Here is a 72,089-nt window from a genome sequence, read left to right on the forward strand (position 1 = left end):
TTTCCATATAATTTGCATTTCCGCAATCACATTTACATAACTCTTCGATGATATTGAAGGTCTCTCGATGACAGCCTTCGAAATCATCTAAGGTCCTTTGATGAAATCGAAACAGGACCAAAACTGTCCATCGACCAGAGGTGAAAAATTTTAATAATTATCGATGTCCTCGAAGGTCTCTCGATGACAACCTTCGATATCATCGAAAGTCCGTCGATGATATCGGAACAGGACAAAAATTGTCCAGCGACCAGTGGTGAAAAATCTCACAATTATCGATGATATCGAAACTAGTTCGATTTCATCAAATCCCTCAATGAGGAAAAAATCTCCATCACAGAGCCCAGCCTATTGATAGCCCTGATTATTTGTATCATGTTTTATTTTTTCTTTTTTAAACTTGCGTCCCCTAAACAAAAAACGAAAACAAAAACAAAACAAAAAACAGAGGGAGGCAGCCTGCGCCATCTTAATAATCTCAACATATCCTCTGCAAACAAAAGCAATCATCCATAATCTACAGGCATCAGGTGATTATTATCATACATATGAGTGCACCTTTTGGATTATGGCCAATCTACATCAGGGACCCACTAATTGGATTGTCTGGATAAACAGCGACCCTAACATCTCACACTCACAGGTAAGCCCAGCCGTTCATCATGTTGATTGTATTTTATGTGTGTACTATACCAAAATCAGGCTGGCACGTGTGCATTGAGTGTGGAGTATTATGACACGCTTAATCCAGAAGAAAGGGTTAATTCGGTAGTTTTTCAAGTCAAAGGTTATAAACTGTAATTATACAGTGAAACAAAGAAAGTTTCGTGAGAAGCTTTAAGTGCCACCAAATCGAATTCAAACATCACGTGCTTCACGAGGACACAAAAAAGACTTCTAATATCCGACTGCAGCTGTCAGATAGGAGATTTTCAACAATCGGACGGATGGCAATGTGAGATCGCGGCAGATTTAATCTCACTTTATTGGGTATAGATAGGAGATTTTCAATAATCGGACGGATGGCAATGTAATATCTGACTGCAGCCGTCAGTTGTTTTTTTATTGGGTATTTATGACTCAGGTGTTTGGTAGAGGAGGGTTATGTCTTGGGCCCCTCCTCGTGTTTGGCAGGCAGATTTAATCTCACTTTATATCTTTTAATATCACAACCAGGGACTAGCTACACAAGACGGACTCATCTTTCACAAAACTATCAAAATGGCCCTGCTTTTCATCTCGAGGACTTCATTTTAGTACTGCATTGGCCAGCATGTGAGATCGCGGATTCCGGTGAGTTCGTGACAGTGGCCCACCTTGATAATGTGTTCTATATCCGTGTCATGCATCCATTTTGATAGCCCATTTTAGGGCATGGGCCCAAAAATGAAGCCAATTCAAATATCAAGTAGACCACACCACACGAAATAGTGGTGATTGAACATCCACCATTAAAAACTTCTTGTGGACCACAAAAGTTTTGCATGCCCTAAAATAAGCTAGCGAAATGGACGGAAGGCTTGGATGTACAATACATAAGTCGAGGTGGGCCCCATAGTTTTCCCAACTTTACTAAATTTGTGTGGTATTTGATATGCATGCATTGGGTAATTGGATATTGGTCACTCAATCACACAAATTAAACCACTTAAATTACTAAACCCACTATAAATAAGTGGCAGGTACAAAGTCATAATGGTTGAACTATCCTCTTACCCAGAGTTGTCAAGAGGTCGGGCCTAGATTTTGAACAGTTCAAGTGGGGACATTTAAAATTTTGATGGCTCAAGCCCATTTATAGCCCTACTTCCAAATTTGTAATGCACTTGTTTTGTTGATATAAGTGTTAGATCCACAATACATGGATCATTTATGCATCAATAATGGAGATTTAAGATAATAATTTTAAAGTATACTTGATTGGAAAGACATTTTTGATGCCTAAATGTCGCCAAATGGAATATTGATCTTCCGCACCTCACAACTTTAATAGAATCTCTCAATAAAACTAGGGTTTTCTCTTATTGTTGAGGGAACCAAGACATCTATTTATAGGAAAGATGAGTAGAAAAGCTTACTCATAGCGCTTCTCTCCTCTGAGGTCTCCACAGAATAGATTTACATATTTTGTTTAATAACAATATATAGGGATCACGGTTCAAACATCCTACCCCAAACTATTTGCAATGATCACAACTATACTAGGGCTTGTTCACTTCTCAAGTATAGGATTGTGATGTAGTAATAAACTCGATGAGACTGAGGTCGAATCCACCGGGACTGAAACCTATACGTAATCTGAAAATAACCAGAACTAGAACTAGAATAAGATGAAATCTAAATCAACTGAATATGAGGGAATAATGGTGAAATGGTAATCTAAAACTTAGAAAATTCAAAGGTAGGGAACTAGGGTGCCAAGGATTTGCAGCAATTGGGAAGCTACCTTACAATGATTCAAGGACACAACTAAAATCAGAGTCCTATCCTAGCTAATTGGTAAGAAGAGATTTGTCAGATCTATGAACTTCTTATGGATCTAATCATCAATAGATAAGAGTAGTGAAGATTTAGAAGTGATTCCATCACCTAACCATGCCCTAGAGATGATGGCAAGTAACAACAATTTACCAATCTCAAAGCCAATCATAAGAGAAAAGTGAAGGTTAGGAAGGGTTCCATCACCCAACCATGCCCATGAGACAATGGTGAACAACAGGGTTCCCAAGTTCACAATCTCAATACATGAAAAAGAATTTTGAGAATCCGCCGAATCTCCAGAATTTGTTTCCAATTTCGTTTGAGATTCTTCTATAGCTTATATATGTGTGTGTGTGTCACTACAAGAAAAACGGGCAAAGGCTATGGCCAAAAACCATAGCAAAAGCCCTTTGGCTACGGATATGATCCATAGCACGTCCGTCACTATTGGTGGGGCAGTTAAAAGTATAGCTACGGATTATATCCGTAGCAATAGATACCAATCGCTACGGATGTAATCCGTAGCAATACCTTTAGCTACCCCACCAATAGTGACGAACGTGCTACGGATCATATCCGTAGCAAAAGGGATTTTATTCGTAGCAATAGATACCAATAGCACCAATAATATCCGTAGAAATAGATACCAATAGCTACGGACAAAAGCCGTATCTATAGCTACGGATTATATTTGTAGCTATTTTTTAAAAAATTGTAATAATACGACCTGTTTCAATTACAACAATAGCACCTGTTACCCTTGCAAAAACCTACTGTGATCGATCAATACAATCAAGAAAAAAAATGATGCATTTATTACAATTAGCAATCAAATCATACAATGCATCCTACATTCACATTTCTAAATAAACAATACTTCACTTCGCTCAACCTATCATGAGAATTACAACTAAGGCGTGCCCTCATGTGCAAGAAATAAATACACTCCAATACAGTAAACACCCTCCATATGCATTCAATAATGCTCACGTTTTTACAGAATTTTTTTTCTTCAGACGGTCAATTTCAGCAAATGCAGAAGATAGAGCTTCTTCTTTCCTTGAAACTGCAGATGTAACTTCTGTGGACTTTGACACAAGATCACTTTCAAGTTCTGAAACCCTTCCCTTAAGAAAATGAATTTCATCCTCCACTAACTTCTTTAGCTTGTCAACCTGTATAAAAAAGTATTTGTAGACATAATCAAACAAGCATGCCTTTGTACACATCTCAAAAGGAAGAATGACAAAAAAAAAACTTATCTATGAAAAAATAAAAAATGTACCTACAAATCTTCTAAAATATGGCAAAATCCAACATGAGTAATGTGTTCAAACCTAGGATGGACTTTTAAACTCAAAACCTAGATTTAGGTTAAGTTATAGGTTTAGGTTTAGGTTTTAGGTTTAGGTTAAGGTTATAGGTTTAGATTAGGTTTAGGTTTATAGGTTATAGATTATTGAGAATAGGTTAAGGTTTAGGTTTAGGAAATCGAGTTCGAGTTCGGGATCGGGTTTAGGTTTGGGTTTTCAAGTTTAGGTTTAGGTTTAGGTTAGGGAGTTAAGATTAGGATTAGGTGTTGGTTTAGGTTTAGGGATTTGAGAATACATTTAGGTTTTAGGTTTAGGTTTAGGTTATAAGTTATAGGTTTAGGTTTAGGTTTTAGGTTTAGGTTAAGGTTAGGTTATAGGTTATAGGTTAAGATTTAGGTTATAGGTTTTGGTTTAGGTTTAGGTTATAGGTTTAGGTTTAGGTTATAAGTTATAGGTTATAGGTTAAAGCTTTAGGGAATTGAGAATAGGTTAAGGTTTAGGTTTAGGAAATTGGGTTCGGGTTTGAGATCGCGTTTAGTTTGGTTTTCAAGTTTAGGTTTATATTAAGGAGTTGAGATTAAGATTATGTGTAGGTTTAGGTTTAAGGATTTGAGAATACATTTAGGTTTTAGGTTTAGGTTTAGGTTTTAGGTTTAAGTTAAGGTTATAGGTTTAGGTTAGTTTAGGTGTAGGTTATAGGTTATAGGTTATAGCTTTAGGGAATTGAGAATAAGTTAAGGTTTAGGTTTAGGAAATCAGGTTCGGGTTTGGGTTTTCAAGTTTAGGTTTAGGTTTAGGTTAGGGAGTTGAGATTAGGATTAGGTGTAGGTTTAGGTTTACGGATTTGAGAATATATTTAGGTTTTAGGTTTAGGTTAAGGTTTTAGGTTATAGGTTAAGGTTAAGGTTAGATTATAGGATATAAGTTTAGGTTATAGGATATAAGTTTAGGTTATAGGTTATAGGTTAAGGTTTAGCTCATAGGTTTTGGTTTAGGTTAAGGTTATAGGTTTAGGTTTATGTTTAGGTTATAGGTTTAGGTTATAAGTTATAGCTTTAGGGAATTGAGAATAGGTTAAGGTTTAGGTTTAGGAAATCGGATTCGGGTTCGGGTTCAGGATCGGGTTTAGGTTTGGGTTTTCAAGTTTAGGTTTAGGTTTAGGTTTAGGTTAGGGACTTGAGATTAGGATTAGGTGTAGGTTTAGGTTTAGGGATTTGAGAATACATTTAGGTTTTAGGTTTAGGTTTAGGTTTTAGGTTATAGCTTTAGGGAATTGAGAATAGGCTGAGGTTTATGTTTAGGAAATCGAGTTCGGGATCGGGTTTAGGTTTGGGTTTTCAAGTTTAGGTTTAGGTTTAGGTTAGGGAGTTGAGATTAGGATTAAGTATAAGTTTAAGTTTAGGGATTTGAGAATACATTTAGGTTTTAGGTTTAGGTTTAGGTTTTAGGTTATAGGTTAAGGTTAAGGTTAGGTTATAGGATATAAGTTTAGGTTATAGGTTATAGGTTAAGGTTTAGCTCATAGGTTTTGGTTTAGGTTAAGGTTATAGGTTTAGGTTTAGGTTAAGGTTTAGGTTTAGGATATAGGTTTAGGTTATAAGTTATAGCTTTAGGGAATTGAGAATAGGTTAAGGTTTAGGTTTAAGAAATCAGGTTCGGGTTCAGGATCGGGTTTAGGTTTGGGTTTTCAAGTTTAGGTTTAGGTTTAGGTTAGGCAGTTGAGATTAGGATTAGGTGTAGGTTTAGGTTTAGGTTTGGAGATTTGAGAATACATTTAGGTTTTAGGTTTAGGTTTAGGTTTAGGTTTAGGTTTTAGGTTTTAGGTTTAGGTTAATGTTATAGGTTTAGGTTATAGGTTATAGCTTTAGGGAATAGAGAATAGGTTAAGGTTTAGGTTTAGGTTTCGGAAATTGGGTTCGGGTTCGGGATTGGGTTTAGGTTTGGATTTTTAAATTTAAGTTTAGGTTTAGGTTAGGGAGTTGAGATTAGGATTAGGTGTAGGTTTAGGTTTAGGGATTTGAGAATACATTTAGGTTTTAGGTTTAGGTTTAGGTTTAGGTTTTAGTTTATAGGTTTAGGTTAGGTTATAGGTTATAGGTTATAGTAGGTTTTAGTTTATAGGTTTAGGTTAAAGAAATTTGGTTCGGGTTGGAGATCGGGTTTGGGTTTGGGTTTTCAAGTTTAGGTTTAGGTTAAGGAGTTGAGATTAGGATTAGGTGTTGGTTTAGGTTTAGGGATTTGAGAATACATTTAGGTTTTAGGTTATAAGTGTAGGTTATAGGTTTAGGTTTAAGTTAGGATATAGGTTAAGGTTTAAGGAATTAAGAATAGGTTAAGGTTTAGGTTTAGGGATTTGAGAATACATTTAGGTTTTAGGTTGTAAGTGTAGGTTACGGGTTTAAGTTTAAGTTAGGTGATAGGTTAAGGTTTAGGGAATTGAGAATAGGTTAAGGTTTAGGTTTAGGGATTTGAGAATACATTTAGGTGTTAGGTTTAGGTTTAAGTTTTAGGTTTAGGTTAAGGTTATAGGTTTAGGTTATGTTTAGGTGTAGGTTATAAGTTATAGCTTTAGGGAATTGAGAATAGGTTAAGGTTTAGGTTTAGGAAATCAGGTTTGGGTTCGGGATCGGGTTTGGGTTTTCAAGTTTAGGTTTAGGTTTAGGTTTAGGTTGAGTAGTTGAGATTAGGATTAGGTGTAGGTTTAGGTTTAGGGATTTGAGAATACATTTAAGTTTTAGGTTTAGGTTTAGGTTTTAGGTTATAGGCTACAAGTTATAGCTTTAGGGAATTGAGAATAGGTTAAGGTTTAGGTTTAGGAAATCGGGTTCGGGTTCGGGATCGGGTTTAGGTTTGGGTTTTCAAGTTTAGGTTTAGGTTTAGGTTAGGGAGTTGAGATTAGGATTAGGTGTAGGTTTAGGTTTAGGGATTTGAGAATACATTTAGGTTTTAGGTTTAGGTTTAGGTTTTAGGTTATAGGTTAATGTTAAAGTTATAGGTTATAGGTTATAAGTTTAGGTTATAGGTTATAGGTTAAGGTTTAGGTCATAGGTTTTGGTTTAGGTTAAGGTTATAGGTTTAGGTTTAGGTTTAGGCTTAGGATATAGGTTTAGGTTATAAGTTATAGCTTTAGGGAATTGAGAATAGGTTAAGGTTTAGGTTTAGGAAATCGGGTTCGGGTTCGGGATCGGGTTTAGGTTTGGGTTTTCAAGTTTAGGTTTAGGTTTAGGTTAGAAAGTTGAGATTAGGATTAGGTATAGGTTTAGGTTTAGGTTTGAGGATTTGAGAATACATTTAGGTTTTAGGTTTAGGTTTAGGTTTAGGTTTTAGGTTTAGGTTAAGGTTATAGGTTTAGGTTAGGTTTAGGTTATAGGTTATAGGTTATAGCTTTAGGGAATAGAGAATAGGTTAAGGTTTAGGTTTAGGTTTAGGAAATCGGGTTTGGGTTCGGGATCGGGTTTAGGTTTGGATTTTCAAGTTTAGGTTTAGGTTTAGGTTAGAGAGTTGAGATTAGGATTACGTGTAGGTTTAGGTTTAGGGATTTGAGAATACATTTAGGTTTTAGGTTTAGGTTTAGGATGTAGGTTTAGGTTATAGGTTTAGGTTATACGTTATAGCTTTAGGGAATTGAGAATAGGTTAAGGTTTAGGTTTAGGAAATTGGGTTCGGGTTCGGGATCGGGTTTAGGTTTGGGTTTTCAAGTTTAGGTTTAGGTTAAGGAGTTGAGATTAGGATTAGGTGTAGGTTTAGGTTTAGGGATTTGAGAATACATTTAGGTTTTAGGTTATAAGTGTAGGTTATAGGTTTAGGTTTAAGTTAGGTTATAGGTTAAGGTTTAGGGAATTGAGAATAGGTTAAGGTTTAGGTTTAGGGATTTGAGAATACATTTAGGTTTTAGGTTTAGGTTTAGGTTATAGGTTATAGGTTTAGGCTTAGGTTTAAATTTTAGTTATAAGCTATAGGTTTAGGGAGTTGAGAATAGGTCAAGGTTTAGGTTTAGAAAATTGGATCCGGGTTCGGGATCAGGTTTAGGTTTAGGTTTAGGTTAGGTTTAGGTTTAGGTGTTGAGATTTGGATTAGGTATAGGTTTAGGTTTAGGGATTTGAGAATACATTTATGTTATAGGTTATAGTTTTTAGAAATTGAGAATTAGTTAAGGTTTAGGTTTAGGAAATTGGGTTCGGGTTCGGGATCGGGTTTAGGTTTGGGTTTTCAAGTTTAGGTTTAGGTTTAGGTTAGGGAGTTGAGATTAGGATTATGTGTAGGTCTTGGTTTAGGGATTTGAGAATACATTTAGGTTTTAGGTTTAAGTTTAGGTTATAGGTTATAGGTTAAGGTTAAGGTTAGGTTATAGGTTATAAGTTTAGGTTATAGGTTATAGCTTAAGGTTTAAGTTATAGGTTTTAGTTTAGGTTTACGTTAAGGTTTACGTTTAGGTTATAGGTTTAGGAAATCGGGTTCGGGTTCGGGATCGGGTTTAGGTTTGGGTTTTCAAGTTTAGGTTTAGGTTTAGGTTAGGGAGTTGAGATTAGGAATAGGTGTAGGTTTAGGTTTAGGTTTAGATATTTGAGAATACATTTAGGGTTTAGGTTTAGGTTTAGGTTTTAGGTTTAGTTTAGGTTTAGGTATAGGTTATAGCTTTAGGGAATACAGAATAGGTTGTCACGCCCCAGACTCGAAAACTGGAGTCACAAGAAACCCGATTGCCGGTTCTGGCTGCAACAGCCTCCGTAGTACCCCATTCTCGGCTCCTGAGGTAGGTTCCAGTCCTGCGATCTTATAAGGAAGATTTTCATAACAGTATAATCATTTCCAATATGAGCATACCCAAGATCACAGCAAGTACATCTGAGAATAACAAATGCACACATCGCAAAATCCACTATAAATTTAAACTTTTACAATCATCCATAAGATCCAAAAGGACATACATGAGAATAAAAGGAAAAGAGAGAGAAATCAGCAACACTGGAGTCCTCACTGCTCAACTTTACTCCACGCTCTACTGTTACGGCGCTTACCTAGAGTCTCCTGTACGCATCAATCATGCATAAGCTTATAGAAGCTTAGAGGGTGGTGTAAGTGTGTGACAATGGTGCACAGAAGAATAGTAGGAGGTATAAGGAGAGAAGCATGATCAATGAGCATATCACTAGCCTTACCAAGGCTTACCATGAACATGATGCAATGAGTAATGGGTGCCATACCAAGGCAATGCATGAAGGGGCTTGTACAGCCATTGCTAATGCGATGCAAGTAATGTCAGTGCTCATATCCAAACCATAAGTCAAGTACATTTCCAATCATAAGGACACCGGGGTCCATTACACTACTAAATGACTGTCTCTCTGCAGACCCTGCATAGTCAAACGAGCATAAGAGATCTCACTACCCGCCTGGGGACAGCCAATCACTAGCAAGGCTTGACGGTAGCGGACCTATTTACGAGCTGGTCAGACTCAGCCTAGCAATGCCTCCTCACACCAGGCAGGTAAGGCCACACCCCTATCCAACCGATTACACGACAGTGGGAGTCACGGCCTAACAGTATAAGGCCCTCGTACGCTCATGTATCCCACCCGATCACGGCGTTGGAGTAGATCCTTGGTACTATGGAAGTTTTGAGAATTTCATCCATGGGCATCCTATGCACCCGGTATGCTCAACTAATATTTTCGGTGTCCAGACATACGGTCATCCACGAATATCCTTGTAGAGGTAAGGCCCTGATGAAGCAAAGGCGGATACCCACATGCTATGCAATGCCAGATGCATGAATTACACAATCACCCATGCATCAAACCCAAGCATCCATCTCTCGGGAAGATACCAACATGTCCTACACAATGGCACAACCATGGCCAATCATACCTTAACCAAGCATGCATATGATGCGTATGGGAGTGGGCCATGAAGATGAATAGGGGTGCTAATGAGGTGAAGATAAACTCTCTACCTAACCATGAAGGGTCTAGGCACTTAACTAATTCCTCATAAGGAATACAACCTCTAGTGGGGGCTCATATACTTAGGATAGCCTACAAGACTAAGGAGAACAATGGTATAGGCCTAAATAGATGAAACGGGCCTATCAAGGGTATATGGTGGACCTTTAACCACCCATAGAAGCCTATGGGCATACCTTAGGGCCACCAATATGGAATCCAACCACAATTAGTCCCCAAGAGATAGCCCATCTCTAATTGATCATGGATTAAGGATCAAGGACCACGCAACATCAGAAATAAGAAATGGGCAGCCATAGTCATACCACAAACACTCATATTGGGCTTTAGAAAGGGCGGCCCAAGGCCTATCCAGAATATGGGTCCAAGGGAAACACACATAGTCCAACTCATAATTACCATTATGGGCCCATAGGGGAAAGGTTAGGGCTCAACATAAAGGCCACTAATCTCATATATTGTGGTGGCCTATTGGGCAACCCATTGCTCAAACCACATGGGCAAATGTCATGCTCTTAGTCAAGTAAGTTGGGCCTACAACCCGACCCAAGTATTAAAGTTGATTTGGTGGGCAACCAATGACCCATCTACTTATGTAATCCAGCCCACTAACCCAACACAATAGTATGGTAAAAAAAAATGGCCCAAGAGTTCAAAGGGCCTATCTGGAAAGTCCCAGCCCAATTGGGCCTAAAGAGTTCAACAACTAGCTACATTCATGGACCCAATTAAATTCAACTGTGGTGGGCCTCAAAAGTGCATTTATTAAGCCCAACATTTAAGGAACCAAATTTATAAATTATTCCCTCTAAGAAATTCACAATGTGGTGGGCCTCACTCCTCAAAATTTCAGCCCAAAGGCCAAGCATAATTATAACATGTTGCTGTCCTAAATTTAGGCACTCCATTGGAGTGGGTCCAAGGCCTCTAAAACTCTGGAAATTGAGAGCCAAGGTCCCTCGTCATGCATACAATGAGAGGTAATCCAAAAATGTGGCCCACCATCAAAGGAAATATTTTTGAATTATGGTTTTATCAAGGTATATTGCTGGACTGTACAGTAGAAAATCTGGCAGTCCAACTATATTGGCCCATTATTTTGGATGCCCAAATGAGGTCCGTTGGAGCTGAAATTTTACAAAGTGACACTATCATAAGTGGACCACACCCTTACAAAATTTTAGAATTTTTAGACATCTATAAATATTTTAATTCATTTAAATAAATCAATCTATCCTGAAAATCGGACTGATCTAGACACCATGTTGTAATGGGCTGGTTCAGCCATCACTATGGTGTGTACAAGTGTCCATTGGCCTCAAAATTTTGTAGATGGGTCCCACCATGGGTGTTTCACCTTCTTGTAAATTTTTATAATTTTTACATACCCAAAATTATTTTAATAAATTTTGGAATTCTAACCTGTCCGGGGTGGATTGCTGCTGGAACAGTGCAGAAAATCCAGACTGTCCACCTCACTTGGACCACACCTTTGGGACCCCAATGAATGTCAGATGGGGCTGAAATTTGGGAGACATCAAGATGAGATCCCTACCTTTTATAAAAGTATATTTGGTGGTTATGAATAGTCCCCCAAACAGTCCCAAAATCTGGTCCAAAATCAACGAGAAACTGTCCAGAAAATTCTGGACAACAACATGTACTTGGATAAAATTAATTATATAAGTTAAATAAAAAGGAAAAATACTCCAAGAACTAGGTGTTATGGCCCTCCATAGTGAGCCCCACAAATGTCCAAAACAAACCCCAAGGTTACCACACTTGCATGCATCAATAAAGGTCAGCAAATGGGACCCCAACCATAGTGTAGGTGGGTATGGATGTCCCACCCTAGCTGGACTTTTCTAGACTATCCAAGCCCACCAAGTGGACCACACACATCATTAGAAATCATAGAAAAGGTAGAAGAAGAGAAATAAAAATATTCCGGCCATTGGGAGAAGGCTCCGTCACTATTGAGCCTTCCCCAACACAATCACACCCATACATTGCATTTCCATCTATATTTCACCATGGATCTTCATCATGCATGATCTACACTTGAGATGAATGGATGAGATACCATCCCAACCATGATGCAAGGGTCTAGATGACCCATCAAGTTATGGAATGTGGAGAACCCTCCATGATGGGGTCCATCAAGAGGAAACCCCATGCATGGGACATGCATGCATAAGATGGACCATTTGGCCACATCCAAGGAATTGTGTAGGATCTCCACCATTGATTGGTGGGTCCTACACTTTCTGAATGAAAGAAGAAGAAGATCTACACTATGGAAAGGATATTGCATGGAATAAAGAAGCACCCACCTAAATATCTTCACCAAAACTTAGATCACCAAGCTCCAAATGCTCCAAGGAACCAAGATAGATAGATGAGATGGGTTTTCAATGGATGGATTAAGAGGAAAAAGGAGGAGAAGGGGCTGGAGAATTTGGAGATTTTTGGAGGAAGGTTGCTAGGGAAGAAGAGAAGAGAGAGAGAAATGAGAGGGAAAGAGAGAAAAATCTCTTTTAAGCTAAGTAATCATGAGTTTCTTACCTTGGATAGAGAAGAGAAATCATGGCAATAGGGAGTTAGAAACAATGTTGTAGGGTTAGTAGACTTTTTAGGTTAGTGGGTGGTGTTTTAGAGATGGGTGGTGTAGGGATAGGGCCTAGGTAGTGTGTGTGTAGTGTGTGTTGAAAATAGTTCCAAGAGATGGGACCTACCTAGAAATCCATGCACACCACCCCTAGGTGGGCCGCATGATCATGATCAAGGGCTTAGAAAATGAAATGCACCCAACTTACGATCTACACATCGGATGGACGCACAAGACTCGTCGTTGGAACCGCGACGACGATGTGGTCACAATGACATAGGTCTCAACTCGATCTGAGTCGGGTCTTTATGAATGGGCTTACGGATACCACAAACACTATCCAAGGGTCACGGGTCCCCGGGATTCGACCGGTAGGACCGCAGGATCAAGATGGACGGAATGCATACTCACACACACACATGCACAGATGCGAACTCGGGTCGAGTCTCACATAGGTTAAGGTTTAGGTTTAGGTATAAGAAATCAGGTTCGGGTTCGGGATTGGGTTTAGGTTTGGATTTTTAAATTTAAGTTTAGGTTTAGGTTAGGGAGTTGAGATTAAGATTAGGTGTAGGTTTGGGTTTAGGGATTTGAGAATACATTTAGGTTTTAGGTTTAGGTTTAGGTTTTAGTTTATAGGTTTAGGTAATAAGTTATAACTTTAGGGAATTGAGAATAGGTTAAGGTTTAAGTTAAGGAAATTTGATTTGGGTTCGGGATCGGGTTTAGGTTTGGGTTTTCAAGTTTAGGTTTAGGTTAAGGAGTTGAGATTAGGATTAGGTGTAGGTTTAGGTTTAGGGATTTGAGAATACATTTAGGTTTTAGGTTATAAGTGTAGGTTATAGGATTAGGTTTAAGTTAGGTTATAAGTTAAGGTTTAAGGAATTAAGAAGAGGTTAAGGTTTAGGTTTAGGAATTTGAGAATACATTTAGGTTATAGGTTATAAGTGTAGGTTATAGGTTTAGGTTTAAGTTAGGTTATAGGTTAAGGTTTAGGGAATTGAGAATAGGTTAAGGTTTAGGTTTAGGGATTTGAGAATACATTTAGGTTTTACGTTTAGGGTTAGGTTTTAAGTTTAGGTTTAAGTTATAGGTTATAGGTTATAGCTTTAGGGAATTAAGAATAGGTTAAGGTTTAGGTTTAGGAAATCAGGTTCGGGTTCAGGATTGAGTTAAGGTTTCGGTTTTCAAGTTTAAGTTTAGGTTTAGGTTAAGGAGTTGAGATTAGGATTAGGTGTAGGGATTTAAGAATACATTTAGGTTATAGGTTTATGTTTAGGTTAGGGAGTTGAGATTAGGATTAGGTGTAGGGATTTGAGAATACATTTAGGTTATTGGTTTAGGTTTAGTTTTTATGTTTAGGTTTAGGTTATAAGTGTAGGTTATAGGTTTAGGTTTAAGTTAGGTTATAGGTTAAGGTTTAGGGAATTGAGAATAGGTTAAGGTTTAGGTTTAGGAAATCAGGTTCGGGTTCGGGTTTAGGTTTAGGCTAAGGAGTTGAGATTAGGATTAGGTGTAGGTTTAGGTTTAGGGATTTGAGAATACATTTAGGTTTTAGGTTTAGGTTTAGGTTTTAGTTTATAGGTTTAGGTTATAGGTTTAGGTTTAGGTTTTAGGTTTAGGTTTTAGGTTATAGGTTATAGGTTATAGGTTAAGGTTTATGTTATAGGTTTTGGTTAAGGTTATAGGTTATAGCTTTAGGGAATTGAGAATAGGTTAAGGTTTAGTTTTAGGAAATCGGGTTCGGGTCGGGATCAGGTTTAGGTTTGGGTTTTCAAGTTTAGGTTTAGGTTTAGGTTAGGGAGTTGAGATTAGGATTAGGTGTATGTTTAGGTTTAGGGATTTGAGAATACATTTGCGTTTTAGGTTTAGGTTTAGGTTTAGGTTTTAGTTTATGGGTTTAGGTTATAGGTTTAGGTTTTGGTTTTAGGTTTAGGTTAAGGTTATAAGTTTTGGTTATAGGTTATAGGTTATAGGTTAAGTTTAGGTTATAGGTTTTGGTTTAGGTTAAGGTTATAGGTTTTGGTTTAGGTATGGGTTAAGGTTATAGGTTTAGGTTATTGGTTTAGGTTAGGTTTAGGTTTATGTTATAGGTTATAACTTTAGGGAATTGAGAATAGGTTAAGGTTTAGGTTTAGGAAATCGGGTTCAAGTTCGGGATTGTATTTAGGTTTGGGTTTTCAAATTTTGGTTTAGGTTTAGGTTAGGGAGTTGAGATTAGGATTAGGTGTAGGTTTACGTTTAGGGATTTGAGAATACATTTAGGTTTTAGGTTTTGGTTTAGGTTTTAGTTTATAGGTTTAGGTTATAGGTTTAGGTTTAGGTTTTAGGTTTAGGTTAAGGTTAGGTTATAGGTTATAAGTTTAGGTTACAGGTTATAGGTTATAGGTTAAGGTTTAGGTTATAGGTTTTGGTTTAGGTTAAGGTTATAGGTTTTGGTTTAGGTTTAGGTTTAGGTTTTAGGTTTAGGTTTTGGTTAAAGTTTAGGTTTCGGCTATAAGTATAGGTTTTGGGATTTGAGAATAGGTTTAGGTTAAGGTTATAAGTTTAGGTTAAGGTTATAAGTATAGGTTTATGTTATATGTTATAGGTTTAGGGTGTAATTTAGGTTAAGGGTGTGGTCCATGCAAATACAAATATAAACAAGATATAAACACAGCTTGTCTAAATGGCCAGGCCCTTCTAATATTGTCCATAGGAAATGGACAGTTTCATCATGGTCATAACAGTAGTTCCCACCTTCCAGGGAACCCGCTCATCCGGATAGCTCCGACGCATATTCGGGTCTGCTCCATTAATTTCGAGCAAATACAAAAACACGGCTTGTCTAAATGGCCCAGGCCCTCCAATGTTGTCCATATGAAATGGACAGCTTCATCATGGTCATAATAGCGGTTCCCACCTTCCAAAGACCCCTGCTCATCCGGATAGCTCCGACGCACATCCGGGTTTACTTGAGCAAATATATAAACACGGCCTGTCTAAATAGTCAGGCCCCTCCAATGCTGTCCATAGAAAATGGATAGCTTCATCATGGTCATAACAGCGGTTCCCACCTTCCAGGGACCCCCGCTCATCCGGATAGCCCCGACGCACATCCGGATCTGGGTAGGCATTTGTATGTATGCATGAACCAGTATGTACCTCAAGAAGTCCGATAATGATTTGGAATTTGTCTTGAATCCATTGCATGTAAACAACTTCATATCAGTCCCAAAGAGATAGTGACCGACCATTGTCTGTTCTCATGTTCATACTAAAATAACCATTTCAGTAGAAACTTTGATGCAGTATATGTTACTGCATGGAGGAAAAATCTGATGATACCAAGAGATGCTACATGAAATTAGTATGAAGAACTCATTAGTTTTAAAACTAGGTAGAGAAATAAATTCACAAGTGAAAGAGAAACTACATATATACAGCATGATGAAGATTCTAAGACTGTTTTCCATAGTTAAAAATATATGTGCCAGAGAATGTAATGGCTGGTTTAAACTCAGTATCAATTTATGATGAAAAAAGAAAATTAAAGAAACTATCTAATTGACTCCCTTCCAATCTGTGATTCTTTGATGAAGTTGGTGCGCTTACCATTGACCTGACTGAGCTACTAAATAAAAAAATCTAGAGTGTGGGCAAAGGTTTTGAATATTGAATGACAAGAGTATCATTTTCAATAAAAGTTTAAGAATCATTTGGACAACCAACTAAAATTAAAAAAAAAACTTTAATGATTACGATTATGATTATGATTCGAGGTATTTATATGACAAACTAAATTTAAATACCTTTATAGTCACTCAAAAAAATTATAAGACTTTTGTTTCTTAAATTTCAACAGTCTCATGTACGTATCACCATATTTGTTTCTCTGTGTTTCTTAAACTTCAACTTATACCAACTCACTCCATCTAACCATTGCAGTTCTTGGTCTCTCCATTGCATGTGACCAAACAATCTGTCTACTTTCCCTCATTTTATTACCTATTGGTACTACTCCCAAATTCCCTTGAATGCATTCATTTTTATTTCTATCCTTTCTTGTCTTCCCACTCATTCATATCAAAATCCTCATGCCAGCTACACTCATCCTATGAACACATTCTTCCTTAATTGCACAACATTCTATCCCATACAGCATGGCTGGTCTTATAGCCATTCTATAAAATTTCCCTTTTAGTTTGACTGTTACATGATGATCACATAAAAACCTCTCAAGGCACATCTCCATTTCTTCTAACCCACTTGAAGTCTATGGACAACATCCTTCTCAATCTCTCCACTCATATGAATTGTTGAGTCAACTGGTCAAATATCTATTTTATTAATTTATGTTGTCATGGGAACATCATGGGTCAGACAGGTTGGACCATTTTGGAACTGCACAGCCCACAAAAAATAGGTTGGGGTCTGGTCCAGGTTCTAGATATTGGTTCCATCTAACATCAAACACCAATTGGGTGAAGCTGGCATATATGGCATGGCAAGAAACCAACAGAAAAGATGGCTGTGAGATTGATGATTCAATTATAACATTATCCAAAGAAGCCAATGTATCAACACCAAATGAGAAGCTATAGACCATTATTACTAAAATGTGTTTATCTCGTGTATCCCTAAATATAAGCATCATGTGTTAAGGAAGTTCATAATGTTAGCATCCAAGAAAGTGGATAAAACAGACCACTAATCTAGAAAAAACATTAAATTCTAGTGACTCGAAAAATAAATAAATAAAACAAGGAACCAGTCCTAAAATAAAACACGATACAGAAAACATCCCTAGAAAAATTAACCATTTGACCAGCAACCAGTCCTAGACTGAAACATGATAAAGAAATCATTCCTAGAAAAACTAACCATTCAACCATATTACATGACTCATTTTCTAGAAATGATGATACAAAGTCATGGGACCTCTCTTACAGTTCCCTATGTAAGGTGAGAATAGTATAAAATAGAACACACAACACTAATGGTTTAATTTTATCATGATATGCCACTCCTGTTCATTAAAGGAAACAATAAAATAAATAAATAAATAAAATGTTGCTCCTGTTGGCAAGCTAGTTGTCTCAACTCTCAACAAGGTTAAAGATCCATTTTTGCTCTCAAGGCCATTCAAGAAATGCATTGATTTGTCCCTGGGGATGAGGAGACCCATCAATACCATCCTATGGAGGTTAAACTCCAAAACCCTCAGACCTCTAGATGTTTAAACAAATTTAAATCGGCTAAAATAACCTGCAATTAGATGCCCTACATTGTTACTCCAATCATCATCATGTCCTTGTCCCAACTATTTGGAGTCACCTTTACAAATCATGTATTGCCAATCATTCCTATCTAAGGCCCTCTCCTTGAAAAGTGAATCCACCCACAAAGATATATTTTAATGAAGAAATGATAATATGGAATACAAATATAAGTACTTAGAAACATGGGCTACACCCCCAAGTTAGTTTCTGCACCATTTAAAAATGGGAGTGGCTCTTCTTCAACTGCATGCATGGCATAGTTGTATGGCAATCCGAACTGTCCAAATTGTTGACCCAAGTACCAAAGGAACATAACCAACAGATTGCACTGAGAAGATACTATTAACTAACAGATTGTATGGTGTGCTCTTTTCTCTTTAGCCAATGAAACAAGCCATGCAAAAGATTCATTAGCTCCACGTACATGGATTGAAATTGTTGGGCTCATCAAGGCAAAAAATTGCAGAATTTAGAGATTATGGATTGAAAAATGCTATATGTTCAAGTTTAAGAAAAAACCCATCCATCCAAAATTGCAGAATTTAGATATTATGTGGAGGATGTTTTAAGGCCTGTTTGGATTAGTGGAATCTCGTTTTCTACTTTAGAAAGAAATTATTTTCCTCGAACATGGCTTCTCTTGCTATTTGCAAAAATAAAATCAGCAGTGGAACTCTCCATTTCAACCGTCATCCTCAAAAATTGGTGATTTCTGTTTGTTGAAAAAAAAAAAAACAAAACTGAAAATATGGATTTTTAATTTTTTTTCGAGATGGGGCTCTCACTTTTCGATCATTGACCTATTAACATTAGCATGAAAAATAAGAAATGCTAAAATAAATAGGTTATTTAGAATTCTTTTTTGTAAAATTCTTTTTCCACACAAATTTTATCCAATATGACAATTTCCTTTTCAGATATATAGAAATGAGTTAGAAAAAGCCCACATAAGTCATTTCCACTCTATGAAATTGAGTTATTTCAATTCAATCAATTGGGTTTCCAAACACATCGGCAATGAGTCACTAACTACTTGCAAAATTCTGTTTCTTTTTAACAAATTCAAGCAATTTCATGGACATGTAACAATTGTTGTAGGAGGAATGAAGCATGCCCACTAAAATAAACAACCAAATTACACTAATCTCAACATTTGATTTCAATTTTTTTAAAAAGAGTATAAATTGTGAAAAAAAAATAATCAGAAACTCCTAAATCCAAACATCTGAAATTTGGAAATAAACAACAAAAAATTGATTGAAAATTGTTTCTACATAAACTAACCTTTCCTTAAAGAGGTTGTTTGGTCCTACGCCAATGACTTTTGCAACAAGTAGCAGAGAGAGCTCTACTTTTAGATCTATCAGCGGAAAGGGGTTTTTTATTTTTCATGAGTGGGAGTGAGAGAGGGTTTTTGGGTCTTTCAGCAGAGAGAGGTTTCAGATCTTTCGTCCTCGGAGAGAGAGAGAGAGAGAGGAAGGAGAGGGTGCGAGAGAGAGAGAGAGGGTCGGGCGGGCGAGCCTGCAGCAGGTAGAGAGAGAAGAAGGGGAAAGGGGGCTAGGGTTGGGTGGGGTCGGGTGGGGTTAGGAAAGGGTTCTGTACGGTCGAGCTCATGGGAACTTCCCACGTGGTCGAGCTGTGTGGCCCCACTGTGATGCGTGTCGATCATCAACACCATGCATTTGATGGGCCCCCTTTAAATTATGGGATATCCCAAAAATCATCCATATACGGAACTTAGGTGGGCCATACCATCTAAAATCATGTGAAGAAATGCCTAAAACATATAAAATCACTTGGTGGGGCCCACCTGAAATTTTGATGCATATGAAACTTGGTTTGACTACTCATCCAAGTGGGACACACATAACGGATGGGCTGGATTTGTGAACCACATCTCGGTGAGCCCAACAAATGATTATGAATATTTTAATGGAGGGTAACCCCTCTCAACTTTTGTACATGGTGTGGCCCAAAAAAGTCACGGATTGACTTGATTTTTAAGCCCCAGGCCCAACATGGAATGGTGCATTTGATTGATTAAGTAGATGTTCGACACCCATCATGGTAACATAGTAGTAGGTGTTATCCCTGCCGTGGGCCCACCTTGATGATGTGTTATATATCCACTCTGCCCAACCATTTTTTCATTAGGATCTTGGACCCACCGTGTTTGTGTTGCCGAGTTTTTCACTAAAGAAGTTTATTCTTAATGTTTAAATTGAGTTATTACTCCATATTATAGATATTTTAAATTTGTGAGCCCACTTGATGATTGGTTTAGCTTAATAAATATCTCAAATATTCATCTTGATGGGCTTAACAAAATAACATAAATTGAGTTATTACTCCATACCTGTAAGTAACTTTCACTTGTAAGTGACTCACGGGTAAGTCACTTACAACTTAAAAGAACTTACAGGCATTCAAACAGGCCCATCAATATTTATATACCTCTCATTTTTGGAATAAATCCCTTATTTCATGTATTTTTTAACTTTTGGACATGTTGGATTTCAAATAAACATTGCGATGGGCCTTAAGATAGTTTCAACGGTGGTAATCACTCTCCCCGTTGTTTTCTGTGGTGGGGTCCACTATAGAGTTTTTATCTACCTCATTCTTTGGCTCATGACTTAAAATGATATCTCAAAATGGATGGACGGTGTGGATATAACAAATACAACGTAGTGTTTCCACACCATAGGAAACAATGGACTTGAACTTATACCATTGAAAATTTCTTAGGGCCACGTAAGTTTTAGATCGAGCTTAAATTTTCGTTTCTCATACATATGTTTGTATAATCTTATAAACTAGTTGAATGACAAATAAACATTACTGTCAGGCCTAGAAAGGTTTCACAAGTGGAAATCATTATCATAATTGTCCTGTGGTATGATCCACTTCATTTTTTTATATGCGCCAATTTTGGGCATAACCCCTTAAATTAGATGGAAAAACAGATGGATGGCATGGATAGACCGCATACGTTCAAGGTGGGCCCGACTGAGTTTACTCGGTGCAATAAGAGCGTACCGAGTAACTCAATACTCAATCCGATTTACCATCCAACCTATTGACAATGAAATCAGATCTTTTATCATACCAAGTAAACTCAGTTGGCCCACGATGAATATATATGATTTATCCATGTCGTCCATCCATTTTTCCAGCTTATTTACGGAATTGAGACCAAAATTGAAGCAAATCCAGAGCTTAAGTGGATCATACCACATGAAACAGTGGGAATATAATGATTACATTTGCATTGATGGAAATAAGCATTATTATTGGATATTGATTATATGTCTGGAAATACTATGGTTTCCCAAACATTTTCATTTCATGTTTGGGATAAGAATTGAAAACAACACATCACCGATTTTGGTGAGGGACACAATTTGAGGTACCACCATAGACATGTATGATTCATCTTAGGTGCTGGGCCAGGGCCCAACTCTCTTCAGCATAAACGGCTAATTGTCTTAAATGTAACACACATACAGTAATTAGAATTTTTGGTCACATGGGCCATATATGTCCTAATTGCCTGATATGTGTAATTTTTTTACTTTAGGAACCTGCTGGTGATTTTCTCAAGGACTGACTTGACCTGATGATCTTTACAAAATCTCATTCTATGTGAATGGGGCTTTGGTGGATCCTTGACTATGGGACGTGGTGGGCCCCACAGTCAGGGATCCACCTAATCCGTGTCCATTCTCTGTGCATCTTTTTCTTTGAAGAATTGAAGTTAGTAAATTTTGTGGGCCCCATCATGATGTGTGTCGAACATCAATATCGTGGATTTGATGTGTCCCCTTTAGGTTATGAGATATCTCAAAAATCATCGGTAAACGAAACTCAAGTGGGCCATACCATTTAAAACTATGTGAAGACGTCCTAAAAAATATAAAAGCACTTGATAGGGCCCACATGAGTTTTGGATGCGACTAAAACTTGGTCTGACTCCTCATCCAAGTGGGACACACATAATGAGTGGGTTGGATATGTGAATCACATTTAGGCAAGCCCAATATAATGAGTTGGAACTAATGCTTAAGTTGACCACAAAGTGGGTATTGAGCGATCACCATTAAAAACTTGCTGGGACCTGTAAAAGTTTCCGATCAAGTTGATATTGGTGTTTTCATTTCATCCAGGTCTACATGACCTCATGAATAGGTTGGTGTGTTGAAAAAACCATCATGGCGGCCCTTCCAGAGGTCTTAACCGTGTGCATCATTATCACTAATGCTTCCTTTGGTGTGGCTTACCGGAGCCGTGGACCTGCCTCAATTTTTGCATACTATTGTATATAGATGTAATAAAATGGATATCATTTTTTACATATCATTTGATGGCTTGATCCCCTACCACCAGCCATTGGCTGGTGGTCGGTGCTCTGTGGGCCCCACCATTACAAGAAACAGTGTTGAATGAACATTACAAGAAAAAATGAGGTATAACTCAATCTCAAGTGGACCACATTACAAGAAAAAGTGTAGAATGAACATTGACCATAAAAACACATTTTTGGAACTATAAAAGTTTTGGATTGATATTTATTTTTTCCCTTCATCCGGGTCTTCATGACCTAATCAACAGAGTGGAAGCCTTAGGTGGATTTTAATGGTGGATATCTAATCATTATTGTTTTCCTGTGGTGTGGTCCACCTAAGATTTATATCCCTATCATTTTTTGTAACCATCCCTAAAATGATATGTAGAAATGGATGAACGGAATGGATGAAACACATACATCATGGTGGGCCCACAGAGCACCGACCATCAGCCACGTGGCGGGTGAGTAGCCAGTCCGTCTCGGACGTGGATTTCCTGCGAAAGCCTTTCGCAGGAAGTTCCTGCGCAAGGATCTGGGTGGGGCCCACTACAATGTATGTGAGAAATCCATTCCGTCCATCCGTTTTGAGATCTCATTTTAGGGAGTGCAACAAAAAAATGAGGTGGATGAAAAACTCAAGTGGGTCACACGAGAGGGAAAATTAGGGAAGGAAATTTTTACGGTTGAAATATTCCTAGGCTCTACGTTAATGTTTATATGTTATCCAAACCGTTTATAAGGTCATTGTCAATAGGATGAAGTGAAAAAACCAAAAATGTAGGCTGATACAATAATTTTTTGGGCATAAGAATGCTTCAACGGTGCTCACTGAATGATCACTGTTTCCTCTCGTGTGTCCCACTTGAGTTCTAGATACACCTAATTTTTTATCGCAAGTCCTTAAATGATCTCGAAAAATGGATGGACACAGTGGATTTATCAAAAACATGTCTGTGGGCCCCACCCAGCATCCTTGCGCAGGAACTTCCTGCGAAAGAAATCCGCGTCCATCTGTCTCTGCCCAATTCATGCCCAAAATTTGAGCGCGCGCCCAAAAAACCTAAACCTATCTCTCCCTTTCTCCGTTCCCTAATTCCCTCTCTCACGCACCTGATCTCTGCTCTCTCTCTCTCTCTCTCTCTCTCTCTCTCTCTCTCTCTCGATCTTCGTCCCAATCTCCTTTCCCTTTCTATCTTAAGCCCTTCAAGCAGAGGAAGCAAAAGAAGAAAGTAGAAGACAAGGTTCGTCTCTCTATCTCTCTCTCTCTCTGTGTGGTTCTCGGAGCTCTGTTCTGCTGTATATGTGTAGAAATGAAACAGAAGTCCAAAAGAAGTACATGTAATATAAAAGAGAACACCTTAAAAGAAGCTAAACGGTAGATTGGATTTTTCTTATATTTGTGTTAGGTGTTCATGCTCCTCATGTGTGCCTGACTATGAATTTTTTTCTCCAAAAGAGTGTCATTGTTACACAGTGCATGTGATAGCATCAAGGATGATAAAGTAGACAATGACTGGATCTTCATCGCTTATTTACTGTTAGCAACTTCTTGTTTGGCTTGAGAAGATGCTTTTCCTATTTCTGCCCATGCTATCATTTTTGCTGACAAGACTTCCATTTCAAAATCTCATGGATCACATCATAAGATCCATGCCGCTCATCAAGTGGGCAACGCTTTCTACACGCCCTGGCCTAACAATCCGTAGTCTGCTTATCAGGGTTGCACGTTTCCAAAATGAATCGTACACAGGTCCCACCAACCTGTTTTGGGGCAATGGCATCAAAATGGTAGGGCCCACCTGTTAGGGGCTTGGATCTTGAACCATGTCTCACATCGAGGCATGTGAGCTACTAGTCCCTTGAAAGGAGATCCATAAACTACCTATACACAGGGGACGAGTTTGAATTAGGCTTTGTTCGGGAGCTTGTATTTGGAATGCATTGGAGTCCAAATCACAAATCAAGGTGATTCCAAATTGTCGGTTATAATTGGCAGCTTGTATTTGGACACACACAGACACACACACAAAATTTTAACTTCCCAATTTTTCCATATTCTTGTGACCCACTTGATGACCTGATTGGTCCTATTTTAGGGCAGTCACACATACTCGGTGGGGACGTCAAGCTGATGAACAGCCAGGATTAAAAAAAACTTGAAACATTGGCATGTGTGAAGTCCTATTCTAGTGAATCATTCTCTTTATCTTCTCATTACTAATACTAATAATGATGTCAAAGGATGCGTTTGGATGCACTATCAAATTGAATTGCAATTTAGAGACTGATAGTGTGGAAATATGGAAACTAGAATTTCCTTATCATTCATATTGAGAATCTTGCACCAACATGCAATGACATTACTTCTTAGTTGGACTTGAAAAAGAAAAGGAAAAAAAAAAACCTGAAGTGCAATTTTAGGTATAGTTGTTCATTGTGAATGCTTGAAAACACTATTTATCTATCTGTTCCTCTTAGATGAAACTGAATGTTCATATTTCAAATCAATTGTGCATCCAAACACAACATAAGTGTTTTGGTGCAATTGCAGAGTTTGTTTTGGCGTTGCTGAGGTCTTGTTGGTGATTGGAGTGGCCGTTGAATCTAATCACATGAGAATATGGAGAGAATCTAGGAAGAAACTGCCTAGTTGTCAACTAGATGGCATTTTTTACCTGTTAATAGTATTTCTAGCAACCGCCTTTTATTTTGTGGTATTGCAAATGCTGAGAGTGAAAGATGGTGAGGCCACTATCCAGAGAGAGATGGTGGAAGTGGCTCTCTATTAACTCTCTGCTCCATGTATCTTATTTGTCTTGAGGTTTTCTCTCTGTTAACTCTCTGCTTTAATTTTATTCAATTTCTCACTTAGGTCCCTTCTTTCAATTCACACTATTGGAAATAAGAACGCTACATGGATCAGTCGACTTTACATTTTGATGAAAGAGCCAGATCTGAACTTGACTTGTTTATTTTGCCTTTTGGTCCAATGGAAGTACATTTATGCATTTCATGCTTTCCGGGCTCGTTAGGCATTGTCACCAAGCTGCTGTCATCAACTGTTAACCTTGGATGGCCCATGTATCAAAAATCCCCTTGAACTGAAACATTCTAGCAGCAGAATATTTGGCTGTGGTCAGTTGAATAGGAAACGTTACTGTATTTTCTTTCACGAATGTTATTTCTTTGGCCGCCTATTTAAAGGTCACAGCGGGTCCATATTATCAATGGTTTGGGTGAGTGAACGATGGGCCTCACTTTCAAACTGAAAACCCAAAATGGAAGTGCTTTCAATCTCCCTCCAAACAGACAAAATCACATAGCAAGAACTCCAATGGGACAAGACCAATAATCTCTCCATCACTGTACAAAGACGACTAAACAACACCTCAATCTTGTCAAACGTCCACATCTACAAGCTTTTATAAAACTACAATGGCAGCTTGCAAAAAGCTTTGGAAAACTCAATTAAAAAAACCAAAATAATAATAAAAGAGGGATAAGAGAGGCCACCAATGCAATAGTATTTAAATACATTCCGTTTATTTGCTGGACTTTGATGAAAGACTTGGGTAGAGCTGTCAATAGGTACCAGACTCATTGATACCTGGGTGACCTGACCCCATTTTAATGAGTCCCATATTTAAGGATGCGTGTGCTTTGATCCAAACCGTCAGATCCATTGGCCACCTTTCGGGATGGGGTATATACCTGAGAAATCAAAATGTAAAAATGCGAATAACATCCCCACCTTCATAGGGAACGCTTTAATCAGACATGTTAGATGGCCAATCACTGATCCTAATCCAGCTAGCCTATTCTTTTGTATTACTTGGGACAATCCATGTTGATCAGATGATCCTCAGCCTTTCAATGTCAGCCATTGAATTACCACCATGGTGCAAAATATCATGGTCCAATGGAAGTACATTTATGCATTTCATGCTTTACGGCCTCGTTAGGCATTGTCACCATGCTGCTGTCATCAACTGTTTGCAAATCCCCCGTCTAGCACCACATGCTCTAGATATCAACTGCTTGTAAATCCCCCTTCCACTTTATGTAGAAAAGCTGCTTATTTTTCTTTTTCCTATGCGAATGAATTACAATCAGTGCACTCACAGCCTGGAATTTCAAGAAAGGTTTTAGAATTGCTCCTACCACATGGTACTTCACTCATCCGTTGGTATGTTTGCAATCATAGAGTTGAGCAAGGATGCCTTTCAAATTTGGATATTCTCGTCTTGCCAAAAGTACATGGTGTTTGTTTTAGTAATGCATTTCCATATTGTCCTTGTGTAGATATCTAACCTTTTCTTGGTCCTTGATTACAGGTTCCTTTGAGTGATATACTTGGCAGCTTGCTTTTGCAATCTCCATCTGTGGACGACTTTCATCAAAGAGAAATATTTTACCTCTATCTTTTTCCTAGAAACACCAAGAATAGAAAGGTGTGTTCACATCGGTCCACCGCCTTTTTTCCTTTTCCTTTTTCAATTCATTTTTTCAATGTTCTATTTTATCAAATTATCTGTCTAATTGTGTATTTGTGATGGTTTCTGCTAAACTAGTTAATGCATGACTTCTTACTTTATTGTGGCTGTATTTTGTTGGGTCACAATTTATGGATTCTGTTCATATTAGAAGCCATGTTAGTCTACATTTATCATGGAAGCCATTACTTCTAAATCTCACAATTAAGGAGTATAGATTTATCCACACTACTTGGAACATTTTCAAATATGCTGCCAAAGGGTTTTTATGTAGAATCTAGGAACAGAGGCCTGCACAACCTGCGAGAATCTGAGGCTACTTCTCTCTTGATCTTTTATTCCAGTTGCCTTTTAAATGAAGTTCTGTCTTCTTTCTCGGATTGAAGTTCATATCTTCTCACATATGCCAATGTAAGCTAGATATAGGTCATTCATCGATGGACCACCCAACTATACTATGGTGTAAAAATTTGGCCAATTATTTCATTCTTGTTATGTGAAATTGTTGTATATATCAGACTATGCAAGCCACTGTCTATACCTTAACTTGTATAAAAATAAGAGAGACGCAACCGAAATGAGCTAGGTTTGATAAATATAAATTAAATTTACCTATGATGATTTCTTTAGCTTGATAAATATACCAATGCTATACACAGTATCTGTACTGAAACAGCCTTAACAAATAATATTGTTAAGGCTTAGCAAACTAATGAAGTCAGTCTGCTTAAATCAGTCTACTCTACTTGGACATGTGTTTATGATGCTTAAATCAATTCACTTGGATGTGTGGTAATGATGCAAACATCAGCCTACTAGAACATGTGTTTGTTTCTAATGCTTAAATCAGTCCACTTGTCCACTTGGAATATGACACCCATACGCATATACTCCAATTGTACACGTGGCATAACATATAAACACAAATTAACCACAGATTGCTTAATAAAAAATTTAGTGTCATGCATGCAATGGATGTACAAATATTGAATTCTTAATAACTAACTTAGCATTTGCGTTTGGCATGAGATATGTTTTTTTAATACTGACTTGTGACGTAGTTCGAAATTGATTGTTTAATTTGACTAATATGGATTTGCTTTGCATCTAAATTTGAATTTACATTATTTTTCATTAGGCTATTGTTGATATGAAGAATGTATTTCTTGTAGCAGAATATTTTTAGGATAAATTATTCATATATCATTTTCTTATCATAAATTATTCATATTACAGTTTATAGTTGTGACTTGTAATTTATAGATTTGTAAGTTAGATAATTAGTTACTCGTTTGAGGATTTCTATGTGGCCATACATAGATATGGTGTGTTTTTAGTAGCATAGAAATCGCTCAAATTGTCCCATTTTGGACAGTTCAAGGTTAGATGGATAGTATGCTTTCATATAATCTATTTAAATATTCATGCCTGATCCGCGGTCCATCTCCTCGTTTCTCTCTAGATATGTTTCTTCCGTTCTGTATCCAATGCCAAATATCTTTACATTATTTTAGATATTTGGCATCTGAATGTAACGTAAGATCAACTTATCTAGAGAGGCATGGAGAGATGTTGCCAGATTTTCAGCGTGGATGTTTAAATGGGAATATGAAAGTATTACAATCTATCCAACCTTGAATGAGTAACTAATTTAAGATTTAATTGTATTAGATTAGAATTGATAGAACAGACCTGGATGTGCGTCGGAGCTATCCGGATGAGCTGGGGTCCCTAGAAGGTGGGAACCATTGTTATGACCATGATAAAGCTGTCCATTTCCTATAGACAGCATTGGAGAGGCCTGACCATTTGGACAGGCCGTATTTATGTATTTGCTCAAAATTAATGGAGCAGACTCGGATGTGCGTTGGATCTATCCGGATGAGCGGGGGTCCCTGGAAGGTGGGAACCGCTATTATAACCATGATGAAGCTGTCCATTTCCTATGGACAACATTGGAGGGGCCCGACCATTTGGATAAGTCGTGTCTTTGTATTTGCTCAAAATTAATGGAGCAGACCCGGATGTGCGTCGGAGCTATCTGGATGAGCGGGTTCCCTGGAAGGTGGGAACCGCTGTTATGACCATGATGAAGTTGTCTATTTTCTATGGACAGCATTGGAAGGGCTTGGCCATTTGGACCCGATTTTTCAATCCCGAACCCAAACCCGATTTCCTAAACCTAAACCTTAACCTATAACCCATACTTATAACCTTAACCTAAACCTATTCTCAAATCCCAAAACCTTAACCTATAACCTAAACCTAGACCTTAACCTTAACCTATAACCTATACTTATAACCTATAACCTAAAAATAAACCTTAACCTATAACCTAAACCTAGACTTATAACCTTAACCTAAACCTATTCTCAAATCCTAAAACCTTAACATATAACCTAAACCTAGACCTTAACCTTAACCTAGACTTTAACCTTAACCTATAACCTATACTTATAACCTTAACCTAAACTTACAACCTTAATCTAAACCTAAACCTTAACCTAAACTCAAATCCCTAAACTTTAACCTATAACCCAACCTAAACCTATACTTATAACCTAAACCTATTCTCAAATCCCAAAACCTATAACCTAAACCTAAACCTAAACCTTAACCTATAACCTATACTTACAACCTTAACCTAAACTTATAACCTTAACCTAAACTTATAACGTAACCCTTAACCTATAATCTAAACTTATAACCTAAACCTAAACCTATTCTCAAATCCTAAACATATAACCTATAACCTAGCCTAATCTTAAAGCTATTTTCATAAAGTGACTTTGGTCTTTTTATTGTAGACATGGATAAGAGTTGGATGCGAGCTAAGAACAGGTTTCACCCAGAGTATAAACAAGGGGTTCAAGAGTTCATGAAATTTGTACGAAATTGGGCAGATTCAAGGAATAAGATTAGGTGTCCATGTCGAAAATGCAAGAACATGATATATAAGACTTTAGACAAAGTAGAGGACGATTTGTTCATAGTTGGGATTGACCAGGGTTACACTTGGTGGATCTATCATGGTGAAGATATGACCCATAGAGTTGAGCCCACTGAAGTCTTTGCAGAAGCAATTGTGTCGGATGACAAGGATGAAGACGTTGACGAAATGCAAGATATCATAGGGGATGTGTTTAGGGAAACAATTGTGGATACTGATTTTGCAGCTACAAGCAGTAACCAAGATATTCTTCCAATGGGTGATGTCAAATCAGAAAAGTTTAGTAGGTTATTGAGGGATGCGCAACGTCAACTTTATCTGGGGTGTGAGAACTTCTCCAAGTTGAATTTTCTTACAAAGTTACTTCATTTGAAGACAATAAATCATTGGAGTAACAAATCGTTTGACATGTTGCTTGAGTTGTTGAAAGAAGCATTACCAGACGGTGAGACATTACCTAAGTCTCATTACGAGGCAAAATCCTTGATGCGAGACTTGGGCCTTGGTTATGAACTCATACATGCATGTATAAATAATTGTTTATTATATTGAAAAGAGCATAATAAGGCTGAAGAGTGTCATTTATATGGAGAGTCTATGTGGAAGCATGACAAAGCCAAGAGTAAGAAAATCTCACAAAAGGTATTAAGGTACTTCTCATTAAAACCCAAACCGCAAAGATTCTTGATGTCTCGTAAGACGGCTGAAGATATGAGGTGGCATAAGGAGAAAGGTGTTCATGATGGTAGTACACTGAGGCACCCTATGGACTCTGAAGCCTGGTAAAATTTTGACAAGTAAAATGACTGGTTTGCAGATGATTCTCACAATGTTCGACTAGGTCTTGCAAGTGATGGTTTTAATCCATTTGGTAATATGAGTAGCTCGTACAGTATGTAGCCAGTGGTACTTATGCCCTACAATTTACCTCCTTGGTTTTGTATGAAGGAGTCATTTTTCATGATGTCATTGCTTATTCCTAGACCCAGGTCACTTGGGAATGACATTGATGTATATTTGCGACCGTTAGTAGATGAGTTAAATGAGTTGTGGAGTCAATGTGTATAAACGTATGACACATTTGCAGGACAGACATTTCGATTACATGCAGCGGTCTTGTGGACAATAAATGACTTTCCCACATATGAAAATTTGTCTGGGTGGAGCATGAAGGGCAAGTTGGCTTGTCCTACATGTGGTATTGAGACTTGTTCATTGTCATTGAAGCATGGTAGAAAAACGTTTTATATGGGCCATTGTCGCTTCCTTCCGAGCGATCATAGTTGGCGCAGGAAGACGATGATCTTTGATGGCAAACAAGATCATATGCCACCTCCGAAAGAGCTATCTGGAGAAGATGTGATGCAACAACTGAGTAACATTGGAGAAGTTAAATTTGATAAGGCATCTCACTTGAAGAAGAGGAAACGTACAGTATTGGACTATAATTGGAAGAATAAGAGCATCTTTTTTAAGTTTTCTTATTGGAGTGATTTGAAATTGCGATACAACTTGGATGTCATGCATATTGAGAAAAATATATGTGACAATGTCTTGAGAACATTGATGAACATAGAGAAGAAAACAAAAGACAGTTTCAAGGCTCGATTGAATCTACAAGAAATGGGTTTAAGGAAAGAGTTGTACTTGCAGCCACATGGAAATTCGTATACTATACCAGCAGCCTGTTACACGTTGACAAAACTAGAGAGAACGTTTATGTGAATGGTTGAGATCGGTGAAGTTTCCTGATGGGTATGCGTTAAACATATCTCAGCGCGTAAACGTTACGGACTGTAAGGTAACAAGAATGAAAAGTCATGATTGTCACGTCCTTCTGCAACGCCTACTGCCGGTTGCGATTCGTGGATTCCTGAGCAAGGATATCAGGTGGCGCTAATTGAGTTGGGGATATTCTTTAAGAATTTGTGTTCGAAATCATTGAATGTAGATGTTATTAAACGACTAGAGAGGGACATTGCCATAATCATTTGCAAACTTGAAAGAATATTTTCACCTACATTTTTTGATGTCATGGTACACCTAGCGATTCACTTACCGCACGAGGCGAAGCTTGCAGGCCCAATACAATATCGTTGGATGTATCCGATTGAAAGGTGGTAGAACCTATTAAAATTTTTATTCATTTCATAAACTACATATATCCATGTTTTCATACGTATAACATAGTGGTTTTGTATACAGATACCTTCACACACTCAAATGATTTGTGAGGAATAAGGCACGACCGGAGGGGTCGATAGCTGAAGCATACATTGATAATGAGTGCCTTACATTTTTCTCCATGTATTTTCGTGGCATAGAGACTAGATTCAACCGAGAAGATTAGAATGCTGATGAATGGCAGGAGCATGAACAAGGACTCATATCTGTATTTACACAAAACGTTCGTCCTTTAGGATCCCCGACGTTTCAGAATATGGACCATATTGATCTAGCAAAGGCGTGTTGGTATGTGTTGCATAATTGTGAAGAAATAGAGTCGTACTTGGAGTAAGTCTTTCCTCAATTATTATTTTCTCTACATATAATGATCTTAATGTTTCTTGCTGATGACATGCCATTTGTGTGTATAGTGAACACATAGACGAGATGAAGTCTAAATTTTCCAAAAATTATGATCGAATGCATCAGGATCAATTTGCAGAATGGTTCGCCGAACGTGTAAGATTTCACATTGTATCTCACCACACTTAGCATTTTCGTTGTATTGCACATTATTTCAACCTATGAAAATCTCTAAACAATTATATTCTGTACATGATAATAGATGAAGACGTTGCGCACGAGTAACTCTGCGGATGCGTCTGATGCATTATACTCACTGGCATGTGGCCCTGATAGACGTGTATCTAGATATATAGGTTGTATTGTAAATGGGATTCGATTGCATACTGAAGAACGTGAGAAGTACATGACCACACAAATTAGTAGGGTGGTTGTGAAGGGAACAAATGAGGAGGATGAAATTGACTTTTATGTCATTTTGATAGATATTATTGAGCTGAGTTATTGTATGAGAAAGCGGGTGTACTTATTTAGATGTGATTGGTGGGACATTGGAAATAAGAAGTTGGGAATACAGACTGACAACTACTTTACGAGCGTAAATTTATCTCAGAAGTGGTTTAAGGACGACCCATTTGTCCTCGCCAGCCAAGCCGAGCAAGTATTTTACCTCGCTGACACCAAGTTAGGCGGCTCTTGGCACGTGGTGCAGAAAATAAAGCCCAAGAATGTATTTGACGTTCCCATACCAGAAGTTGAAGATAGCAAGGACGGGAAAAATGACACGTCTAGGGTTCAACAAGCATATCAAGAAGACATGCCATCTAGAGATACAGGGACTAATTCAAGTGTTGATATTGATGTGGTGCAATTAGATAGAGATGTGCCACCTGATCATGTTGATGGCTCAATAATACGTGATATTGTTAGAGATGATAGCGGTTTCATTGATGATGACGTTGCAGACAACAATGAGGAAATACTGATCAGCGATAGTGATGGTAAAGAAGAAATAGCCCTAAGCGATAGTGAAACAGACAACGATTATTAAATGTACACATGATTTACATGTCATTTTTCAATTCGAATAATTTATGTATTCCATGTATACGTGAAAATTACAAGTCATGATTAATTCTTTTTATTGACTTGTTTATAATCAATATTTGTAGTTGAGTCAATTTCTGATTATGTCCTCCATAAACTGAAGTGTAGTAAAAGCACGCAACATACTTCATCAGCTATTGCAGATGGACGTTTCGGTCCTATCTTCTTCTGGTAGGGCCACAGAGATACCCGGTCTGGTCGATGAGTGTAAAGTGGAATATATCGACGATGTCTCAAAGGAAATATTATGTCATCTCAAAGAAATTCCGGGGCTGATGGAAATATATAACCGCAGGAAACGAGATATGAAAAATGTGACTTTGTCACTTGCACATCTGAATGGAGTCTCGAGAGACCAGATTTCTCTTATTGTGACTGGCATGTTGGCTGTAAATATGTCGAGTGCTTCACACGAAATGACATATGCTTTTGAAGTATATGATAGCTTACACAGGGAGTACTTTGGATAGTTTACCTCAAAGTTATTTCATATTACAACGAAATATGTGTATTTAATATAGAATGACAATGTATAATGAAATTTCCAATGGTTATAAATTAAAGTTTACAGTTTTATTATATTCTGCTTGCATTATAGTGTAATGGTCTAATCATATTTTAATCATCTCTCTAAGCATAAGCACAAATGCATTGTACCGTCAACACTACTTGTATAATGTTTTAGTATATTCCACTTGTATTGACATTGTTTAAATTTATAAGTTCGTAACTCGCACATATTCAGTGATGGCACCAGGTGGGAGAGCACGTCGTTCGTGCACTAGATCTACCCCTTCTACCCGTGATGCGACGGAGACAGCATCGCCATCACATGTTGCATCGCAGACATCTGATCCCTCAGTTGCACATACACTGGGCACTGTATGTAAGTGTAGACATATACTTCTTTTAATGACTTCTATTTATGTTTAGACTTACATATTTTTTTTTGCAACAGCATCGTCGACCAGCCGACGAGGATGTGGACCCACGCGTGGGTCGCTTTTAAAGCGACTTACGCGTGAGGGTAGGGTGAGGGTAGAGTTCCTACAGGATTGCATTAGACCTGTTGGGAACAATGTCAGACTGTTTACGTCGGAAGTCGGTGTCTTATGCCGATCTCTGATCCCCCCACCACCCCCTGTTGGAGAGACGTGACAAATAATGTATGACAGCTCATCCGTCAGCGTCTTTAGGTAAATTTTAGTTTTTTAAAATTTATTTTATAAAAGTTCATTTTACGGTTAAGTTATTTTCTTAATAAGTTTATTGCCTTAATCTATTATTTACGAAATTGCATGATAAATTTGACTTGAATTTGAGTGTTCCGCACATTTCCTTTGCCATCTATGACATGATCAAGGAGCGGTTCAAGGAGTACCGCTCCGTGTTACATAAGCGGTACAAGCGGTGCATGAGCCACGAGGAGGCCACACTGTCCGTACCACCACACGTGACCGATGACGACAAGCGGATACTCTGCGATAGATTTTTGTCTGATTCTTTTCAAGTAATATTTACATATTTACGATATCTTAAGGTAACAATTAAATTCGCAATTAATAACAATGTATTATGAATAATGTGTTCAGAAGAGGAACAAAATAAATTCTGATAACAGGGGAAAGTTAGAAGTGAACCACGTAGCTGGTTCAAAGTCATTTGCAGAAATTCGTCACAACATGGTAAGAAATTACTGATAATTATTAAGTTGATATATTCTTTCCATATATTTATATTGACTCTATTATCCTTTCGATTGCGTAGCAAGATTTCGTCACTGGCCAGGAGTCCGGACCAGTAGACCTCTACAGAGGGACTCACTGTCGACAGGCGACGGGATCTTAGGTACATCCTAGAGCTGACAAGATTTGGGTACAAATCCTTACATTGTAAAATTTAATTACATTAAATTATAATAATGTCATTTTTTAGAGAAAATTCATATGTTTTCATTACAGGCGGCGATGGACACCTTACGCGATCAGCCCACTCCCGATGGTACTCAGCGGAGTGAGCCAGAGATCCTGAGTAAAGTGTTTGGCACCCGTTCTGAATATGTGCATGGGCTTGGTCATGGTGCCAAGCTCATGGCACCCGCTAGAGCTGCGTCCACCCGATCCATCGTCGTTGGCGAGAGCGCCACCCGCCGAGCTGATATCGCAGAGAAAGAGGTTTAACAGCTACAGGTCGTCGTCCATGACATCAGAGAGCAGCTGGAGAAGAAGAGTGAGCAGCTAGAGGTAGATGGAGGAGCAGGAGAGGAGGATGGAGGATCTGACGAGGCAGAGGGAGGAGCAGGAGAGGAGGAGGATGGAGGAGCAGGCGAGGGAGAGAGAGGAGCAGGAGAGGAGGATAGAGGAGCAGGTAAGGCAGAGAGAGGAGCAGGAGAGGAGGATGGAGGAGATGCGGGTGGAGCATGAGCGATGGATGACGAAGATATTTCAATCTTTCACTACACGCTTATCCACTGATACTCCATCACCTCCGCCTTCATCTTTGTGATTTTTTGTATTTTATTTATGATGTTAAACTTATATGTATTTATGTGTGAATGAATGTCATGTTGATGGATATAGTTTATATTTGGATGGAATTATTTACTTTAGGTTTAAATGGATGTGAATGTGAATTTGATGAAATATTTATATAACAGGTGTATATCAGGAATATTGTATATCAGGAATATTGCAACAGTGAATACTAGGAATTTTTTGGTCGGAGGATGAAAAAAAAATAAGGCACTTTTACCTATGACAATTTTCGTAGGTAAAAAGTATCATGCAGGTTTTTTACCTACGAAACTTTTCGTAGGTAAGAGTCTCATCAAGTTTTTACTTACGCAAATTTTCGTAGGCAAAAGTTTAGTAAATATTTTTAGCTACGAAACTATTCATAGGTAAAAGTTGTGAAAATATTTTTACCTACATAAATGTTCGTAGGTATATGTTTTGTAAAATGGTTTTACCTACCAAACAATTCGTAGGTAAAAGTTTCGTAAATGTTTTTAGTTACGAAAAGACTCGTAGGCAAAGTTCTGTAAATATTTTTGTACAGGGAAAAGTTTTGTAAATATTTTTAGCTACGAAAGTATTTGCAGGTAAAACTTTTGTAACAATTTTTACCTACGAACGAATTCATAGGCAAAAGTTTTGTAAATAGTTTTAGCTACCAAAAATATTCGTAGGTAAAAGTTTTGTCATAATTTGTACGTACGAGAAAAATTCGTAGGTAAAACTTTTGTAAATATTTTTAGGTACGAAATTATTTGTAGGTAAAAGTTTTGTCATAATTTTTACCTACGAACAATTTCGTAGGTAAAAGTTTTGTAAATCTTTTTAGCTACCAAAATAATTATAGGTAAAAGTTTTGTAAATCTTTTTAACTACAAAAATAATCGTAGGGAAAAAGATTTGTCAATATTTTTGCCTGCGAAAAAAACGTTGGTAAAAGCTTTTACCTACGAAAGAAAATCGCCGGCAAAAGTCTTATCTTTGCCATCGAAAATTTTTTTTCATGGGTAAAAGTTTTCTCCCTCAGTCTTTTAGCAATGAAATTGTCGACGAAAAGTTTCGTCGGCAAAAGTTTTTGCCTACGAAATAAAGGCTTTTACCTACGAAAATTTTTATAGGTTAAGGTTTAGGTTTAGGTTATAGGTTTAGGTTTAAGTTATAGGTTATAGGTTATAAGTTAAAGCTTTAGGAAATTGAGAATAGGTTAAGGTTTAGGTTTAGAAAATCGGGTTTGGGTTTGAGATCGGGTTTAGTTTGGGTTTTCAAGTTTAGGTTTAGGTTAAGGAGTTGAGGTTAGGATTAGATGTAGGTTTAGGATTGGGGATTTGAGAATACATTTAGGTTTTAGGTTTAGGTTTAGATTTTAGGTTTAGGTAATAGGTTATAGCTTTAGGGAATTGTTATAGGTTAAGGTTAAGGTTTAGGAAATCGGGTTCAGGTTCGAGATCGGGTTTAAGTTTGGGTTTTCAAGTTTAGGTTAGGGAGTTGAGATTAGGATTAGGTGTAGGTTTAGGTTTAGGTTATAGGTTTAGGGTGTGGTTTAGGTTAAGGGTGTAGTCCCTACAAATACAGATATAAACACAGAGGTTATAGGTTATAGGTTTAGATTGAGGTTATTGGTTATAGGTTTAGGAAATCAGCAGTTCCCACCTTCCAGGGACCCCCGCTCAACATCCGGATAGCTCCGACGCACATCCGGATCTGCTTCATTAATTTCAAGATAATACATAAACACGGGCCTGTCTAAATGGTCAGGCCACCCATATTGCTATACATAGGAAATGGACAGCTTCATCATAGTCATAACAGCGGTTCCCACCTTCCAGGGATCCCCACTCAACATCCGGATAGTTCCGACACACATCCAGATCTGCTTCATCAATTTCGATATAATATATAAACATAGGCCTATCCAAATGGCGAGCCTACCCATATTAATGTCCATAGGAAATGGACAGCTTCATCATGGTCATAACAGCGGTTCCCACCTTTTAAGGACCCCCGTTCAACATCCGGATAGCTCCGACGCACATCCGGATCTACTTCATCAATTTCGAGATAATATATAAACATGGGCCTGTCCAAATGACCAGGCCACTTCATCAATGAATCATATAGTATGAAGGAAAGAAGGCTCACCAATTTAGCTAGCAAGGAGAGAGTGTGAGTGCTTGGAATGTCGCCCTTTCTTTGAATAATGGATGCATATTCCACAATGCAATCGAGAATGAGTAAGTTTTTAGTTTCTCCGACAATGCATATGGGCACAGATTTACAAATAAAGATTTTAAGCTAAACCAGAATAGAGATGACAAGTTCCAACCATCCAAATTTGAAAGAAAAGAAAAAAAAATTGCTAATTTTATGAAGTGACACTATTCATTACAGAGATTATCTGAAAATAAACAATTATAAATAAATAGACCATGAGATGTGAATATCTGAGCTAAGGCATGCATGTGTAGATCTAATGATTCTAAATGTACTCCAACCATCAACACTCAAAAGAAAAGAAAAGAAAAGAAAAATCTTTTTTTTTTTTTTTTTGCCGAATTTTATGAACTAGCACCATTCATTGGAAAAATTAGCTGAAAATAAAATATAAAAACAATAGAAAATGAGATGCTAGATGCTTGAACTTGAAATATTATGAAATAAGTAGAAAAAGTATTACAAGATGAGCACAATTAACCAATAGTGAGTGACCCTCTCACAAAACCCTCTTTGGCAAGGAAATAGACTAAACCATTTGCCTTAAACACTTACTATTTGTAAAATGGTAAGATAAACAATTTTCTCAAGGTTTTCTTTTAATTTATAGTCTGAAAGAATCTCTTGTTCTAGTTATAATATTTATTCTACTAGAAAGTTGTTGAATTCCATCCACAGACTCTGCCTATTCTATTTGGAGAATTTCCAAGCCCTGCATGGCGTACTGGAGATCAAATATGGGTTCTGAATCTGGGCCACACAATCTAAAAGCGCCTTTTCTTAAATTTGGGGTCAATTTTAAGCATCACACTACTTAACAACTTGCTAATGTTACTAGTGCACAACTTGTAATTGCAACTAGATCTTCTGATGGCATGTGATGGCATGTAAAGGGTTGTTGGATTGTAAACGCTTGGATATTCTGATTAACAATTACAAAAGGAAAGAATTCTTCTTGAAATTAGAGTAGGAAAGGGAAGAAGAAGAACATAACAAACTTGCAACAAAAGATTCCACGCGGCCTGAAATTTCCTGGACACTACTCTCTATGGTCTGAAACCGAAAGGTAATAGCTCGTGAAAGATGAAAATTAATCCTATCCTATGAAACTAGGAATAATTCTCCAAAACAAGTATAAGCATTAAACTTACCAGCCGGATTATTTAATGAGACCTTGAGCTCACATGATTTAGTGCAGTTTCACCCACCTACCTTTGCACTGCAATATAAGTATTAAATATTGGTAAAGGCCAGATTAGCGGAAATGCTATAGATGGTATAATTGTGGATCTAAAAGAACTTGGCTCATGTACCTTCACATACGCCAATAACTCCTCCAAATTCAGGTGTGTGGAAGTGGTGCATTACCTAAAATGGTCAGATTAAATTGCTTAGAGAAATGTGCATGCTAACATGGTTATTATATAATACTCAGCCCAAATTGCTGGTGTTTTGGCTGCAACATCGAAGACCAAGAATTCTTTACAGGTATTTCCCCTTTTCAGCAATTTAGATAGTTCATCAGGTGGCCAAGATCTTGAGCTCAAACATCCAGTTGTGTTCATTATTAATCCTGTTATAATACAAAGTAGCCAATGAGTAACAAGTTGGAAAAATACTTAAGGCTATTAAATCATATCATATAGGAGATAAACTAGAAATTGGTGGCTTGCTTTTGATAAAGTAACAAGTAACAATTTCCAGGATGATCAGAATTCGCAAGAAAGGTTCAAGTACAACCTAGAAATATACATATTCATCAAAGCATCATATACCAAGTCAACCGCTGATCTTTTGGAAGTGCCATAGAACTTTGTGTGTCTCCTACATGAATAAACAAAAAGGAAGAAAGAAAATGCTAACAGAGAGCTCATTGACAAAGACTTCCAAGAATAAATGGCAATAATCCAATCTTCGTTTACAAATTAGCTAATCTTTGACAGAGACTTCTTACCTCCACAACAGGAAATTCAAATTCATTTACAAATTAGCTAATCATTTACGAACTCCTCCATCCCATGGCCATTGTAAGTTGCATACAAGTAAGTGAAATCACTTCTTTTACATACAAGTAAGTAGCATACAAGTGATATCACTTCTTTTGCTCAGGATTTTAAATGCACTAAAAAGTTGTGACTTACAGCTTGTAACTCGCTTACAGGTGAAATTTTCTATCCAAACACCACCTTTGAGTGGGTTGCTCTAAACCCTTGACAACTAATAAAACTTGCAGGGATCCAAATGAACCCTAAATTCACTGGAAAATTGAGAAATTATATGATCCTTGGTCTAAGCATGTAGTGTCCTCAGATAGATGGTTAAGAAATAACTAGAGTGGCAATCTAAATTCAATAGAAAATGCCAAGACTTATATAAATTCACTGTGCATCCCATCATAGCAATGGTCTCAAAGATGCACATGCTAATTCAAGGGCTCCATATGAAAATAAATGGGTATATACCATATCTCTGACAAACGTGCCATCTGATGGTGGGAGTAATGCACGTCATGTGAGGCTAACGTTCTCTCAAACCTTCTGTTCCTTGTTACATAACATACAAACAAAAAGAAGTTGTATGGTGAAAATTAACCAAAGTGAAATTCACATGAATCTATCAAAACAATGGGAAAAATCTATTTTTTCTAGATGAAATAAGATGGATCAAAGAAAAACAAGCATATGATAATAACAGATCAGGAAAATCAAATACAGAGCAGAATTATTATTATTTTTTTTTTTTAAAAAAGAACTTAACTGTCGGAGATGAATGAATTCTTTCGATCTGTCGATCACCACAGATTCTTATTGGTGCTTTTACTAGTCTCTTAAAAGCATCACTACACATAATTTTAGATAAATAAAAAGAAAGAAAGAAAATTTCAGAAATTGCATTTTGAATTGGAGCAATTTGTATGATTTGTGAACTCAACACAAAAAAGGCTATCTAAGACAAATTAGAATAGAAAATGTAGAACATTGAACAATCACAAAAATTCCAGGTAACCAAGGATTGGTTCATGTATACAGTTATCAGATATTCTGACTAACAACCATCATTATGTAAGTATTTAATTTCTAACAAGTGAAGACCATCAAATCAAAGAAGCCAGCAATTTAAAGCATTGACAAGCAATCAAAATTATAAAATTGCTTCCTGCAGTTTAGTTAATAGATGCACTAAAACTAATTTAGTGTTTACATGATGTAATTTTATTGTTGCTGTTTAACAATAGATATGACAGGCTGCATTTCCTTTCAAACAGTGATAGATTAAGCACAAATACTAAAAACTTGATTCCCACCAAATGCAGTGCAACTGGACAAAATAAAATAAACGTAATAACTTCCAATTTCCTTCATTCAAATGAGAGTACAAAAATTATATACATAAGGAAATAATGTACTCATAAAATTATAAAAACTAAAAGAGAAATTTTGAAGTGATAAAGAATGGATGTATTGTGTAGATTGTTTAGTACTATTGAAATCATTCTTTCCACAAGGAGGATTTTCATAATAGTATAATCATTTTCAATACGAGTATACCCAAGATCACAACAAGTACATCTGAAAATAACAAAGGCACACATCGCAAAATCTACTATAAATTTGAACTTTTACATCATCCATAAGGTCCAAAAGGACATACATGAGAATAAAAGGAAAGAGAGAAAAATCAGCAACACTAGAGTCCTCACTGCTCAACTCTACTCCATGCTCTGCTGCTACGGTGCCTACCTAGATTCTCCTACACGCATTAATCGTGCATAAGCTTATAAAAGCTTAGAGGGTGGTGAAAGTATGTGTCAATAATGCACAGAAGAATAGTAGGAGGTATAAGGAGAGAAGCATGATCAATGAGCATATCACTAGCCTTACCAAGGCTTACCATGAATGCGATGCAATGAGTAATGGGTGCCATACCAAGGTTATGCATGAAGGGGGGCTTGTACAGCCAATGCTAATGCGATGCAAGTAATGTCAGTGCTCATATCCAAACCATAAGTCAAGTACATTTCCAATCATAAGGAAATCACCGGGGTCCATTACACTGCTGAATGACTGCCGCTCTGCAGACCCCGCACAGTCAAACGAGCGTAAGAGACCTCACTACCCACCTGTGGACAACCAATCACCAACAAGGCCTGAAGGTAGCGGACCCATTTACGAGCTGGTCAGACTCAGCCTAGCAATGCCTCCTCACACCAGGCAGGTAAGGCCACACCCCTATCCAACCGACTACACGACAGTGGGAGTCGCGGCCTAACGGTATAAGGCCCTCGTGCGCTCATGTATTCCACTCGGTCACGGCGTTGGAGCATATCCTTGGTACCATGAAAGTTTTAAAAATTTCACCCATGGGCATCCTATGCACCCGGTATGCTCAACTAATATTTCCAATGTCCAGACATACGGCCATCCACGAATACCCCTGTGGAGGTAAGGCCCTGATGAAGTAAGGGCGAATATCCACAAGCTATGCAATGTCAGATTCATGAATCACACAATCACCCATGCATCAATCCCAAGCATCCATCTCTCGGGGAGATACCAACATGTCCTACACAATGGCACAACCACGGTCAATCACACCTCAACCAAGCATGCATATGATGTGTATGGGAGTGGGCCATGAAAATGAATAGGGGTGCCAATGAGGTGAAGATGAACTCTCTACCTAACCATGAAGGGTATAGGTACTTAACCAATTCCTCATAAGGAATACAACCTCTAGTGGGGGCCCATATACCTGGGGTAGCCCACGAGACTAAGGAGAACAATGGTATGGGCCTAAATAGATGAAACAGGCCTAGCAAGGGTCTATGGTGGACCTTTAACCACCCATAGAAGCCCATGGGCCTACCTTAGGGCCACCAATGTGGACATCCAACCACAATTAGTCCCCAAGAGGTAGACCATCTCTAATTGAACATGGATCAAGGCTCAAGGACTACGCAATATCAGAAATAAAAAATGAAAGCCATAGTCATACCACAAACACTCATGTTGGGCTTTAGAAAGGGCGGCCCAAGGCCTATCCAGAACATGGGTCCAAGGGAAACACACATAGCCCAACTCATAATTACCATTATGGGCCCATAGGGGAAAGGTTAGGGCTCAACATAAAGGCCACTAATTCCATATATTGTGGTGGCCTAGTGGGCAGCCCATTGCTCAAACCACATGGGCAAATGTCATGCTCTTAGTCAAGTAAGTTGGGCCTACAACCTGGCACAAGTATTAAAGTTGATTTGGTGGGCAACCAAGGGCCCATCTACTTGTGTAATCTGGCCCACTAACCCAACACAATAGTATGGTAAAAAAAATGGCCCAAGAGTTCAATGGGCCTATCTAGAAAGCCTTAGCCCAATTGGGCCTAAAGAGTTCAACAACTAGCTACATTCATGGACCCAATTAAATTCAACTGTGGTGGGCCTCAAAAGTGCATTTATTAAGCACAACATTTAAGGAACCAAAGGTATAAATTATTCCCTCTAAGATCTTCATAATGTGGTGGGCCTCACTCCTCAAAATTTCAGCCCAAAGGCCAAGCATAATTATAACATGTTGCTGTCCTAAATTTGGGCACTCCATTGGAGTGGGTCCAGGGCCTCTAAAACTCTGAAAATTGAGGGCCAAGGTCCCTCATCATGCATACAATGAGAGGTAACCCAAAAAGGTGACCCACCATCAGAGGAAATATTTTTGAAATATGGTCTTATCAAGGCATATTGCTGGACTGTACAGCAGAAAATTTAGCAGTCCAACTATCTTGGCACATTCTTTTGTATGCCCAAATGAGGTCCGTTGGAGCTGAAATTTTACATAGTGACACTAGAATAGGTGGGCCACACCTCCATAAAATTTTAAGAATTTTTAGACATCTATAAATATTTTAATTCACCTAAAGAAGTCAATCTGTCCTGAAAATCAGACTGATCTGGACACCATGTTGTAATGGGTCAGTCCAGCCATCACTATGGTGTGTAAAGGTGTCCATTGGCCTCAAAATTTTGTAAGTGGGTACCACCAAGGGTGCTCCACCTTCATGTAAATTTTTATAATTTTTACACACCCAAAAATATTTTAATAAATTTTGGAATTCTAACCTGTCCAGGGTGGATTGCTGCTGGAACAGTGCAGAAAATCCAGACTGTCCACCTCACTTGGACCACACCTTTGGGACCCCAATGAATGTCAGATGGGGCTGAAATTTGGGAGACATCAAGATGAGATCCCCACCTTTTAGAAAAGTATATTTGGTGGTTATGAATAGTCCCCCAAACAGTCCCAAAATCTGGTCCAAAATCAACCAGAAACTGTCCAGAAAATTCTGGACAGCAACATGTACTTGGATAAAATTAATTATATAAGTTAAATAAAAAGGAAAAATACTCCAAGAACTAGGTGCTATGGCCCTCCCTAGTGGGCCCCACAAATGTCCAAAACAAATCCCAAGGTTACCACACTTGCATGCATCAATAAAGGTCAGCAAATGGGACACCCAACCATAGTGTAGGTGGGTATGGATGTCCCACCCTAGCTGGACTTTTCTGGACTATCCAGGCCCACCAAGTGGACCACACACATCATCAGCAATCATAGGAAAGGTAGAAGAAGAGAAATAAAAATATTCCGGCCATTGGGAGAAGGCTCCGTCACTATTGAGCCTTCCCCAACACAATCACACCCATACATTGTATTTCAACTATATTTCACCATGGATCTTCATCATGCATGATCTACACTTGAGATGAATGGATGAGATACCATCCCAACCATGATGCAAGGGTCTAGATGACCCATCAAGTTATGGAATGTAGAGAACCCTCTATGATGGGGTCCATCAAGAGGAAACCCCATGCATGGGACATGCATGCATAAGATGGACCATTTGGCCACATCCAAAGAATTGTGTAGGATCTCTATCATTGATTGGTAGGTCCTACACGTTCCGAATGAAAGAAGAAGAAGATCTACACTATGAAAAGGATATTGCATGGAATAAAGAAGCACCCACCTAAATATCTTCACCAAAACTTGGATCACCAAGCTCCAAATGCTCCAAGGAACCAAGATAGATGGATGAGATGGGTTTTCAATGGATGGATTAAGAGGAAAAAAGGAGGAGAAGGGACTGGAGAATTTAGAGATTTTTGGAGGAATGTTGCTAGGGAAGAAGAGAAGAGAGAGAGAAATGAGAGGAAAAGAGAGAAAAATCTCTTTTAAGCTAAGTAATCATGAGTTTCTTACCTTGGATAGAGAAGAGAAATCATGGCAATAGGGAGTTAGAAACAATGTTGTAGGGTTAGTAGACTTTTTAGGTTAGTGGGTGGTGTTTTAGAGATGGGTGGTGTAGGGATAGGGCCTAGGTAGTGTGTGTGTGTGTAGTGTGTGTTGGAAATAGTTCCAAGAGATGGGACCTACCTAAAAATCCATGCACACCACCCCTAAGTGGGCCACTTGATCATGATCAAGGGCTTAGAAAATGAAATGCACCCAACTTACGATCTACACATCGGATGAACGCACAAGATGCGTCGTTGGAACCGCAGCGACGATGTGGTCACAATGGCATAGGTCTTAACTCGATCCGAGTAGGGTCTTCACGACTGGGCTCACGGATGACCACAAATACTATCCAAAGGTCATGAGTCGCCAGGATTCGACCGGTAGAACCACGGGATCAAGATGGACGGAATGCATACTCACACACACACATGCACACATGCGAACTCGGGTTGGGTCTCATATAATGTACTCATAAAATTATAAAAATTTAAAGAAAAATTTTGAAGTGATAAAGAATGGATGTACTGTGCAGATTGTTTAGTACTATTGAAATCATTCTTTCCACAGCAAATGTGATGCTTCCAATTTGCTCGCTCAAAGTCTTCCTTGATCCAAAGATGTAGCTAGAGTGACACAGTTTGTTTAGTAGTATTGAAATCATGAATGCTTAAACTTTTTGTGATCTAATGGCTTCTGTTATAACTACAGCAGCAACTGCTTGACCTTCAAATCTTTCAAGGAAGATTCTTTGAGTGACATCAGAGGAGGGTGTAAAATGTCACTTTTTCTTAGAAAGTTGCAACGGACAAACTTGAACATCCATAAATTTAATTTTAAAAACAAAAACACAGATGAACGGCACTTTTTTTCTTTTCTTTTTTACATAGGTTTCATAGGAGATGCAAGAAACATTTTGGGCAGAAAAGCATGCACAATACATAACATGGGTCAAGCAGGGCCTCAAAATACTCCCACAGGGTGTGTTGGATATTCCAGAAGGTATGTTGGACATTCACATGTTATTTCACGATGCCCTAATGTTACACACTAAAAAAGAAAAAGATTTTCTACAGTCTATTTGAAGGCAATGGCCATATGGCTAGGATCATTGAATCTGTGCATACTTCCAGAAATCATTAATCGACATTGGGGAAAGTACATGGACGTTACCAATTGAAACATAATCCTGCCAAATGTGTTATCCCAAAGATGGCTATACCATCTTCCAACATTCTTGAGTTATCTCCCTCTTAAAAAAATATATCAATGAAGAGAGCATAAATAAAAAAGACTCTCCCTATTAAAAAATATCAATGGTGAGAAAGTGTATAAATTAAAAAAAACAGGGCCGGATTTTTTCAATCCCCCTCAATCTGAATACAACTTCAAAATCATCTCAAGATGCTCCAAATCTCTGAAATAAAAAATTAAAAATTAAAAATTAAAAATAAAAATAAAATTTTCTTTTAATAAAGGAAAATAAAAATAATTTTTTTTTCAAATCCTCCTTAATCTGAATATGGCTTCAAATCATCTCGAGAAACTCCAAAAATCCAAAATAAACTTCCTAAACTGCAATGGAAATAAATAAATAAATAAATTTTGAAAATATCAGTTTTTGAACAAAAACTAAAGGAGATAGAATTTCACAAATGTTAACAAGTACCAAAGGCATTATCTTCTTCTTTTCTCTTTCTTTCTTTTTTATTTTATTTTTTCAATTTCTCAGTTTTTCCTCCTAATCCAAGAACCACACCAAAAACGATCTCTGTAATTAAAGAAAATTGAAAACATAAATAAAGTAATATTCAAAAGATCTAAATCATCAAACCACAAAAAAAAAAAAAAAAACAGATAAAAAAAATCCCATGAAACAATCTCGACATCAAAATGTAGCTCCAGAAACCCTCAAAATTCGTTGGATAGCACATGCGACTCAAGAAACGCTACAAACATAATGGAGTTCGATGAAACCCTATCCTTACAATCCATGAGGATGAGATTGAAAGGTCTGCCCTAAATTGATAGAATGGGGAATGAGGAATTAGAAGAAACCTTATCCGATGCGAGCGTGAGAACCGAACGGGTCTGCCATTGTAAGCATGAGCTCGTTGAGATCCGTGAATCTAAAGGGAAGCACTCTCCTGCAGCATTTAAATTGAGAGGGAGAGGCTGTCAATTTTTAGAGAGAGAGAGAGGACATTGTGTTTCTTCACAGCTGATGCATTGGACAGAGAGGGAGGACAATGAGAGAGATGGAGCAGAGATCGGGAGGGAGAGCAAGGATTAGGGGAGGAAGAGATTAGGGAATGGAGAGATTAGGGGACAAGAAGAGAGAGAGAGAGAGAGAGAGAGAGAGAGAGAACCCTTTTTGGGTGCGGCTCTGCTTTGAGCGTGCTACCAAATTTGGGCGTCATCTCACGAACGGACCATGGACGGTCTTGATAGGGGCTTCGTGGGGCCTACCATGATGTATTTGGTTATCCATTTGGACCAATAATTTTATTAAATTATTTTAGTTCATGATCCCAAATTTAAGGTTGATTGAAGGCCTAAGTGGACCACACCATAAGAAAAAAAATGTGATTTATATCCATGTTTCCTACCGTGTGGTCCACTTGAGCCTTCGATCTAGCTGATTTTTTATTTCATGCTCTGAAGTAATATTTTCAAATATATAAATGACTTAGATAGAATATATATTTTTTTTAGGCCCCATGGAGCCTCTTACAACACCATTAATTACTAATGGTGTGTCAACTTTTTAGCTACGGATTAAAACCGTAGCAACTGTAGCTAAGGTTTCTATCCATAGCAAAAACCTAACGTGGTCTAGATCCTTTGTCCCTTTTTTGGTAGTGAAGAATCAAAACCAAACAAGCATTCAAATCACGCTAAAAGCTTCACCTCTTAGCCCTATCCCTATGTAAGAGGTTTAGCCAGACATGATCAAGCTAAAACCCAAAAAAAAAAGATAAGGGAAAACTCGTGCTCCCTCACTCCAAGATGCCTCCATGGCTGCTCACATCCAAGGATGGATGATCCCCTCCCTCTCTCTCTCCCTTCCTTTTATAAAGCAAGGAGGGGCGTGGGAGTTGCTATCACGGAGGCGGACTATGCGTTTCTGTGTACGCACTGGAGGGATTTTATGCTGATTGTTTAGTGGGGCCCATTATTGATTTCAACGGAAGAATCCAATCTGTCCATTAGATGCATAACGAAAAACCAGTCAGAAATGATGTAGTATGGCTTGCATTCGGTGTGGTCCACAGAGATTTTTACTTCACCGTCGGTTGTCTTGTTTGGACAGTTTAAAACCGATATTCATTAACTTTTACCATTCTGTCACCTAGGCTTGGGTGAGAGGGAGCTTGGGCTTCTGATGGACAGTCCAGATCAGACCGTTACTGTCCTATGGAGCCCCACAGAGATCAACCGCAAACTCTGTTTGTAGACAAAGCTTCCGCGTCAGCACTGTGATGGATGGTGGCCCACTGATTGATGTCAGGAAGAAAATCCATTTCGTACATTGGAATATACTCGAAAAACCATTCTAGAAGGGATGTTTTTGGAGTGAAATCGGTGTGGCCCACATGATCTTTTATTCTGTCGTCCATCCTGGGTTTAAACGATTAAAAACCAATCTCTGTTGTTCTCTAAAATTCCGTCACCTATACGTGGGTTGTGGCTGCCCCACGGGATGAATGGACAGTCCAGATCGTTGTTCTGGATGATGAGAGGGCCTCACAAATGAAAAAAAGGGACGGACAACGAAGGACGCGGTCTGTTCTTGCGCAAGGAGTCGGGTCAGCCGACTTTGACCGGGATTCCCGGTCAAGTGCAGCTCGCATGCGGACATGTTGTGTACGCGCATGTTACACGTGGGGTCCACTGTGATGCGTGTAAATATCCGATCCGTCCATCCATTTTTCCACCATATTTAAGTGGTTGAGACTAAATTTGAACTATATCTAGATATCAGGTGGGCCCCAAATTGAGGATTTATGGGATGATCTATCCGTTGGACCACTTTCACAAGGATCTAATAGGTGAAATTTGACGTGTATGGTTAATTTATGGTCCTCAGACCATGTATGAATTTTTGAGTCAAACAGATGGTGAAAACCCTATGATCTTGCATTCTGGTTGACTTTCAGGCCACTTGAGCTTCAGTTTCTCGATTTTCTCGGATCTCTGGCATGTAAATCCTTCGATCTTGGTGCCCTGGGGTCCATCCCTTGCCTTGGTGAATTCTGAGCATTAAATCCATGCTTTTAGTACCCTGTTTCAGTCCAAGCTAGTAAATATACCTTGCAGCATAAATTATATTGGCCGTTAAATAGTACCATGTTCGAAAATCCAGACAATAACTGGGGTCTGATATGCAATATTTGACCCTCAACACAACCCCCAACCAGCATCTTGCTAGTCCCGAGCAAAGTATGAGAAAAATACATTGAGAATTAAAGGTCAATTTCGATAAACTCGAGTGATTTTTGAGAAATAATCCAGATCCTAGAATTCTAAGATTCATGAATGTTAGACATTATTTTTTCCTGGCCTCAAGCGCACGGTAAACTTCATAGTCAAGTTCAAAGTATTAATCCATTAATCAGAAAAATTCTAAACATTGAGTTCGATGGGTGTATAGTGTAATCTCGGCTTACCATCATTAAGAGATCCAATTGTCAATTTCCATGATACAATGACAATCAACAGAGCATTCAAGACAATCAAAACCTAAACCAGAACTTGCCTTACAGTTCTTCTTTTTTATTCTTTCAACTTTTAATTTTTTCATCAATGGGGAAGGGAATCGAATCCTCACCTATAAGGAGCAAACCTATGGTGAAGATCATTCACCCAACCTTTTCCTGATGATAACTGTTTTTAGCTGGGTTTTCTTTTTCTTCTTCTTCATTTTTTTTTAAAAAAAACTTCTTTTTCTTTTTCTATATTCTTCTTATTGAACATAATGGACAAATTCCCCAGGTTGGTTCCTACCATGCTTAATGATCACCAAGTTACAATTTAATATCAAACTGAAACCTTAATGTGCAAACGAGATGTGTCTTATGAAATCATGACTCAATCAATGTTTAAAACTTCTAATCATGGATTAACAGTTCGAACTTAACTGTGAAATCTAACAAATAACTGAATCCAAGAGTCATAAATTACCAACATCACTTATCTTGTAATTCTAAACCCAAGATGGCTGTCAAAATCACTTCGAATTCACAAGAAATTCCAGAAAAATTTAAAAATTTTCACAATTTTTTGCTCAAGACCAAGAAAACACTGATTAGGAAACCTAATCTCCCACCCCCAACCTAAAAGCTACATTGTCCTCAATGTAAAAGATATATGAGTATGCAATGCACATGGGACAACGGAAGTAAATGAGAAGTGATGGGAAGATAATACTTGGACACAAAAATTGAGAGGATCAAGAGGCTTTTACCAAGAGATCACAGCGTCGCGGTTCAGCATGAGAGTGAAGACACGAAAGTAAACTATCCTAAAATAATATAGGAAACAAACTAACCTAATGGCAGAAAACCGTCTAACCTAGAACAACATAAAGCAAACTACCCTAGTCCGATGAAAGCAGGGAAAAACTACTCAATTATGCCGCAAGGTTCCTCTTCTGGCCAGTATCTCGATAAGTTTCTTAGTAAGTTCCTCAACAAGATTATCTAGAAGCCCTTTTTACAATAGGCTTGGATGCCCTGGAGCATGACTTTCTAGAGAAACTTATGTACCTTATAAAAAAAATTTCATTGAATTGCTTGAGGTATCCAAAGTATATATGATTCACCTGTGACAGAAGAAGTTTCAACATTAGTATCCCACGTTGACTCAAAGAATACAAGTAGATAAAGTTTAGAAAACTTCTTAGGAAGTGATTTAGTCTCAACACATTCCGAAGTGTCAGACTTCGGTTCCATTGTTAGCTCCTCCTCCTTTAATGATAGACAATGAGGATCTGGGGAGGAAGAGGCTTTAGAATAAGGGTTCTCTCGGTCATCAATGACTACCAAGATATTGTCTTGCAAGGCATTCACTATGTCTCTTATCATGGAATCATTTAAATTTGTAAATTATGCCAAGCAATCATCCAAAGAGTTGGGGAATTCAACTGAGGGTGACTTATTCTTCACATTAAAGTTTGTGATGTATTGCCCAAGGAGTCCATCGTCTTTAAAAGTAAACGGAGGTACTCTCTCTTGCTCTAGCCCTGCACAAAAAGATTAAGGGTCAGTAGACAAAGCATTGATGTGTGGACTCTGTTCATTGATACTACTCGGAAGAGGCATTGAATCGTCAAAATTCAACAGTTCAGATGGTGGCCTCAACTAGGTGGTTTCAAATTTCAGAGTCGTTTCGAGTAACTCCTCCTTGTCCCGAATCATATCATCATTCAATTCAGGGGAGTGGTCCAAACATGTCTCACAAGAGATAGAAGGGTTTGTTGTAAGGAGCTCATCTACTTTTAAATCAGACATGTCAGGCGAGTAGAGTAACTCATTATGACCGCTCCCTTCATGTACTTCTTGATCATTGACATGGACCAAACTTAATTAAGATTAATTTCAGAGGAACTGGGGCTGCACATTCATGATCGTCATCCTAATACTCATCATAGCCTAGTTCAGTGCACACTTGGGATGGGATCACCTTCCTCACATTCTATTCCCAGATTGGGTTGAGGTTCACATAAATTAACCTCTTCCTTATTATTGAACTCGAGCATGTCATGTGAGTGAAGTGTGTCATCATCATTATATTTGAAAGACACCCACGTATCTTAATCATTCTTTTGAGTAGTGGAGATCGACTCTTCAGGAAATTGAACCATATGCTCATTAACGTAACCCAACTCTTCATTCTAAATTTTAGAGTTCTTCAAAAGCGAGTGAGGATCACTTTCCTCACATTGTATTTCTGAATTGAGTAGTGGTTGGGATGAACGAGCTTCCTCTATCTTATCGAGGAGCGAATTAAGTGCTTCCAACATTTTTCTAATTTTCATGAGACACTCCATGTTATCCTGAAATGAATCCTCTTGAATCGTTTCTGGTTAAATTTCAAAGGTAGGGCATCCAAGAGAATAATCATCATAACATGTTGTTGGTTCATCTTCCTAGTTTTGATGTTTCCATTGGTTATAGTCATACTGATCATATGTGGGAGAATATGATGGGTGATAATAATCCTCATTCCCATAATTATGATCGTGTAAGGACTTATTAACCGATGGAGCATAATATTCTAGTCGGTTCTCAATGTCAGTTCTCGATAGAAAAAAATCTTGAGGTACAAGTTGAATTCCACAACCCTCAGGCATTCCCCAATATCTCTTATCCATCTCAGCATATACACGTACCCACGCTTCCATGGTAGAACCCTAGCTCTGAGTCTAATCTTATAATAAAAGAAAAATCCTACAGCAATATGGAAGGTAAGAAGTGGAGAAGTTAGAAGGATGTTACCAAATTAGAAGTTCCTATGTTAAGATCTTACAAAACAAAACAAACCAAGTTAGAATCTAGGAGATAAGACCTACTTTAAAGAATAAAGAAAGTAAAGAAATTAGGACGAAGTTACTAATTTAGAAGATCTATCATGCATAAGCTTACGAAAAGCTTAGAGGGTGGTGTAAGTGTGTGCATAAGGTAAGTGATAAGTATGCAATATCAAAATAATATGAAAATATACTGGTAAGTCCATGAATACTATCAGTCGTACCAAGGTTATGCGATGCAAGGCATAAATGTTATCGGCCATACCAAGGCCATGCGATGCGAGGTATGAATGTTATTGGCCATACCAAGGCCATGCGATGTGAGGTATAAATGTTATCGGCCATATCAAGGTCATGCGATGCGAGGCCTACGTAGCCAAATGTCATATGCGAGATACAACGCAAGCATGCCAGTCCTCATCAAGTACATATATCAGTACAGTTCCCCTCGGGGATATCACCGGGGTTTAGTACACTCCACACTGACTACCACCTCCCTAGCCACACAGCCCAGCGAGTGGAAGAGATCATGCTATCTACCTGACCAGTAGTCTACCAATACCTACCCAACTCGTTGATATCGGACCCATTTGCAAGTTGGTCAAACTCAACCTAGCTTACAGCTCCCTCCTCAGGCGAATAAGGCCACACCCCCTTCCAACTGACCATGACACAATGGGAGTTGCGGCCTACTGGTATTTGGCACTCGTGTGCTCATGTATTCACTCAGTCTAGACGTTGGAGCATCTCCTGATACCAAAAAGATTTTAGGACTTTTACCAAAGGACATCCTATGTGCCCACAGTGCTAGAACCAATATTTACAGTATCCAATCTAGCCATCCACGATGTGCCTATGGAGGCCATGGCCCTATGTTGCTAGGGCGTATAGTGATCATGTCACACAAATGCGAGATGCATGAATCACACTGTCCAGTCATGCAACAATCCTACGTGTACCCGCGCTCATGTGGGCAACTCCTATCAGTGAGTCCCATAAACAATCTACCCAATGACATATGCTATGATCAGTCACTCCTTATATCAAGCATACATATGATGCGTATGGGCATGAATCATGGAGTTATACTAAGCATGTTATATGGTGATGAACTATCTTCATAAAGAAGATGGGCTTAGACGACCTACACATAACAAGTATGGACCTAACAATGGGCCCTAAGGAGAGTTACAATGCAGACATTTAATCATCATTGCTCTTACAAATCCTCATGCCTTATACTCTCCCTTCCTGAAGCCCTAAGCAATATGGGACCATCGGATGGAAAATGCATGGCCTAGATTGTGTTGGCTTGCATTAGCCCTTCGAGTACAGCCGGTAAAACCAAAACCGGACATAGTTTTTCGGCTCGGTAAGGAATCTCTAAACCAGGGAAAGTCGGATGGTTGGGATTACTCGTACTGGACGGTCGAGATTGAAGGAGAAAACTCCCACGTGGATCAACAGCATGGAGCTTTCCGTTTTTAGAAAGGAAAGAAGCACAACAGCTTCCTTACGCTGGTGTTTGTATAGTCTAACGTGGGAGGAAATGTATGCAGGTTCAAGGTTTGAGTCTGAATTTCCTCCTCTCCAAGCTGGATGGTTCAAATATTGCATTTAGTCTATCAAGGTGGGCCATGATTCAAACAGATGGATGTCCTTCGTCCATTTTAAAAACGCGCCTGGAGTGGGAAAGGAAAGAGGAGTTTCCTTCTTTTGGAATGGGTCGGGTCAAACCCACTTGACTGGCCTCTCTTGTCCCGTGCACAGTGAGTGCAAGCACTCCACGTACGCACCCATCAAAGGTGGAGCCCACAGCGACGTTCGTGATGTGATTCACTCCGTTCATCTATTGTGTCACCTCGAATTAGAGCTCAATACAACGAATGAGGTGGATCCATGGCTTAGGTGGGCCATATCATCTAAATTGTGGCCCTTAAGTGCCAACCACCGTCGATTTACGGTGATCTGAGGTCCACTCCCGCGATCAGGACCATTCACCTAACTAGTGGGCCAATAAGGTCTAGTACCCATTTATATTAGTATCAACTTACATATAAATATGTATATATATACATACATACATATATATATATATATATTGTATTATTTTATGTTTGAATATAATTACTAACATATTATACTTTATATTAATAACCATTTATCAATTAATAAAGTTTAATTGGTAATGTTATACATATATTTTTTTTCTTTATAAATATCATTAATAATATTTCAAGTGTACCATGGTTAATAAATGTAATATTCTTATACATTCATCATAATAATATTAGTAAATATATTAGTATAGCAAAATTAATATTAAGATATATATATATATATATAGTGTAATACATTAGCATATAGTTAAAATTATAAATGTAAATATTAATTAATATACATCGATTATATAATAATGTGTTGGTATACAATTTGTTTTACATATAGTTTAAATAATATACGTAATTTAAATGATTTAAGTAACATATATATTATTACAAATAATTGTAAAATTATTTTGTATTATAATACACACACACACACACAATTATATCCCATTTAAAATGAATTATTTGGTCTTCCTGGTAACACTCGATTACTGAAAAGTATGGGGTGTTACATAAAATGTCACAACGTCATGGCATCATATCTAACTACAGCATGTAACCTCACCTATTCATCTCCTTACTGGAGCGATCCTCAGGGACATGGTTTTTCAATGTGGATTACTTACTGATAGTGAGGTGGCTACCGACAATGCTATGTGAACTCCACCATGATGTATATGACTATTTTATGACAAGAGTTCAAAACTGAGGCATATTCAAATCTCATATGGACCACACCAAAGAAAGAGTGGTAATTGAACTCTTAACATTAACAACTTCTTAGGGTCCACAAAAGTTTTGAATTAAGCTGATATTTGTTTTTTCGCTTCATCAGCTGTGTGACGTACTAAATAAATTGAAGGACAAATAAACATTACAGTGAGCCAGGAAAGTTTTTAATGGCGTGCATTCAATCCCCATTATTTTCTTAGAGTGTGGTCCACAAGAGATTTTGATATCCCTAATTTTTGGGTTCATGCTTTGCAATCATGTGTATAAATCGATGGACGGCTTGAATAAAAACATATGCATATGTTTATCATGTCGGGCCCACATAGCACTGTCATAGCCACTTCACGCAATCTGTATCCATGGTTTTCTTGAAACTTTTCATGTTTCCAAGACAGCTTAAAATAAAAATAAATTTAATAAAGCAATCATGAGAGGGTCCCGAATTTGCAACGTGAATTGCACGGTAGTAATGCTAAAATCATATCTCCGTGCTTTCTACAAAACAGCTTGGTGGGACCCATTCAATCCAGAGTATAAATGCCAGAGAAGAAGTGACATATCGATGAGTGATGAATACCGCAACTAATGGTGAGCCTAGATGCAAAATGCCATCCACACCGATAATATAAATGGAAATTGCCATATCAATATTGATCAAGCCATCTTAACAATCTCAACTTATCATGCAAACAAAAGCAATCATCCATAACTTACAGGCATCACATGATTATTATCATACATATGAGTGCAACTTTTAGATCATGGCCCATTCACATTAGGGACCCACTAATTGGATTGTCTGGATAAACAGAGACCCTAACATGTCACACTTGCAGGTAATCCCAACCGTTAGAGCTGTACATGAGCAGTAAAAGCTCGGTAACTCGTGAAATTGCGGTAATGACTGCTTTAGTTGAAGTACGAATATGCCAATATGGCCTAGAGGGGGGTGAATAGGACTTTTTAAATATTTTATGGTTATTTAAAATCCTATCAAGCCTATCCTGAGAAAATATGCATAAATCAGGATTTCTTCAAAGTAACTCTAATGGCTTCCAAGCCAAATAGAGGATCCAGTCATAATACTATTTGACAAATGAATAAGATGCATTTTGTAGATTATGATGGATGTGACTGTGTGTGAGGTGTGATCTTAGATATTCAATTATAAAAGCATTTAAAGAAATCACACAAGTAATCAACGACAAATATCAATCACAAACACAGTCATTTTTATAGTGGTTCGACTACTTGTCTACTCCACTCCCGGTGGATGCACTCAATCTTTGAGTGTACCGGATTTCACTAAAGAAGGTTTCGCAACAGGTTCACCTCAAACTGGAGGTTTTAAATCAGGTTCACCTCTAACCAGTACAACCTACACTTAGGCTGACACAGCGTGTCTACACGACACAATTTATGTTCCCATGAGCAAGGGTCAACACATAGCACCCAATTTTAGGCCACACCGGCCAAGGATCCACTCAAGGAACTTCACAAGTTTATGCTCCCATGAGCAAGGGTCAACACAAAGCACCCAACTTTTAGACCATCCTGGTCAATGACCTACTAGAAGGACCTAAGAATTTATGCTCTCCACAGAGCAAGGGTCAACACAAAACACCCCCATGTACACTCCCGCCGGAGGCCTCCTATGAGGACTTGCAAGGGGTGAGAAACACGTCCCAGACTCGGTAATAGGACTCACAAGGAACCCGATGGCGGTTCTGGCCGCAACAACCTCGTAGTACCCCATTCTCCGCTCCCGAGGTAGGTTCCGATCACGGGATCCTACAAGGAGGATTTTCATAACGATAATCACTTCTAATGCGAGTATACCCAAGATCACAGCAAGTACATCTGAGAATAACAAAGGCACACATCACAAAATCCACTAAAAATTTGAACTTTTACAATCATCCAAAAGGTCCAAAAGGACATACATGAGAATAAAAGGAAAAGAGAGAGAAATCAGCAACACTGGAGTCCTCACTGCTCAACTCTACTCCACGCTCTGCTGCTACGGCGCCTACCTAGAGTCTCCTGCACGTATCAATCGTGCATAAGCTTATAGAAGCTTAGAGGGTGGTGTAAGTGTGTGACAATGGTGTACAGAAGAATAGCGGGAGGTATAAGGAGAGAAGCATGATCAATGAACATATCACTAATCTTACCAAGGCTTCACATGAATGCGATGTAATAAGTAATGGGTGCCATACCAAGGCAATGCATGAAGGGGGCTTGTACAACCAATGCTAATGCGATGCAAGTAATGTCAGTGCTCATATCCAAACCATAAGTCAAGTACATTTTCAATCATAAGGAAATCACCGGGGTCCATTACACTGCTGAATGACTGCCGCTCTGCAGACCCCGCACAGTCAAACGAGCGTAAGAGACCTCACTACCCGCCTGTGGACAACCAATCACCAACAAGGCCTGAAGGTAGCGGACCCATTTACGAGCTGGTCAGACTCAGCCTAGCAATGCCTCCTCACACCAAGCAGGTAAGGCCACACCCCTATCCAACCGACTACACGACAGTGGGAGTCACGGCCTAACGGTATAAGGCCCTCGTGCGCTCATGTATTCCACCCGGTCACGGCGTTGGAGCAGATCCTTGGTACCATGGAAGTTTTGAAAATTTCACCCATGGGCATCCTATGCACCCGGTATGCTCAACTAATATTTTCGGTGTCCAGACATACAACTATTCACGAATACCCCTGTGGAGGTAAGGCCCTGATGAAGTAAGGGTGGATATCCACAAGCTATGCAATGCCAAATGCATGAATCACACAATCACCCATGCATCAATTCCAAGCATCCATCTCTTGGGGAGATGGCAACATGTCCTACAGAATGACACAGCCATGGCCAATCATACCTTAACCAAGCATGCATATGATGCGTATGAGAGTGGGCCATGAAGATGAATAGGGGTGCCGATGAGGTGAAGATAAACTCTCTACTTAATCATGAAGGGTTTAGGTACTAAACTAATTCCTCATAAGGAATATAACCTCTGGTAGCCCACGAGACTAAGGACCTAGACTAAGGACCACGAGACTAATGGTATAGGCCTAAATAGATGAAACGGGCCTAGCAAGGGTCTATGGTGGGCCTTTAACCACCTATAGAAGCCCATGGGCCTACCTTAGGGCCATCAATGTGGACATCCAACCACAATTGGTCCCCAAGAGTTAGCCCATCTCTAATTGATTATGGATCAAGGCCCAAGGCCCACGCAACATCAGAAATAAGAAACGGGCAGCCATAATCATATCACAAATACTCATGTTGGGCTTCAGAAAGGCGGCCCAAGGCCTATCTACAACATGGGTCCAAGGGAAACACACATAGCCCAACCCATATATACCACTATGGGCCCATAGGGGAAAGGTTAGGGCCCAACATAAAGGCCACTAATCCCATATATTGTGGTGGCCTAGTGGGCAACCCATTGCTCAAACCATATGGGCAAATGTCATGCTCTTAGTCAAGTAAGTTGGGCCTACAACCCGGCCCAAGTATTAAAGTTGATTTGGTGGGCAACCAAGGGCCCATCTACTTGTGTAATCCGGCCCACTAACCCAACACAATATTATGGTAAAAATGGCCCATGAGTTCAATGGGCCTATCTGAAAAGTCCCAGCCCAATTGGGCCTAAAGAGTTCAACAACTAGCTACATTCACGGACCCAAATTAAAATTCAACTGAGGTGGGCCTCAAAAGTACATTTATTAAGCCCAACATTTAAGGAACCAAAGGTATAAATTATTCCCTCTAAGATCTTCACAATGTGGTGGGCCTCACTCCTCAAAATTTCAGCCCAAAGGCCAAGCATAATTATAACATGTTGCTGTCTTAAATTTGGGCACTCCATTGGAGTGGGTCCAGGGCCTCTAAAACTCTGGAAATTGAGGGCCAAGGTCCCTCATCATGCATACAATGAGAGGTAACCCAAAAAGGTGGCCCACCATCAGAGGAAATATTTTTGAATTATGGTTTTATTAAGGCATATTGCTGGACTGTACAGCAGAAAATCTGGCAGTCCAACTATCTTTGCCCATTCTTTTGGACGCCCAAATGAGGTCCGTTGGAGCTGAAATTTTACAGAGTGACACTACCATAGGTGGGACACACTCCCACAAAATTTTAAAATTTTTAGACATCTATAAATATTTTAATTCATTTAAAGAAATCCATCTGTCCTGAAAATCGGACTGATCTGGACGCCATGTTATAATGGGCCGGTCCAGCCATCACTATGGTGTGTACAGGTGTCCATTGGCCTCAAAATTTTGTACGTGGGTCCTACCATGGGTGGTCCACCTTTATGTAAATTTTTATAATTTTTTCACACCCAAAACTATTTTAATAAATTTTGGAATTCTAACCTGTCCAGGGTGGATTGCTGCTGGAACAGTGCAGAAAATCCAGACTGTCCACCTCACTTGGACCACACCTTTGGGACCCCTATGAATGTCAGATTGGGCTGAAATTTGGGAGACATCAAGATGAGATCCCCACCTTTTAGAAAAGTATATTTGGTGGTTATGAATAGTCCCCCAAACAGTCCCAAAATCTGGTCCAAAATCAACCAGAAACTGTCCAGAAAATTCTGGACAGCAACATGTACTTGGATAAAATTAATTATATAAGCTAAATAAAAAGGGGAATACTCCAAGAACTAGGTGCTATGGCCCTCCCTAGTGGGCCCCACAAATGTCCAAAACAAATCCCAAGGTTACCACACTTGCATGCATCAATAAAGGTCAGCAAATGGGACACCCAACCATAGTGTAGGTGGGTATGGATGTCCCACCCTAGCTAGACTTTTCTGGACTGTCCAGGCCCACCAAGTGGACCACACACATCATCAGCAATCATAGGAAAGGTAGAATAAGAGAAATAAAAACATTCCGGCCATTGGGAGAAGGCTCCGTCACTATTGAGCCTTCCCCAACACAATCACACCCATACATTGCATTTCCATCTATATTTCACCATGGATCTTCATCATGCATAATCTACACTTGAGATGAATGGATGAGATACCATCTCAACCATGATGCAAGGGTCTAGATGACCCATCAAGTTATGGAATGTGGAGAACCCTCCATGATGGGGTCAATCAAGAGGAAACCCCATGCATGGGACATGCATGCATAAGATGGACCATTTGGCCACATCCAAGGAATTGTGTAGGATCTCCACCATTGATTGGTGGGTCCTATACTTTCTGAATGAAAGAAGAAGAAGATCTACACTATGGAAGGGATATTGCATGGAATAAAGAAGCACCCACCTAAATATCTTCACCAAAACTTGGATCACCAAGCTCCAAATGCTCCAAGGAACCAAGATAGATGGATGAGATGGGTTTTTAATGGATGGATTAAGAGGAAAAAGGAGGAGAAGGGGCTGGAGAATTTGGAATTTTTTGGAGGAATGTTGCTAGGGAAGAAGAGAAGAGAGAGAGAAATGAGAGGGAAAGAGAGAAAAATCTCTTTTAAGCTAAGTAATCATGAGTTTCTTACCTAGGATAGAGAAGAGAAATCATGGTAATAGGGAGTTAGAAACAATGTTGTAGGGTTAGTAGACTTTTTAGGTTAGTGGGTGGTGTTTTAGAGATGGGTGGTGTAGGGATAGGGCCTAGGTAGTGTGTGTGTGTAGTGTGTGTTGGAAATAGTTCCAAGAGATGGGACCTACCTAGAAATCCATGCACACCACCCCTAGGTGGGCCGCATGATCATGATCAAGGGCTTAGAAAATGAAATGCACCCAACTTACGATCTACACATCGGATGGATGCACAAGACGCGCCGTTGGAACCGCGGCGACAATGCGGTCACAATGGTATAAGTCTCAACTCGATCCTAGTCAGGTCTTCATGACTGGGCTCACGAATGACCGCAAACACTATCCAAGGGTCACGGGTCGCCGGGATTCGACCGGTAGGACCGCGGGATCAAGATGGACGGAATGCATACTCACACACACACATGCACACATGCGAACTCGGGTCGGGTCTCACAACCCTCCCCACCAACAAAGAAATTTCGTCCTCGAAATTAAACAATCTTAGACAAAATAAAAGACAAAACACCACCATCATATAGCAATCATCATATAAGGAAGGCAATACAAACAATCATATATCAATCAATCATCAAACAAATGGGGATAACGTTCTCTAATCTCGGCCTCGCGTTCCCAAGACGCCTCGGCCTCTGAATGATGACCCCATTGCACCTTCACCAAGGGAATGACCTTGGTCCTGAGGACCTGCTCCTTCCGATCAAGGATACGAATCGGCTGCTCAATATAAGAAGCATCCTCACGAACCTCAAGTGGCTGCCAATCAATCACAGGAATAGTGTTCGACCCACATCTCCGCAACATAGAAACATGAAACACGTCGTGGATTGCAGACAACTCAGGAAGTAAGGCAAGACTATAGGCCACAGCGCCCACGTGCTCGGTAATCTCAAAAGGTTCGATGAATCTCGGGGTAAGCTTGCCCTTCGCACCAAAGCGAATCACGCCCTTCATAGGCGAGACCTTGAGATACACCATGTCCCCGACTGCGAACTCGAGGGGTCGACGCCGACGATCAGCAAAACTCTTCTGCCGGCTCTGAGCTGTGCGCATCCTCTGCCTGATAACATCAATAACCTCTGACGTCTGCAGCACAAGCTCGGGACCTAAGAGACGATGCTCTCCAACCTCGGTCCAACAACTAGGAGATCTGCACGGTCTGCCATAAAGTGCCTCAAAAGGAGTCATGCCGATAGTTGCCTGATAGCTGTTGTTGTACGCGAACTCGGCGAGGCGCATATGATCATCCCAACTGCCCGCAAAGTCGATCACACAAGCCCTGAGCATATCCTCAAGGATCTGGTTGACCCTTTCGGTCTGCCCATCCGTCTGCGGATGATAAGCGGTGCTGAGATGCAAAGTGACCCCCAATGCCTATTGAAAACTCCTCCAAAACTGAGACATAAATCTAGAGTCTCGGTCTGAAACGATCGAAACTGGGATGCCGTGCAGTCTCACTATCTCCTCAATGAATATCTTCGCTAACCGGTCCATAGACCAGGAAGCACGTACTGGAATGAAATGAGCCGACTTCGTCAGACGATCGACGATAACCCAGATGGTATCGTGACCGCGCTGAGTCCTCGGCAAACCTGCGATGAAGTCCATCGATACATGCTCCCACTTCCACTCTGGAATGCTCAACGGCTGCAAGGGACCAGGGGGTCTCTGATGATCGGCCTTGACACGTTGGCATGTGTCACACTCGGCCACAAAACTCACAATCTGGCGCTTCATCCCCTGCCAGAAGTACTGCCTCCTCATATCACGATACATCTTCGTGGAGCCCGGGTGGATAGTAAGTCTCGATCGGTGTGCCTCGGTCATCAGATCACGACGCAACTCTGGCACGTCCGGGACACACAATCGGCCTCTGAAGCGTAATCCACCATCCAAACCAATCTGCCAGTCTGACTGCTTCGTGGATGAGGCCTCTATTCGGTACTCCTGAAATGACTCGTCCGTCTGCTGAGCCTCGATCACCCTGGCCACTAAGGAGGGTTGAATCGACAAGCTCGAAAGCTGAACAATGGAAGACTGCAGACCGAACTCAAAGTCAAACTCTGATACATCCTCAAGCATCTGCCACTCACGCACCATCATCTGTGCCACCAGGCCTCGTGGCTGGCGGCTGAGTGCGTCCGCCACCACGTTTGCCTTGCCTGGGTGGTACTGAAGGTCAAAATCATAGTCTTTCAGCAACTCCATCCATCGCCTCTGTCGCAAGTTCAACTCGGACTGCGAAAATAGATACTTCAAGCTCTTATGATCCGAGAAGAGCTTGAACCTAGCCCCATATAGATAATGCCTCCACACCTTCAATGCGAAGACAACTGCTACAAGCTCCAAATCATGAGTGGGGTAGTTCAGCTCATGAACCTTGAGCTGGCGCGAGGCATACGCCACTGGCTTCCCATGTTGCATCAGTACAGCACCCAAGCCAACTCTGGAGGCATCAGTAAAAACAACAAAACCCTCACTCCCATTAGGAATAGTGAGAACAGGAGCGGACGTGAGGCGGTCCTTCAACTCTGTAAATGCCTTCTTGCAAGCGTCACTCCAAACAAACTTGACGCCCTTCCGCATCAACCGGGTCAGTGGTGCTGCAATACGGGAGAAACTCTCGATAAACCGTCGGTAATATCCCGCTAGACCAAGGAAGCTGCGAATCTCGGACGCGTTCGTGGGCTGGCCCCACTGACGCACTGCATCAACCTTCGAGGGGTCCACAGCGACACCCTCCCTCGTCACCACGTGACCGAGGAACTTCATCTCCTCTTGCCAAAACTCACACTTCTCCAGCTTCGCATACAGCTGGTGGGCACGGAGGGTCTCAAGCACAATCCGCAGGTGCTCAGCATGGTCCTCTCGAGTCCTCGAATATACAAGAATATCATCAATGAATACCACCACGAACTGATCAAGGAACGGCCGAAAAACCTCATTCATCAGCTGCATGAATATAGTGGGCACGTTGGTCAGTCCAAATGACATGACCAGGAACTCGAAGTGACCATAACGTGTCCGGAAAGCCGTCTTCGGAATGTCCTCCTCTCGGACCCGAATCTGATGGTAACCAGAATGCAAGTCTATCTTGAAAAAATACTGTGCACCCTGCAACTGATCGAACAAGTCATCAATACGGGGAAGCGGGTATCGGTTCTTGATGGTGACTCTGTTGAGCTCACGATAATCTACACAGAGTCGCAATGAATGATCCTTCTTCTTCACAAACAATAATGGGGCTCCCCAAGGTGAACTACTAGGACGAATGAAACCTAACTCCCGAAGCTCATCCAACTGCTCCTGCAGTTCCCTCAACTCCGATGGTGCCATCCGGTAGGGGGTCTTCGAAATGGGCACAGTACCGGGCACCAAATCAATCTGGAACTCCACCTGCCGACGTGGAGGCAAACCCGGGATCTCCTGAAACACATCCGAGTACTCACAAACAACTGGCAGCAGCTCAATATTCTCTACCACAGAATCCTCAACGACTAAAGCTAAGAAACTAGATAACGGCTCTCCTTTGGGCTCAGCAACGAACTGGAACACTGGCAAGCCTGGAATGTAAAACGTAACCGTCCTCACAGCACAGTCTAAGACGGAACCATACTCTGCAAGCCAGTCCATACCCAGAATCACATCAAAACCTGACATCGGCATCACGAACAGATCGGCAGGAAGGAACATCTCGCCCACTAACACCGGGCAAGAAGGACAGCGAAGGGTCAACATCATAGACTTCTCCATAGGAGTCGAAACGGTCAAAGCCTCAGACACGGACTCCGATGGAATACCGGTCAATCGGCAAAACTGCTCGGCCAAAAAAGAATGGGAGGCACCAGAATCAAATAAAACATGAGTAATGCAGGAAGAAACAAGAAGAATATCCTCGACTACTCCACCGGTCGATGACTGCGGGTCCTGGCCTGACGCCTGCTGTGTAGAATAGAAGCGGCCCCGAGCCGGGTAGAGGAAGCAACCCGAAGACCGAGGGTCTCGAGTCTCGTGCTCGCTGGCCGCGATACATACTGACCTGGGGACCGGACATTGGTGCTATTGCTGATTCTGCTGTTGTCTCTACTGAGGAGTTCTGCCTGGCTGCCTCTGCTGTTGAGGAGGAGCCCTAGGAGCGGCGGGTGGAAGCTGTGCTCTCTACTGCTGGTGCTGAGGAGGACGAGGAGGAGGCAACTGCAGTGGCCTCTGTGGCTGTATGGGGAGAGGGCACTCACGCCTCCGATGCCCGGCTTGTTCATAACTAAAGCAAACACCGCAAAAGGGGCCAGAAGATAAAGCGGCTGGCAGTGTTGAAGATGATGATGAAGCTACTGTCTGAACTGCAGGTTGTCAAAGCCCTGATCTGCCCCTCCATCTCTATTGACGGTGCCGCCTAGAATTGCTGGCTGGTGCCTTCTTCTTCCAGTTTCCACCGAAACTCTGCTCTCTCGACCTCAGGGTCATAGCCCAGTCCTCCTCATAAACCAGTGCCCGATGAACAACCTGGTCAAACGTCTCCAAACAATACCCTACCACACGACTGCGAAGGGCAGGACACAAACCAGTCACAAAACGATGAGCCCTCATCTTCTCATCGCTGGTGAGATGAGGAGCAAATCTAGACAAGGCCAAGAAACAGGCCTCATACTAAGATACAGTCATATCACTCTGCACTAGGGTCTCAAACTCGATTGCCCGCTGGATCTGAACATGCTCAGGAAAGAACTTCTGGTCGAAATGGACCACGAACTCCTCCCATGTCTAAACAAACTGAGGTCCGACCATCCTAGATACAGATGACCACCGATGACGAGCCTCACCCTGAAGAAGATAGGTCGTAAGGGATACTCTCTGACCCGCAGGATACTGAATAGTGTCAAAAATCCTCGCAACCTCAATGCGCCAAGCCTCGGCGGCAGAAGGGTCAGGGTTACCACTGAACCTCGGAGGATCATGTTACCGAAACTCTCGAGCTATCGTACTAGCTTATGGTAAGTCAGACTGCCCAGAAACCTCAGCGGTAGCTGGTTGACGGGTCTACAATGCGGTGGCAACAAGCTGCATCAACTGCTGAAAATGCTCGGCTCCTATAGGTACTGTTGAAAAAGCAGGGATGCACTCGCCTCGGGCAGAGGCACGGGTGCGGCCGACGGAGCAGGAGCCTCCGAACTGGAGCAGCAGGCTGAGTAGGGGGAATAGGTGGGGGAACCGGAGCAACTGGAGGTATGGGCGCTACGGGCTCAACTGCAGGAACAGGTCGGATCGGGACCTCATGAATCGGATCCTCAACAACGGGAGCAGGATGTGCTCGAGTAGAAGGTAACTCGGGCGCCTCGTCCACGGCACCACGACCAGGGTGTCACGACCACGGGAGCCACGTTCACGCGGCATCGTCTACAAAATAATGATGACACAAGGAATCAAGACAATTACGAGCTCAATACGGAGCGAAAGGAAGGATCTCGGGACACTACTTGTCCCAAGTTCTTAGCAGACTGCGATGTCATCCTTAGTCATTCCAGAATTACTTGCTATGCTCTGATACCAACTCTGTCACGCCCCAAACTCAGTAATCGGACTCACAAGGAACCCGATGATCGGTTCTGGCTGCCGACACCTCCATAGTACCCCATTCTGGCTCCCGAGGTAGGTTCCGATCATTGGATCATACAAGGAGGATTTTAATAAAAGTATAATCACTTTCAATGCGAGCATACCCAAGATCACAGCAAGTACATCTCAGGATAACAAAGGCACACATCACAAAATTCACTAAAAATTTGAACTTTTACAATCATCCAAAAGGTCCAGAAGGACATACATGAGAATAAAAGGAAAAGAGAGAGAGATCAACAACACTGGAGTCCTCACTGCTCAACTCTACTCCACGCTCTGCTGCTACGGCGCCTACCTAGAGTCTCCTGCACGCATCAATCGTGCATAAGCTTATAGAAGCTTAGAGGGTGGTGTAAGTGTGTGACAATGGTGTACAGAAGAATAGCGGGAGGTATAAGGAGAGAAGCATGATCAATGAACATATCACTAATCTTACCAAGGCTTCACATGAATGCGATGTAATAAGTAATGGGTGCCATACCAAGGCAATGTATGAAGGGGGGGCTTGTACAGCCAATGCTAATGCGATGCAAGTAATGTCAGTGCTCATATCCAAACCATAAGTCAAGTACATTTTCAATCATAAGGAAATCACCGGGGTCCATTACACTGCTGAATGACTGCCGCTCTGCAGACCCCGCACAGTCAAACGAGCGTAAGAGACCTCACTACCCGCCTGTGGACAACCAATCACCAACAAGGCCTGAAGGTAGCGGACCCATTTACGAGTGGGTCAGACTTAGCTAGCAATGCCTCCTCACACCGGGTAAGGCCACACCCCTATCCAACCGACTACACGACAGTGGGAGTCGCGGCCTAACGGTATAAGGCCCTCGTGCGCTCATGTATTCCACCCGGTCACGGCGTTGGAGCAGATCCTTGGTACCATGGAAGTTTTGGGAATTTCACCCATGGGCATCCTATGCACCCGGTATGCTCAACTAATATTTTCGGTGTCCACACATACGGCCATCCACGAATACCCCTGTGGAGGCAAGGCCCTGATGAAGTAAGGGCGGATATCCACAAGATATGCAATGCCAGATGCATGAATCACACAATCACACATGCATCAATTCCAAGTATCCATCTCTTGAGGAGATAGCAACATGTCCTACACAATGACACAGCCATGGCCAATCATACCTCAACCAATCATGCATATGATGCGTATGGGAGTGGGCCATGAAGATGAATAGGGGTGCCAATGAGGTGAAGATGAACTCTCTACTTAACAATGAAGGGTCTAGGTACTTAACCAATTCCTCATAAGGAATACAACCTCGAGTGGGGGCCCATATACCTGGGGTAGCCCACGAGACTAAGGACCTAGACTAAGGACCACGAGACTAATGGTATAGGCCTAAATAGATGAAACGGGCCTAGCAAGGGTCTATGGTGGGCCTTTAACCACCTATAGAAGCCCATGGGCCTACCTTAGGGCCACCAATGTGGACATCCAACCACAATTGGTCCCCAAGAGTTAGCCCATCTCTAATTGATTATGGATCAAGGCCCAAGGCCCACGCAACATCAGAAATAAGAAACGGGCAGCCATAATCATATCACAAATACTCATGTTGGGCTTCAGAAAGGCGGCCCAAGGCCTATCTACAACATGGGTCCAAGGGAAACACACATAGCCCAACCCATATATACCATTATGGGCCCATAGGGGAAAGGTTAGGGCCCAACATAAAGGCCACTAATCCCATATATTGTGGTGGCCTAGTGGGCAACCCATTGCTCAAACCACATGGGCAAATGTCATGCTCTTAGTCAAGTAAGTTGGGCCTACAACCCGGCCCAAGTATTAAAGTTGATTTGGTGGGCAACCAAGGGCCCATCTACTTGTGTAATCCGGCCCACTAACCCAACACAATATTATGGTAAAAATGGCCCATGAGTTCAATGGGCCTATCTGAAAAGTCTCAGCCCAATTGGGCCTAAAGAGTTCAACAACTAGCTACATTCACGGACCCAAATTAAAATTCAACTGTGGTGGGCCTCAAAAGTACATTTATTAAGCCCAACATTTAAGGAACCAAAGGTATAAATTATTCCCTCTAAGATCTTCACAATGTGGTGGGCCTCACTCCTCAAAATTTCAGCCCAAAGGCCAAGCATAATTATAACATGTTGCTGTCTTAAATTTGGGCACTCCATTGGAGTGGGTCCAGGGCCTCTAAAACTCTGGAGATTGAGGGCTAAGGTCCCTCATCATGCATACAATGAGAGGTAACCCAAAACGGTGGCCCACCATCAGAGAAAATATTTTTGAATTATGGTTTTATTAAGGCATATTGCTGGACTGTACAGCAGAAAATCTGGCAGTCCAACTATCTTTGCCCATTCTTTTGGATGCCCAAATGAGGCCCGTTGGAGCTGAAATTTTACAGAGTGACACTACCATAGGTGGGACACAACCCCCACAAAATTTCAAAATTTTTGGACATCTATAAATATTTTAATTCATTTAAAGAAATCCATCTGTCCTGAAAATCGGACTGATCTGGACGCCATGTTATAATGGGCCGGTCCAGCCATCACTATGGTGTGTACAGGTGTCCATTGGCCTCAAAATTTTGTACGTGAGTCCTAAAATGAGTGGTACACCTTTATGTAAATTTTTGTAATTTTTGAACACCCAAAACTATTTTAATAAATTTTGAAATTCTAACCTGTCCAGGGTGGATTGCTGTTGGAACAGTGCAGAAAATCCAGACTGTCCACCTCACTTGGACCACACCTTTGGGACCCCTATGAATGTCAGATTGGGCTGAAATTTAGGAGACATCAAGATGAGATCCCCACTTTTAGAAAATTATATTTGGTGGTTATGAATAGTCCCCCAAACAGTCCCAAAATCTGGTCCAAAATCAACCAGAAACTGTCTAGAAAATTCTGGACAGCAACATGTACTTGGATAAAATTAATTATATAAACTAAATAAAAAGGGGAAATACTCCAAGAACTAGGTGCTATGGCCCTCCATAGTGTGCCCCACAAATGTCCAAAACAAATTCCAAGGTTATCACACTTGCATGCATCAATAAAGGTCAGCAAATGGGACACCCAACCATAGTGTAGGTGGGTATGGATGTCCCACCCTAGCTGGACTTTTCTGGACTGTCCAGGCCCACCAAGTGGACCACACACATCATCAGCAATCATAGGAAAGGTAGAATAAGAGAAATAAAAATATTCCGGCCATTGGGAGAAGGCTCCGTCACTATTGAGCCTTCCCCAACACAATCACACCCATACATTGCATTTCCATCTATATTTCACCATGGATCTTCATCATGCATAATCTACACTTGAGATGAATGGATGAGATACCATCTCAACCATGATGCAAGGGTCTAGATGACCCATCAAGTTATGGAATGTGGAGAACCCTCCATGATGGGGTCAATCAAGAGGAAACCCCATGCATGGGACATGCATGCATAAGATGGACCATTTGGCCACATCCAAGGAATTGTGTAGGATCTCCACTATTGATTGATGGGTCCTATACTTTTCGAATGAAAGAAGAAAAAGATCTACACTATGGAAGGGATATTGCATGGAATAAAGAAGCACCCACCTAAATATCTTCACCAAAACTTGGATCACCAAGCTCCAAATGCTCCAAGGAACCAAGATAGATGGATGAGATGGGTTTTTAATGGATGGATTAAGAGGAAAAAGGAGGAGAAGGGGCTGGAGAATTTGAAATTTTTTAGAGGAATGTTATTAGGGAAGAAGAGAAGAGAGAGAGAAATGAGAGGGAAAGAGAGAAAAATCTCTTTTAAGCTAAGTAATCATGAGTTTCTTACCTAGGATAGAGAAGAGAAATCATGGTAATAGGGAGTTAGAAACAATTTTGTAGGGTTAGTAGACTTTTTAGGTTAGTGGGTGGTGTTTTAGAGATGGGTGGTGTATGGATAAGGCCTAGGTAGTGTGTGTGTGTAGTGTGTGTTGGAAATAGTGTAGTGTGTGTTGGAAATAGTTCCAAGAGATGGGACCTACCTAGAAATCCATGCACACCACCCCTAGGTGGGCCGCATGATCATGATTAAGGGCTTAGAAAATGAAATGCACCCAACTTACGATCTACACATCGGATGGATGCACAACACGCGTCGTTGAAACCGCGGTGACAATGCGGTCACAATGGTATAGGTCTCAACTCGATCCGAGTCGGGTTTACATGACCAAACTCAATGGTATCCGCAAACACTATCCAAGGGTCACGGGTCGCCGGGATTCAACCGGTAGGACCGCGGGATCAAGATGGACGGAAAGCATACTCACACACACACATGCACACATGCGAACTCGGGTCGGGTCTCACAATAACGCTCTCGAATATCAGCCTCGTGCTCCCAAGATGCCTCATCCATACTATGATGGCCCCATTACACCTTCACCAAGGGAATGACCTTGGTCCAGGAGACCTGATCCTTCCAATCGAGGATACGAATTGGCTGCTCAATGTTAGGTCAAGGTTATGATGAAATCCTACTCTCTTAAATGTTTTCCTATAAGGAAGATAAAGCGATTCCAATCATCTATGCATTCAAGGCATCCCAGCTTAATGATTTGCCATTAAGGTGGTAGCTGGAGGATCCTTGAATGCGGAAGTTCATTCTCCAATCCACTCTATTGAATGTCAATGATGAGGGTGGATTGGAGGATGAACTTCCATGAGAGAAAAGACTTTGGATATATGATCTAAAGTTAAACACTCAAAAGCACTCTTTTCTTTCTTTACCAGCAATTAAGGACAAGATCTCATTAAATAGGCAAAAGATTTCAATAAATATAAAACGGTCACAATTATGACAGAGTTCGATATCATCAAGCAGGGTCGATATTATCGAGCGCATACTCTCGATTGCATCGACTGACTGCTCGATGACACGAACTCAAATGTCAAATACTTTTGAAACCTTTTGCTAGCTGGTTGAGGAAATCGAACGTCCATCGATGTCATCGGATTTCAAACTCCGAGTTCATCGACACGAGGTTCGATTCCTCGACATTTGAAAATGTGAGCGACTTGCCTTTGAAATATTTTAGGTCTAAAATATGATCGAGACACACTCGATATCATCGGAATTTGAATGTCGATGATATCGATGGAAGTGTCGTTGCATTGATAAATCCAAAGTTTTTTTTCCAGTGAGCTTCCTGGACAGTTTATATCCATTCTTGATGCAATTGACCCAACCTCGATATGATCGATATTTGAATATCGATTTTATCGATTGACCCTCAATCCAAGAAGAAACAACCTGAAAATATTGTTGGATAGATGTGTGTACAATCCAATATCATCGAAGGGCTTCCGATATCATCGAGATTTAAATTCTGAGGATATCGAGGAGTACTTCAATATATCTAAGATTTCATGTTTTGCCATAGTGGAACTTTGGACA

General features: G+C 39.9%; 2 protein-coding genes and 1 long non-coding RNA gene across 6 annotated transcripts; 2 read left to right on the forward strand and 1 right to left on the reverse strand.

The window, feature by feature from the left end:
* Positions 1-3,279: 3,279 nt before the first annotated feature.
* Positions 3,280-37,838, reverse strand: LOC131253214 (uncharacterized). The gene is made up of 2 exons (XR_009175022.1): positions 37,706-37,838; positions 3,280-3,656 (listed from the first exon to the last, which is right to left on the reverse strand). It is a non-coding gene; the product is annotated as an uncharacterized LOC131253214 (long non-coding RNA).
* On the forward strand, positions 23,115-34,236 carry LOC131253212 (uncharacterized). Of its 2 annotated transcripts, XM_058254114.1 has the most exons (3): positions 23,115-23,215; positions 33,777-33,939; positions 34,012-34,236. In XM_058254114.1, exons 2-3 carry the CDS (start codon positions 33,801-33,803, stop codon positions 34,209-34,211), a joined length of 339 nt encoding a protein of 112 aa, XP_058110097.1. In that variant the 5' UTR covers positions 23,115-23,215; positions 33,777-33,800; the 3' UTR covers positions 34,212-34,236. The 2 variants fall into 2 exon arrangements, with proteins under 2 accessions (XP_058110097.1, XP_058110096.1); XM_058254113.1 differs by lacking the exon at positions 23,115-23,215 and having other exon boundaries at positions 33,570-33,939.
* Positions 34,299-35,488, forward strand: LOC131253213 (uncharacterized). Of its 3 annotated transcripts, none has more exons than XR_009175021.1 (4): positions 34,299-34,563; positions 34,646-34,738; positions 34,821-35,296; positions 35,403-35,480. XR_009175021.1 is itself a non-coding variant. In XM_058254116.1 (4 exons), exons 1-3 carry the CDS (start codon positions 34,408-34,410, stop codon positions 34,899-34,901), a joined length of 330 nt encoding a protein of 109 aa, XP_058110099.1. In that variant the 5' UTR covers positions 34,299-34,407; the 3' UTR covers positions 34,902-34,928; positions 35,015-35,488. The 3 variants fall into 3 exon arrangements, 2 of the variants coding, with proteins under 2 accessions (XP_058110099.1, XP_058110100.1); XM_058254116.1 differs by having other exon boundaries at positions 34,821-34,928; positions 35,015-35,488; XM_058254117.1 differs by having other exon boundaries at positions 34,821-34,901; positions 35,015-35,488.
* Positions 37,839-72,089: the final 34,251 nt, after the last annotated feature.

This window comes from Magnolia sinica, chromosome 8 (assembly GCF_029962835.1).
Source record: "Magnolia sinica isolate HGM2019 chromosome 8, MsV1, whole genome shotgun sequence".
Lineage (NCBI taxonomy): Eukaryota > Viridiplantae > Streptophyta > Magnoliopsida > Magnoliales > Magnoliaceae > Magnolia > Magnolia sinica.

What these genes read in the sequence shown, in the direction of transcription:
- LOC131253212 (XM_058254114.1), top strand. Translation starts at nt 33,801, where the DNA reads ATGGCACCAGGTGGGAGAGCACGTCGTTCGTGCACTAGATCTACCCCT. An exon ending in ACATACACTGGGCACTGTAT is followed by an intron (nt 33,940 to 34,011) that starts GTAAGTGTAGAC and finishes TTTTTGCAACAG; the next exon opens with CATCGTCGACCAGCCGACGA.
- LOC131253213 (XM_058254116.1), top strand. Translation starts at nt 34,408, where the DNA reads ATGATCAAGGAGCGGTTCAAGGAGTACCGCTCCGTGTTACATAAGCGG. An exon ending in TTTTGTCTGATTCTTTTCAA is followed by an intron (nt 34,564 to 34,645) that starts GTAATATTTACA and finishes TAATGTGTTCAG; the next exon opens with AAGAGGAACAAAATAAATTC. An exon ending in CAGAAATTCGTCACAACATG is followed by an intron (nt 34,739 to 34,820) that starts GTAAGAAATTAC and finishes TCGATTGCGTAG; the next exon opens with CAAGATTTCGTCACTGGCCA.